This window comes from Meles meles, chromosome 5, assembly GCF_922984935.1.
Source record: "Meles meles chromosome 5, mMelMel3.1 paternal haplotype, whole genome shotgun sequence".
In the NCBI taxonomy this organism is placed as follows: domain Eukaryota; kingdom Metazoa; phylum Chordata; class Mammalia; order Carnivora; family Mustelidae; genus Meles; species Meles meles.
The window spans coordinates 50819643-50891731 of record NC_060070.1 but is presented as its reverse complement, the minus strand read 5'-3'; the positions used below and the strand labels follow the sequence as shown (position 1 = coordinate 50891731).

General features: G+C 35.8%; 1 protein-coding gene across 1 annotated transcript; it reads right to left on the bottom strand.

The window, feature by feature from the left end:
* Window positions 1–29275: 29275 nt before the first annotated feature.
* LCA5 (lebercilin LCA5) lies at window positions 29276–71840 on the bottom strand. Its single transcript, XM_046004100.1, has 7 exons — window positions 71519–71840; window positions 66366–66895; window positions 38342–38479; window positions 37296–37392; window positions 36235–36377; window positions 33601–33733; window positions 29276–31952 (listed from the first exon to the last, which is right to left on the bottom strand). The coding sequence occupies exons 1-7, from the start codon at window positions 71709–71711 to the stop codon at window positions 31090–31092; spliced, it is 2097 nt and encodes a 698-aa protein (XP_045860056.1). The 5' UTR covers window positions 71712–71840; the 3' UTR covers window positions 29276–31089.
* Window positions 71841–72089: the final 249 nt, after the last annotated feature.

Genomic DNA, 72089 nt, shown 5'->3' with positions numbered 1-72089 from the left:
GAGGACCTTTGAATTAGAATAATAGTTCTTCTCTATAATTGAATACCAAGAGAATTAGAGTGGTATCAAGTTTAGGAAATTGATGCCTACTTCTCTTAAAGATTCATAATAAGTAATTGTGTACTACAGATTCTGAGAAGCTTGCAATAAGAAAGCATGCTTAATTTTGTTCACGCTCATATTTCCCAGACTCAGAAAGATAGTCATTATTTGGGAATGCTAGTTTACTTCAATTTGAGGGGGAAATACAGTCCTAGTAACTATTCTTAAAGTAGCATAGTACTTTGTAGTAATTTATAAAGCAATATTTGAGATATCAAAATTTGAAAAGCAAAGGCAAGATATAAAAGAAAAGTCAGCAAGCAGTAAAACCAATAAAATTGTTAACATCTAAGTAATTGTTATTTTTGGTTACTAAACTTAATATTTATATTAGGCGAAAGTCTTGAAAAGGAAGATAAAGTAAAATAGTAGCAATTAATTTAAAAGCCTATAATGTTTTAACAAAAAACTAAGAAGTGGAAAAGGAAGAATGAAAAAAGTATGCTAATTTTTCTATTCTACATTGAGGGGAGTCAACAGTTCAGATTTATTCTTGACCACTGATAGAAAAATTTAGAAAATAAATGAACAAATGAATACGTACATACATATTTAATTTTAAGGTAACATAAAAGTATTAAGATGAGTAGCATTCACATTAACAGAGAAAGACAAAAACCTGATAAAAAAATCAAGAAATCCTATTATTAGATGACAAATATAAACAAAACCCAGTCGTGACAACTATAAGTGTTAAAAGCTTAAACACTATATTGGCTTTTAAAAAATTCCAAACTGTATGCTTTTTTTTTAAAGATTTTATTTATTTGACACACACACACAGAGAGAAGATCACAAGTAGGCAGAGCAGCAAGCAGAGAGGGGGGGAAGCAGGCTTCCTGCTGAACAGAGAGCCCGATGCGGGGCTCGATCCCAGGATCCTGAGATCATGACCTGAGCCAAAGGCAGAGGTTCAACTCAGTGAGCCACCCAGGTGCCCCTAAACTATATGCTATTTATAAACAATCTATGAAAAACATTATGTGGAAAACATAAAATAAACCAAGGGATAGACAAAGATGTAATGAGAAATTCAAACCAAAGCAAAGTAGGGAGTCTTGATATCAATAACCAAATAAAATTTAAATTAAAAGAAGTTGGCTAGAGATAAAGAAGATTTTAATAATGCCAAAAATTGCACACTAATGTCAAAGGGGAAAGAAACCATTTTTCCCTTCTCTGAGTGCCTGTCTTCCTTGAAATAGAAACTCTCCCACCTCTCAAAATCAAGTACCAGGCCTCCAGAAGTGCATCCCCTATAGCTCTCTTATGTTCCTTCCACAGGGATGACTTATGTGATCAATGAAATCAGAAAAAGATCATTGTGCATTCATGGGCTTCTCTCTTTTGCAAGCTCTCTTAGAGCTACCTACTTAAAGTGAGTTCCAGGTGGAAAGCTCCATGGAACATAGAATGGTACCATTAATGTGTGACTTCATAGAAATTCAGTCCTCCCTACTCAAGCCACTAGAATGGACAGTAAAACAGTGTGCTTTCTATTCAGACATCCCTAGGATGCCCTTCCAACCTCAGTGTTGTCCCTACCCCCACCACCACCACCACTTAGAAAGTTTGGGGCTACTGCCTTTTCCCATCCTAGCTACCCCATTTATAACTACATTAAGTTATAGAAAGTCAATTTTGGCTAGAAATACAAGCTTAATTTTCCAGTGCAATTTAACATGCAATGAAGCTCATATTTCATCCCAATCTGATTTCTGAGTATCTTTCTCAATAGTTTATAAACTGGAAAGGAGAGAGCTGTGGGTAATGACACCTTCCAAACCTCCAAACTGGAGGCCATTAACTTTAATGAAAATACATTAAAGGAAATATAAGAAGAAATTGACAAAACCACATTCCAAAGGGACTTAAATGTCCTCTTTCAATTCTTAACTGAACAAAAGGACAAAGACTAGAATAGGACATAGAGAATTTGAACAAATAATAAGAGCTTTAATGAAAAGATACACTGAAATTTGTGTTCTACAGAGAGACTAGGCCTTCTTTTCACATATTCATGAAAAAATCCACAAAATTTGATCATATATTGTCTCAAATAGAATCTCGACAAAATAAAGTGACAATTCTGGGGTGCCTGGATGGCTCAGTTGGTTAAGTATCCGACTCTAGATTTCAGCTCAGGTCATGATTTCAGTGTCATGAGATTGAACCCATATCGGGCTCCACACTGGGTGTGGAGCCTGCTTGGAATTCTCTATATCCCCTCCCTCTACCCCTCCCCTGCTTGCCCTTGCTTGCAAAAGTGACAGTTTGGAAGGAGGAGGACAAAGATGGTGGAGGAGTAGGGGACCCTATTTCAACCAGTCCCCTGAATTGAGCTAGATATCTACCAGACCATTCTGAACACCCATGAAATCAGCCTGAGATGTAAGAAGATCTATCTGGATCTCTACAAACAGAATATCTCCAGCAGTTGGTCTCAAGGTATGAAGTTGGGAGCCCTGATTCTGTGGGCAGCTATCAGAAGATAAACAGAAGGGAGAGGGAGCCACCAATAAGTGCTGGCAACAGGAAGGTGAAATAACATAGGAGTGCAAAAGCCTCCTGTACTGGAGGCCAGGCACAGGCTCGCACACCTGTAGCAGAAGAGAAGGGCTTTAGGGCAGCCCCCCAGACTGAAATCTGGAGCTATGGGGGCACGTATGTGAAGCATGTGAACCGGGAACAGCTGACAGTTTTAGAAGCACAAAGGGCAGAGACGGGCCTGGAACTGGAAGCAAGGGATGGGAGTGGTGTGGGGCACATGACTTAGGACACTGCAGTTTTTAGCAACACAGACAGAAACAGAGACAGCATGGCCTGGAGAGCTCAGTGACAATCAGATTGCAATCTCTCTGTTCTGAGACAGAGGTTTGGATACAGTAACTTCTACTCTGACTCTCAGAAGAGATGCAGAAAGCCACCAGGGAAAGCCATTAGAGAACAAAAGCCCCCCCCCCCAAAATTTTTCACTGAGCCCATCCCCCCCAACAGGGGGCAGAGCAACTTTGTCCAGACAAGGTTGACTAAGTAACAGCATGTCAAGCCCCACCCCCAGAAGACAGGTTGGAAGAACAAGAAGCTGACAACCCTATGTTCCCTATAAAACGGGTGCATCTCACTTGGGTTGTGGTCAATAATTTGGACTCTGTACATTCCCTCAACCACCTCTCAACAGAATGACTAAGAGGAGGAACCCCCAACAAAGGAAGAACCAGAGAATGTGGTCTCTGCCACAGAACTACTGGATATAGATATAACCAAGATGTCAGAAATTGACTTCATAATAGTAATTATCAAGGTGATATCTAGGCTTGAGAAAAATATTAACAACAATATAGAATCTCTAAGGGAAGAAATGAGATCTAATCATGCTGAATTTAAAAATGCTATGAACGAAATGCAGTCTAGGGGTGCCTGGGTGGCTCATGACCTGCCTTCAGCTCAGGTCATGATCCCAGGGTCCTGGGATCAAGCCCCAAATCAGGCTCTCTGCTCAGCGGGGAGCCTGCTTCCCCCCTCTCTCTGCCTGCCTCTCTGCCTACTTGTGATCTCTGTCAAATAAATCAATAAAATCTTTTAAAAGAAAAGAAAAATGCAGTCAAAGCTGGATTTGCTGACTGCCAGGGTAAATGAGGCAGAAAAATGAATTAGTGAGATAGAGGATAAGATGATAGAAAAGATGGAAATAGAGGTGGCATGGGAAAAACAAACTTAAATCCAAGGACTCAAACTGAGAAAGACAGCATGAAATGTTTCAGTATCAGAATTATTGGGATCTCCGAGGTGGGGGGGGCGGGTGGGGAGAGAGAGAGAGAGAGATCTAGAAGATATATTTAAGCAAATTGTAGCTAAGAACATTCCTAATCTGGAGAAGGAAACAAGCATTTGTGTCCAAAAGGCAGAGAGGACCCCTCCCAAGATCAGTGAGAACAGAGAAACATCAGGACACATAATAGAACAATTTGCAAATCTTAGATCCAAGGAAACAATCTCAAAAGTGGCAAGAGGAAGAGATTTCTTATGTACAGAGGGAGGAATATCACAATAATGTCAGACCTGTCCACAGAGACCTGGCAAGCCAGAAAGGGCTGGCAAGACTTATTCAGGGTACTAAATGAGAAGAACATGCAGCCTAGAGTACTTTATCCATCAAGGCTGCCATTCAGAATGGTTGGAGAAATAAAGAACTTCCAAGACTGGCAAAATTGAAAGAATATGTGACCACCAAGCTGGACCTGCAAGAAATATTAAGGGGGGTTCTATAAAAGAAGACCCCAAGAGTGATATAGAACAGAAATTTACAGATACAATCTATAGAAACAAGGACTTCACAAGCAACATGATGACCATAAAATCATATCTTTCAATAATCACTCTTAACATGAATGGCCTAAATGCTCCCATAAAATGGCACAGGGTTGAAGACTGGATTAAAAGACAAGATCCAGCCATATGCTACCTACAAGAGATTCATTTTGAACCTAAAGGTATATTCAGACTGAAAGTGAAGGAATGGAGAACCATTTTTCATGCCAATGGACCTCAAAAGAAACCTGGGTAAATAATTCTCATAACAAACTAATTAGACTTTAAGCTAAAGACTGTAGTTAGAGATACAGAAGGACAGTATATCATGCTTAAAGAGTCTATCCAACAAGAGGATCTAACGATTGCAAATATCTATGCTCCCAACATAGGAGCAGACAACTACATAAGCCAACTGTTAACCCAACCAAAGAGACATATTGATAATGATACACTAATAGTAGACCTCAACATGCAACTCTCAGAAATAGACAGATCATATAAGCAGAAAATCAACAAAGGAACAAGAGCTTTGAATGACACACTGGACCAGATGGACCTCATAGATATATACAGAACATTCCACTCTAAAACAACAGAATACTCATTCTTGAATGCACGTGGAACTTTCTACAGAATAGACCAGATACTGGGTCACATATCAGGTCTCAACTGATACCAAAAGATTGAGACTATTCCCTACATATTCTCAGATCATAATGCTTTAAAACTGGAACTCAATCACAAGAAAAATTTTGGAAGAAATTCAAACACTTAGAAGTTAAATACCATCCTGCTTAAGAATGTTTAGGTCAACCAGGAAATCAAAAAAGAACTTAAATATATCATGGAACACAATGAGAATGAAAACACATTGATCCAAAAACCTATGGGATACTGCAAAAGTGGTCTTAAGGGGGAAATACATAACCATCCAAGCTTCACTCAAAAAAATAGAAAAATCATGAATACACAAATTAACTTTACACCTTAAAGAACTGGAGAAAGAAAATAAATAAGGTCTAAGCCATGCATAAGAAGAGAAATAATTAAGGATGGAGCAGAGATGAATGAATTAGAAACCAAAAATACAGTAGAGCAGATCAACAAAAATAGAAGCTGGTTCCTTGAAAGAATTAATAAGATCAATAAACCACTGGCCAAACTTATCCAAAAGAAAAGAGAAAGGACACAAATTAATAAAATTATGAATGAAAGGGGAGAGATATGACTAACACCAAGGAAAAAGAAACAATTATTAGAAATTATTATCAACAACTCTAAGGCAATAAAGTAAGTAACCTGGAAGAAATGGATGCATTCCTGGAAACCTATAAACTACCAAGACTGAAAAAGGAAGAAACTGACAACCTGGATAGACCAATAACCTGTAAAAAGATTGAAGCAGTGATCAAAGACCTCCCAAAAAAACAAGAGTCCAAGGCCTGATGGATTCCCTGGGCAATTCTACCAAATATTCAAAGAAGAAATAAGACCTATTCTGTTGAAGCTGTTTCAAAAAATAGAAACAGAAGGAAAACTTCTAAACTCTTTCCATGAAGCCAGCATTACCTTGATCCCAAAACCAGGCAAAAATCCCATCAAAAAGGAGAATTACAGACCAATAACCTTGATGAATATGGATACCAAAATTCTTGCCAAGATCCTAGCTAATAGGATCCTACAGCATTAAAGAGATGATCCATCATGACCAGGAATTTATCCCTGGGATGCAAGAGTGGTTCACCATTCACAAATCAATCACTGTAAGAGAACACATAAATAAGAGAAGAGAAAATAATCACATGGTCCTCTCAACTGATGCAGAGAAAACATTTGACACAATACAGCATCCTTTCCTAATTAAAACTCTAGAGTGTAAGGAGAGAGGGAAAATTCCTCAATTTCATAAAATCCATCTATGAAAAGCCCACAAAAAATATCCTTAATGGGAAAAAGCTGAGAGCCTTTCTCTTAAGATCAGGAACAGGAGAAGGATGCCCACTCTCACCACTGCTGTTCAACATTGTACTAGAAGACCTAGCAACGGCAATCAGACAACAAAAAGAAATAAAAGGTATTCAAATTGGCAAAGAAGAAATCAAACTCTCTTCGCAGATGACATGATGCTTTATGTGGAAAACCCAAAAGACTCCATCCCAAGTATTAGAACTCATACACCAATTCAGTAATGTGGCAGGATACAAAATCAATGCACAGAAATCAGTTGCTTTCCTATACACTAGCAACGTAACTGTGGAAAGAGAAATCAAGGAATCAATTCCATTTACAATAACACCAAAAACCTTAAGATACCTTAGAATAAACCTAACCAAAGAAATAAGCTATCTATCTATACTCTAAAAATACAGAACACTTATGAAGGAAACTGAAGAAGACACAAAAAGATGGAAAAACATTCTGTGATCATGGATTGGAAGAATAAACATTTTTAAAATGTCTATGCTTCCCAGAGCAATCAATACTTTCAACACCATTTTGATCAAAATACAAATGGTATTTTTCAAAGTGCTGGAACAAACAATCCTAAAATTTGTATGGAATCATGGATTGGAAAAATAAACATTTTTAAAATGTCTATGCTTCCCAGAGCAATCAATACTTTCAACACCATTTTGATCAAAATACAAATGATATTTTTCAAAGTGCTGGAACAATCCTAAAATTTGTATGGAACCAGAAAAGACCCCGAATCACCAAGAAAATGTTGAAAAGAAAAACAAAGCTGGGGGCATCACGTTGCCTGATTTTAAACTTTACTACAAAGCTATGATCACCAAGACAGCATGGTACTGGCACAAAAACAGACACATAGACCAATGGAACAGAGTAGAGAGCCCAGATATGGACCTTCAACTCTATGGTCAACTAATCTTTGAGAAAGCAGGAGAAATATCCAATGGAAAAATGACAGTCTCTTCAATAAATGGTGCTAGGGAAATTGGACAGCTATATGCAGAAGAATGAAACTTGACTATTCTCTTACACCATACACAAAGATAAACTCCAAAGGGATGAAAGACCTCAATGTGAGACAGGAATCCATCAAAATCCTAGAGGAGAACATAACCTCTTCCACATCAGCCATGGCAACTTCATTCAAAACATGATTCCAAAGGCAAGGGAAACAAAAGAAAAAATGAAGTCCTGGGACTTCGTCAAGATAAAAAACTTCTGCACGGCAAAGGAAAAAGTCAACAAAACACAGAGACGGGGCGCCTGGATGGCTTAGTCATTTAAGCGACTGCTTTCGGCTCAGATCATGATCCCAGGGTCCTGGGATTGAGCCCCACATCAGACTCCCTGCTTGGTGGGAAGTCTGCTTCTCCCTCTCCCACGCCCTCCACTTGTGTTCCCTCTCTCACTATGCCTCTCTCTGTCAAATAAATAAATAAAATCTTAAAACAAAAACAAACAAACACAGCAACAACCCACAGAATGGGAAAAGGTATTTCCAAATGACACAACAGATTAAGGGCTAGTATCCAAGACCCATAAAGAACTTCTCAAACTCAATACCCAAAAAACAAATAATCAAGTTTAAAAATGGGCAGAAGACAGGAACAGACACTTCCCCAAAGAAGACATACTAATGGCTAACAGATGAAAAAATGTTCAATGTCATTAGCCATCAGGGAGATGCAAATCACAACCACAATGAGATACCACCTTATACCAGTTAGAATGGCAAAAATTGACAAGACAAGAAAGAAACGTTGGAGAGGTTGTGAAGAAAGAGGAATCCTCTTACACTGTTGGAGGGAATGCAAGTTGGTACAGCCACTTTGGAAAACAGTGAGGAAATTCCTCAAAAAGTTAAAAATAAAGCTACCCTATGACCTGGCAATTGCACTACTGGGTTTTTACCCCAAAGATACAGATGTAGTGAAATGAAGGACCAGTGTATTCCAGTGTTCATAGCAGCAATGTACACAACAGCCAAACTGTGGAAAGATGAGATACCCTTCAACAGACAAATGGATAAAGAAGATATGGTTCATATATACAATAGAATATTACGCAGCCATCAGAAAGGATGAATACCCAACTTTTGCATCAACATGGATGGAACTGGAGGAGATTATGCTGAGTGAAATAAGTCAAACAGAGAAAGACAATTATCATATGACTTCACTTATTTGTGGAACATAAGGAATAGTATGGAAGACATTAGGAGAAGGAAGGGGAAAATGAAGGGGGGAATCAGAGGAGATGAACCATAAGAAACTATGGAATCAAACTGAGGGTTTTGGGAGGGTGGGGGTGAGCCCCGTGCTGGGTATCAAGAAGGGCATGTATTGCATGGAGCACTGGGTGTTATATACAAACAATGAATCATGGAACACTACATCAAAAACTAATGATGTACTGTATGGTGACTAACATAACATAATTTTAAAAATTATAATAAAAAAGTGAGAGTTCTACCTGCCATATTCTCTGGCTATAAAAATAAAACTGGAAATTAACAATACAAAGCAACAATAAAACAAAATTTAAAATAGATTAAAAATATTAAATAATGCTAACCTTCTAGTCAAAGAGATAAAATCAGTTTCAGGAAGTTAAATTATATTCCACATAGGTTTCAACATATTTTGTGCATATAGCAGTATATCTCAAGGGAGAGGCATACTTAGCATTCATGGATTCTATATTAGGAAATAGGGGAAGTTAAGGCCGTCAACCAATGGAGATGGAAATCAATGGAGAAATACTTCTTCCTTTGTCCCTTAAGAAGAAAATGTTATAACACATTTAGTATAGTCCTCAGAATATCCTTATGGCATCAAAGACCATTCTCCCATGAAGAGTCATCAACCCAATAATGTATCTATGAATTGGATTTCCCTCCTTTCCCTGTTTCAGTCTCCCTGGTCTTTCACTCCCTCTTCCTGTTATCACTTCTCAAATAAATTCCTTGAATGTGAGCTCTTATCTTACAGGAACACAAAGTGAGTCAAGCATGGTCCTGGAAAGCCCACCTTGGGATGGTATCTGGAACCCAATTCACCAATCAGATGACAATAAGAATCCCACTGTGGTGAAATAAACTTCAGGTAACTGAAAGATGATTAGAAACGTCACCCAAAAGGATGCTTATGAGTGCTGAATACATTTAACTACAGAATTAAGAATAAAGCAAATGCATAATAGGGTCTCAGAACAGAGTAAAAATGTTTTATGTCCTGATATTATGAGAATTATAAAACCAATAAAACTTGGGAAGAAAAGGGAAACAGAAATTGGACCTATGGTAAGTATATTAATTGCTTCATCTGTAATACTTTAGAGTTAAAAAATATCATTTAAAGCTGACAATCCAAGAAGGAGAAATGTAATGATATTTAACAATATAAAGAGTAAGAAGTAATATTATCAACAGAAATCTTATTGGAGGGGTGCCTGGGTGGCTCAGTGGGTTAAAGCCTCTGCCTTCAGTTCAGGTCACGATCCCAGGGTGCTGGGATCGAGCCCCACATCGGGCTCTCTGCTTGGCAGGGACCCTGTTTCCTCCTCTCTCTCTGCCTGCCTCTCTGCCTACTTGTGATCTCTGTCTGTCAAATAAGTAAATAAATAAAATCTTTTTTTTTTTTAAAGATTTTATTTATTTATTTGACAGAGAGAGAGATCACAAGTAGGCAGAGAGGTAGGCAGAGAGGCAGGCAGAGAGGCAGGCAGAGAGAGAGGAGGAAGCAGGCTCCCTGCGGAAGAGAGAGCCCAACGTGGGACTCGATCCCAGGACCCTGAGATCATGACCTGAGCCGAAGGCAGCGGCTTAATCCACTGAGCCACCCAGGCGCCCAATAAATAAAATCTTTAAAAAAAAAATCATATTGGAAAAGGAGAGTTAGAGAAAAGAAATGTGCTAAGTTTTAACATGGTGGATTAGGGAATTAGTAGATACTGTCCAAAGTAGTAGAGGACTAAGGGTATTAGGTATTAGAAAAAACAAAATAAAAAACCTTTCTTAATGTAATAAAAAAATACACATGCACATATGCATGTGCAAAGAAAACTAACCACTTAGTCAAAGACATTTTAAAAACTGCTAGAACAGAGTACATAAAATAAAACAATGGAACAAAGATCAAGCTTATCTGAATATCAATAAAATAAATGTATATATTAAAAGAAAGATTTACAGACTGGATCACAAAATAAAACCCAATTTTATGCTTTATACAAGAGACATATCTAAAACAAAACAAACAAACCAGAAAGTTTTAAAAATAAATACAAGGCAAACACCTGCCAAAATTAAAATAGGTTCATGATCTAAATATTAAAAAAAGGTGGAAGTCAGACCAAAGAGCAATAAATGATGCATAAAAATGAGAACTTTCTTAAACCTGATGGCCACAATTCACAGTAAGTAAATAATTACGAATCTTTCACATCCCAAATAATGCTTCTGCAAATTTTATAAAGCAAAAATTACTGAACCTGTAAGGAGAAACAGAAACACATTCTATCACATTATTAGACCTAAAAAGACAATTATATAATCCTATTATCACAAAAACATTTGGAGAACAACTAGATAGCCACTCTTGATTATAAATAAGTAAAATTGGAAGAGATGATTACTCATATGATAAACTTGTCTCAGCCCAAAGTCAGCATCATGCTTAAAAGAGAAAATAATAGAAGGATCTCCACCAAAAATTATATGTAAAACAATTATGACTGCTGTCACTACTATTATATATTATACTGTACTAGAGGAAAGAGTCAATGCTATCTATCAACCAAGAGAAAAAAGTAGAGACAGGAGAAATGGAAATGAACAGCTAAAATTATCCAATGGAAACTGAAAAAAAAATAGCTTCACATACACAAAGATAATCAGAAAAAAAAATGAACGTAAAGTTGATATTTATAATAACAACAAAAAGCTTAAAAAGTTAGGGATGAACTTAACAAGAAATGTGTAAGACTATACAGAAACAATAACACTTTAGAACATTACTGAAGGATACAGAACCAAGGGAAACACATTCTTAGATTTCAGCCAAACATTATTTTAAAACACCAATACCTTGGGGCCCCTGGGGGGTTCAGTGGTTAAGTGTCAGCTTTCCCATCAGGTCATGATCTGGAGTCCTGGGATTAAGCCTCGGGCTCCCTGCTCAGTGTAGAAACTGCTTCTCTCTCTCCTACTCCTCCTGCTTGTGTTCACTCACACACGCTCTCTCTCTCAAATAAATAAAATCATAAAAAAAAACCAAAAACAGCAAAACTTAAAAAAAACCCAAAAACTAGACAAAATGATTCTGAAGTTTATAAGGCAAAACAAGAAAAACTCTGGGAAACGTGAGATGAGTGAAGAAGTAAAAGGTCTAGTGCCACTAGATAGGCCACTAGATATGTTTATTTTATAGTTTCAAAAATTAAAACAGTGTAGTAGACATAAATAGACAACCAAAGGAACATAATAGAAATTTTGGTAATGGAACCAAATGTATATAATTTGCAAATGTGTAACACATAATTTTATATGTGATAAAGGTAGAATTTCAAATCAAAGTTTAAAGATGGACTCTTAAAAAATAGTGTCAAGACAATAGGATAACCATTTGGAAAAAATTAAGTTGAAATTATCTCACAGTATGTACAAGTATAAATTCTACAGAAAATGAAACTAAAAGAATTGTTACATTAAAATAAAGGAGAATTCTTTCATAACCCTGTAGTGATTAAAAATAAACAACTAATAAATTTTTCATAAAAATAAATGATTCATGGTGAAAAGGAAAAAGATAAGCACGCACACACACACATAAAATAAGCAAAATCAGAAGACAGTGACAAATTGGAGGGAATTGTTTCCAATTCCTATAATAGATATAGGATATATCTATAATAATTATTCCTATAATAGATATAGGATATATCTATAATAATTATTCCTATAATAGATAAAGGGCTAATCTCTCCAATGTAGGAATAAATCCTAGAAATAAAGATTAATAACCTAACAGAAAAATGGGAAAAGAATATGAACAGGCAGCTCAGAAATGTAAATGGCTTTTAAACACAATCCCACACTTAGTAAGGAAATCATAAATGAAAACTATATTGAGATATCTCTCAGAAGGGCAAAACAGGCACTTGTATTGCTTATGCGTGTATAAATTGGTTAAAACCATGGAGGATAATATTGTATTATCTGTCAAAATAAAAAATGCTATACCTCTGGCCTATCAATTTCACAGCTGGGAATTTGTCCTACAGATATACTTAAATATATGTGAAATTGATGTACAAAGTCATTCAACAAAGCATTGTTTGTAATAGCAAAGATTGGAAACAATCCAAATGTCCATCAATAGAGGACTGGCAAATTAATTTTGGATAACTTGAGGCTATTTTTTAAGTGAGGATACTTTCTATGTGATATGAAAAGATCGTCGTATTAAGTTTTTCAGGGCACTATAACAAATCACCACAAACTGGGTGGCTTCAAAACAAAAGAAATTTATTCTTCCACCATTCTGGAGAGGGAAGTCTCAAATCAAGGTGTTGGCAGCACCACATTCCTCCGAAGGCCCTAGAAATGATCTACTCCATTCTTTTCTCCTAGCTTCTCATGGCTTCCAGCAATGCTTCCCATTCCTTAACGTGCAACCTTCACTTCAGTATGTATCTCCATCTTCATGTGGTGTTCTCCTCTTTAGTGGTGTTTGGTTAAGTAACTGGGTGTTACAGGTAGCCAAGTTCACATGTAAAACTAACCATCATAATTGCCAAGGTAGGTATTGAATGTAAAATAAGTCAAGGTACAAAATAGTGCATACCTTTCATTTACCAAAGAGGATGAGTAAGAATTTATACTGCTTGCACTGGCATAAATTGGCATAAATTCTGGAAGGATTCTCATGTGTGCACGTGTATCTGGTTGCGGACAAGGAAAGGAACAAGAATTTATTGAATACCTTTTACTGTTATTTGGTATTTGAACCATGAAATGTACTACATAGGCAAAATGTTTAATTTTTTTTTAAAGATGTAACAGTAGGTTCTGGTGTGGGAAAAGGCTGATTATTAGAACAAGACAAAGTCTCAGAATAGACACACACATTAAAATTGTTTTTTTCAAATGAGCGGTAGAACTAGAGGTTAATTTTGTATTCTTTTGCTTATCTGTATTATCTATTTTCCCAGTGAACTTATTTCTTCTTCTTTAAAATGTTTAAAAACTGAAGCCTCTCATTTTTTTTTTTTTTTGAAGATACATTTCTTATCTTGAAGGATTTGAAGGGAAGAAAGAAAGGAGAAAGAATTTCAGGTATGTGTATTTCGGGAATCTCAGGGATATTTCAGGTATTTATGAAACTCAGAATTATAAGTGAGACATGATCTTTAGGGAAACTGACATGACCATCCTCTGCTATTATTGATTTATTTCCTTTGACACTTTTTTTTTTTTTAACACACTGAGTAATCCTGTTTAACCTACGGCTACAAATTCCATACATATGTGACCGAGTCCTAAGTCAGTATCTCTGGTGCAGATCTTCCTTTTGTTGGCTCAACATGTCCTAAGGGACGTCCCACTTCAAACTCAATAGGCTTACCAAGGAGCTACTCATCTCGTCTCTGACCTCTCAAATCTGCTCTGTTCATAAAGGTCTGTATCACCGGCACCTTCTCAGCCTCTTCTTGCTCCCCGCTCTCCCACATATATTTGGTACCCAACCACTTACTAATTCCCTCCCCTGAATACCTCCACAATTCATCTATAGTGTATTTTCACTGACTCCTTCATATTTTTCCAATTTTTAATCGACATACATCACTGTATAAATTAAGGTACATAGCATAACTATTTAACTTACACATATTGTAAATTTATTACTGCAGTAAGTTTAGTGAACATCCATTTTCTCATAAAGATATGCTAGGAAGAAAAAGAAAAAAATGTTTTTTTTTTTCTCATAATAAGAACTCTTAGGATTTACTCTTAATTTTCCTACATATCATACAGCAGTGTTAATTATAGTCATCATGTATATTACACCCAAGTTCGTATTTATTTTATAACTGAAGTTTGTACATTTTCACCAACTTTCTCAATTCCTCCAACCACCCCACCACTTTTTCTATAAGTTTCTATATGTTTTTTATTTTTTTAGATTCCAGACATAAATGAGATCATACAGGATTTGTCTTTCTTTGTCTAACTTATTTCATTTAACATAATGACTTTAAGGTCCATTTTCACAAATGGCAAGATTTCCTCAATCTTGTGGCAGAATAATATTCCATTGTGTATATATACCAAAATTTCTTTATTTGTCAATGAACACTTAGGTTGTTTCCATATCTTGGTCGTTGTAAATAATGCTGCTATAAACATGGGGGCACAGATATCACTTCAAGTTAGTGTTGTTTCCTCTTAATATATCCCCAGAAGTAGAATTACTGAATCATACGATAATATTATTTTTAATTCTTTGAGTTTACAGCCATTATTGTCTCAAATATATTTTCTGTCCCTTTCTCTTCACCTTCTGTAATGTGGACTTTGTTTCCTTTTAATGTGTCCTATAATTCCCATAGGCATTCTTCATTTTTTTTAATTTTTTCACTCTTTTTTTCTTTTTACTCCTCTGATGGGATAATTTCAAAAGTCCTATCTTCCAGGTCCCCGATTCTTTCTTCGACATGGTTGAGTCTGCCTTTGAAGCTCTGTATTGAATTCTTCAGTTCAGCTATTGTATTTTATAACTCTAGGAATTCTGGGGTTTTTTTTTTTTAATGTTTTTTATTTCTTTGTTGAACCTCTCATTATTTATGCACTGTTTTCCTAATTTATTTGTTTTCTATGTGCTCTTGGAGTACACTAAACTCTTTAAGAGGATTATTCTGAATTCTTTGTTGTAGTACATGGATCTCCACTTCATTAGGATCAGTTATTAGAATTTAAGGGTTTCCTTTTGTGGTGATATATTTGCCTGATATTTCATGATCCTTGATTCCTATGCTGGTAGCTGTGCATTTGGGTAAGTGGCCTCCTCTTCCAGACTTTATAGGTTCATGTTGGCAGAGACAGTTCTTCACCAGTTAGCTTGGCTTGAGTTTCTGCTGGGAATGTCCTTAGGCAGATGGGGCCTGCTAAGAGGGTCTAATTTGGGGCACGGCAACTGTTTGCTCTCTGAGGTCAAGGCTGGTGGGACATGCCACTGGCTGAGAACAGCTGCTAGGACTGCTGGCTTGATTCCCCACCCAAGTGAGGTTGTAGAATGGGTTCTGCTATTGCCTAGACTCTCTGATCAGGCTTTTTAGATAGTGGGGCTTGAGTATTATATTCAGTATCGGTTGGGGCATCAGGACAGGACCCAGGGCCTGCACAGCTCATTGTTTGGGGACCCAAATAAAGCAAGAGTGTGTATCAGATATCCTGTTCTGGTGAAGCCACTGGTTTTGCTCTGCAGGCAAGGAAGGTCCCAGGCTGTTTAGGTACTACTGTAAGCACACCTGTGGGATGTGTTACACAGCTTCCCATGTGGTCTCGGAAGTTTCCCTGGTCAGGAGAGCTGAAGGCTGTATTCGGAAATAGGGGCGGCTATGAATTAGTTCCCTGTCCAGGCACAGCAAGTGGGGTTTTATAATACCTCCTTACCTGGGAGGACTAGGAAGGCCCATTCCAGCAAGTCCTGAATTTTCCCGAAGAGGCTTTCTGATAGGGAGAACTCGGAGCCAAATCCATGGCAGCTACGGCTGTGAGTCAGTACCTCTGCTACATGTGGGAAGAACAGCCTACAGGGCTGGCAAAAATCCTTGTTTGTGGACCCAAGTTAGGCAAACTTGCACCCCACTGTGTTCCCTGGCCGGACTGCTCCCCTACTCCTCTGACTTGGTCTGCAGACAAGCAGAACTGCCAGTCGGGATTACTAGATGAGCTGTGCTGGTAGGAACTCTGATAAGATCTTGAGTGGTGGTTATTAAAAACCCCTCAAAAAAAAAAAAAAAAAAAAAAGGAAGCCCCTCAACACTACTTCATCACAATTAAATTCTCAGCCATTGAGCCTAGCACATGACCCTGTAGTCTCCATGGGGCAAAAACAGCGTTAGGCTTCCACAAAATGATCCATGATGCTGGGGGTCCTAAATGTACTTACCGGGCTCTCTTCCCACTGGAGGAATGCTAAGCACGGTGCTGTGGTTGCCTGGAAGAAGAGCGGCCATTCCTCTTACTTTTCTAATGCAGTCTGTCTTGGTTTCTAGGAAGCAGTGGGGAGGGGGCGGTGCTTCAGGCTCACTCTTGTTCTAGGATTGTCTGAATGGTGTTCTGCCTATGAGTAGCTGTTACTCTTATGAGAAGTTCTTATGAGAAGGAGCAAAGTCAGGAGGAAGCTAACTTACCATTTGGTAACATCACTTTTTCATCCTCTCTCTTTTTTTAATTGAAATATATTTGACCCCGTTAGGTTAGTTTCAGGTGTACATCATGATTCAACAAGTTTATAGGCTATGCTGTGCTCAACACCTGTCACCACACAAGACTGTTAAAATACCGTTGACTCTATTCCCTATGCTGTACCTTCCATCCCTGTGACTTACTCATTCCGTAACTGGAAGCCTGTACTCCCACTCCCCTCCACCCATTTTGCAGATTCCCCCACCCCCTTCCCTCTGGCAACCACTAGTTTATCTGTTTTTATGTATCTGTTTCTGCTTTTGGTTTTTTTACTGGCTTTTTAGGTTCTACATATAAATGAAATCCTATAGTATTTGTCTTTCTCTGACATTTCACTTAGTATAAAATAGTCTAGGTCCATTTGTGTTGTCACAAATGACCGGATTTCATTCTTTTTTATAGTTAATAGACCATTATTTATTTATATATATCACATCTTCTTTATCCATTTATTTGTTAATGGACACTTGGGTTATTTCCACATCTTACCTACGATAAATGATGTTGCAATGAACATAGGGTTGCATATATTTTATCTAATTGTTTTTTGTTCACCCAATTACTGGATCATATGGTATTTATATTCTAAAAATTTTGAGAAACTTCCATACTGTTTTTCACAGTGGCTGTGCCAATTTACATTCCCACCACAGTGCATGAGGGGTCCTTTTTCTCAAGATTTTTCCCAACACTTGGATTTCTTGTCTTCTTGATTTTACCATTCTAAGAGGTATAAGATGATACCTCATGTTGGTTTTGATTGGCATTTCTCCAACGATTAATGGAAAAAAGATTTTAATCAGATTATTTGCTTTTTTTGGTGTTCAGCTATGTACCTTATTTATATATTTTGGGTATTAACTCCTTAGCAAATATATCACTTGTAAATATCTTCTTCCATTCAGTAGGTTGCCTTTTAGTTTTGTTGATAGTTTTCTTCACTTCACGAAAGTGCAGAACTTTTTCATTTTGGTGCTGTCCCAATAGTTTATTTTTGCTTTTGTTTTCCTTGCCTAAGGAGATACACCTAAAAAAAACGTACTGCTATGGCCAGTGTCAAAGAAATTACTGCCTATGTTCTCTTTTAGGAGTTTTATGGTTTCAGGTCTCCAGTCCTTTTGTGTGTGGTGTAAAAAGTGGTCCAGTTTCATTCTCTTGCATGTAACTGTCCAATTTTCTTAGCAACATTTATTAAAGAGACTATCTTTTCCTCATTGTATATTCTTCCCCCTTTGTCATAGATTAATCAACCATATACATGTGGGTTTATTTCTGGGCCTTCTATTGGTCTATGTATTTATTTTTGTGCCAGTACCATACTATTTTGATTACTACAGCTTTAAAATAAATCTTGAAATCTAGAATTGTTTTGTTCTTCTTTCTCAAGATTGCTTTGGCTGCTTGGAGTCTTTTGTGGTTCCCTAGAATTTTTAGGATTCTTCTTGTTCTGAGCAAAATACTGTTGGTATTTTGATAGGGATTGCAATGAATCTTTAGATTGCTTTAGGTAGTGTGGACATTTTAACAATATTAATTGTTTCAATACATGAGGATGGAATATCTTTCCATTTGTTTGGGTCATCTTCAATTTCTTTCACCAGTGTTTTATAGTTTTCAGGGTGTAAATCTTTACTGATTTCTGGGTATTAATTTTATATTCTACAACTTTACTAATTTCATTTATAACTTTCAATAGTTTTTTGGTAGAGTCTTTAGGGTTTTCTACGTATGGTATCGTGTCATCTGCAAATAGTGACTTCTTCCTTAGCAACAAGGATGCCTTTGATTTCTTTTGGTCAGCTGATTGCTGTGGCAAGGATTTCCAGTGTTATGTTGAATAATGGTGGTGCGTGGACATCCTAGTCTTGTTCCTGATCTTAGAGAAAAGGCTCTTAGTTTTTCCCCACTGATATGATATTAGCTTTTGTTTGTCATAAGTAGTCTTAAAATGTTGAGATATGTTCCTTCTAAACGTACTTTGTTGAAACTTTTTATCATGAATAAATACTGAATTTTATCAAATGCTTTCCCCACATCTATTGAGACGATCATTTGATTTTTATCGTTTGTTTTATTGATGCAATGTGTCACATTGGTTGATTTGTGAATATTGAACCATCTTTATATTCCTGAAATAAATTCCACTTGTTTGTGATGAATGATCCTTTTAATGTATTATTAAATTAGCTTTGCTAATATTTTATTGAGGATTGTTGAGGATTCATTGATGTATTTGGAAACTTTCTTTCCTCTTTTATTTTTTGGATTAGTTTGAGGAGAATGTTTGGTATAATTCACCTATGAATCAATCTGGTCATGGGTTTTGTTCCATGTGAGTTTTGAAATTATTGATTCAATTTTGTTATTTGTAATTGCTCTGTTCAGATTTTCTATTTCTTCCTGGTTCAGTTTTGGAAGACTGTGTTTCCAGGGATTTATCTATTTCTTTTAAGTTGTCCAGTTTGCTGGCATATAATTTTTTTGTCATGGTCTCTTATAATCCTTTGTATTTCTGTGATATCAGTTGTTACTTCTCCTCTTTCATTTCTGATTTTATTTATTTGGGTCCTCTCTTATTTTTCTTGATGAGTCTAGCTAAAGGTTTATCAATTTTATCTTTTAAAAAAACAAATTCTTATTTTCCTTGACTTTTTCTCCATTTTTTTAGTCTCATTTTATTTATTTCTGCTCTGATCGTTCTTAATATCCTTTCCTCTATTAGCTCTAGGCTTTCTTCTTCTTTTTCTAGTGTCTTTAGGTATAAGGTTAGATTGTTTCTCTGAGATTTTTCTTGCTTGAGGTAGGCCTTTATTGCCAAATATTTCCATCTTAGAACTGCTTTTACTGCATCCCACAGATTTTGGAACGTTGTGGTTTCATTTGTTTCCATGTATTTTTTAATTTCCTCATTCATTTCTTCATTGGCTGTTAACTAGCATGTTGTGTAGCCTCCACTTGTTTACGGGGATTTTTTTTGTTTTGTTTTCTTGTAACTGATTTCTAGTTTCATACTGTTGTAGTTGGAAAAGATGTATGATATGATTTCAATCTTCTTAAGGGTATGGAGTCTTGTTTTGTGGCCTAACATGTGATCTGTCCTGGAGAATGTTCCATGTGCACTTGAGAAGAATGTGTATTCTGCTGTTTTTGATGGAACGTTCTATCTCTTTTATGTCCATCTGGTCTAATGTGTCTTTCAAAGACACTTTATTTTCTGCCTGGACGATCTATCCATGATGTAAGTGGGGAGTTCAAGTCCCCTCCTATTATTGTATTGCTGTCACTTTCTCTCTTTATGTCTGTTAATACTTGCTTTATGTATTTAGACACTCCAATTTAAGGTACATAAATATCTACAGTTGTTATATCCTATTGGATTGATTTATTTATCACTATGTAATGTCCTTCTTTGTCTTTTATTATAGTCTTTATTTTAAATTCTATTTTGTCTAAGTATTGCTATCCTGGTTTTTGTTTTTGCTTCCATTTGTGTGGAATATCTTTTTCCATCTCTTTCACTTTTAGTCTGTATGTGTCTTTAGGTCTAAAGTGAGTCTCTCATAAGCAGCATAGTTGGATCTTGTTTTTTATCCATTCCTCCATTCTATCTTTAGAGTGGAGCATTTAGACCTTACACTTAGTAATTATTAATAGGCATATACTTATTGGCATTTTGTTCATTGTTTTCTGGTTATTTACATTCTCTCTTATTTCTTATCTGCAATTCTTGAATGGTGCAATCTATCTCCCATATTAGTATAGAAGTTGCTCTTCCAAAATGAAAACCTCATGTTATCTAAAAATCTACTTTGACTTCTTGTGAAGTGCATTGTCTACAATAGAAGCTCCATAAACTGTTTTAAAATGAATGAATAAATAAACTCGATGATTGACAGTTGAGTAGGTTCAGTCAGTTATATTCAGACTTATTAGCTATAAAACAATTGTTGGAAGAATGCCAACCATTTAAAGACATTTGCTGATTCTTAACCTTTGAAACAACTGCCATATCACATCGAACTATTGTAAATGAAGTTGTTTTTCTTTGTAAGTTTCTTGATTTTATTAAATCAGCCAGAAACAACGATCATATTTTATGTGAAATTTTGGAATTGAATATGTCAATAATAATAACCCTAATAACTACAATAGCATTTCTGCAGTATTACAGATACCGTGGAGATGTATTTCCTAGTGGCACTTTAAAATTCACAATTCTTTCAGCTCCAAATGCATATATATTGTGCAACACAAAGGAAACTCTCTCTTAAATAAAAGTGACTAATTCTCATCCACTAAATTGTTATTCAAAACACGTTCTTTGTAAGTGTACCTAAACACATTTCTGTAAAGCTAAAAGCATCCAGAGATATATAGCACTCATCTTGCTATAAATTTAAATGCAATCCTGACCTGTATTTTTATGAATTAATAAAAATGTTACTCGGGTAATCCAGGTTTTGCAATTAATCAAGAGAATTGTATCTTTAAGAGTGTATCCTAGCAACCTTTCAGCAGCTCAGGAAAGACCCAACTGACAATATACACCGATTTAATTATGCTGCTAGCTCTATCAAACTTTGCAGTTAATCAAAAAAATACTTAAAAACAGAAACAGAAATTAAGTCACAGCTGAAAATGAGAACTGGTGAAGGAGCATAAGGGATGAATTTCATAACTAAAGGAGAACTCTTTGCTTGGAACATGTTTATCAATAGAGTAGAAATGAAATTGGTAAAATTATGATTTCACAAATTGGTAAAATTACGATTGCTATGGGGGTGTCAGAACCAACATATTGATTACTCTATGAGATTGCTAGTCCAGGACCAAAATTGCATTGGGATAATCACAACTTTAAGAATATATTGAAAACTTGCAACCCCACTACATTTTCTAGTGGCAATGCATTTTATGGGAACTAAACCCTGGAAAAATGTTTCTCCTAAGTACGTGTTTGGGAATAGCTAATTTCATTGCCACCATTTCCTCCAACCACCACTTCTCCTACCTTATCACCACTACCACCACCACTATTTTACGTGGTCCAATACTTGGCACCAACTTTATCTGTTTATATCTATATGTTTATAGCAGATTATATAGCAACAAGCCTGTCCTTGATGAAGTGGGGGGTTTTTGGTAATAGCCATCTAAATCAAGGAAGCCAGAGAAAGACAGATGGAGACTTTATATAGCATATAAAATCTAAACTCATGAAAACATGACCTACTTCATCTATAAGTAAACACTACTACTGGGATGTATATAGAAATTCTTATTTATATACATCTGTCTTCACAGATGCAAAAAGTGGACGCATGAGAAATTTGAATAGTTAGTTCTAACTTTTATTTAACATATTCCCTGTTTTTAGGCTAATTTCATTTAGGTAATTTTAATATTGATCAAACCTCAGCACAGAAAGTTCTTGCATGAACCATTAAGTATACACACACACACACACACACACACACACACACTTTTCTCAAACTTTGAAAAAGCTAAACTTTTAAATTAAATAAGCTTGTTGCTATACCAAAATGTATGTTCTACAAAGAATGTGAAATTCCGGGAATGCTGTAGGACACCATTTTGAAGGTTTTTCAGGAAGCTTGGGGATTATAGACTATAATAGAGGAATGACATACGAAACACCCAATCTTTTTGGTCCTGGTTGTTCCAAAGGCATTCCTCTTTCCTGACGAGTTGAACTCTTCTGATATATTAACCACAGAGAACTGACAGTTACAGGCCATAACTGTTGTAGCCATAAAAAAGACAGTGGTTTGTTTCTAGTCCAGAAAGTACAGTGTGAGGGGGCAAAGGTGAGTTCATATACTGTACATGCACACTGTGATCCCAAGCTGTGCTAAATTTCAATTTGCAAAACCCTGCAGATAGCTAATCTAAATAGGAATGCCCCCAACTACCACCTACTAGTGTTAGCATAGAGCACTGGTTTTCAAACTTGAGTTGCAACAGAATCGCTAGAAGACTTGTACAGATACAGACTGCCTTACCTCCAGAGTTTCTGATTTAGGAGGTCTGGGATGGGTCCTGAGAATTGGCATTTCTGACACGCTCCTAGGGGCTGGAGTTAAGATACAACTCTTGAGGGGGTGCCTGTATGGCTCAGTGGATTAAGCCGCTGCCTTCAGCTCAGGTCATGATCTCAGGGTCCTGGGATTGAGCCCCGCATTGGGCTCTCTGCTCTGGGAGCCTGCTTCCTCCTCTCTCTCTGCCTGCCTCTCTGCCTACTTGTGATCTCTGTCTGTCAAATAAATAAAATAAAAAATCTTAAAAAAAAAAAAGATACAACTTTTGAGAACTACTACCTGAAATATAAAGCAAATTTGTTTATTTAAAACTAGACTTCAGAGTTATGTGTCCCATTGACTCTGGACCCCAGTGATAACGTTTGAGATGTTAACATTAACAGATTTTCCTAGCATATGTTCTTTGGTTCTACTATTTCTCTACTGAAAAATATTTTGGATAAGGAACATAGAGATTCGTGATTATTTGAATGAGCTCTTCTGTAAATATTTAGGAGAGTAAACTTTATGGATGTCACAGATATTAGAAACAAACATTGAAGCTAAATTTAGGATTTGGAGGGAAGTTCTTGTAGAAGAAAAAAAAGCTGCAATAAACCCTTGTTTCTAGATGTACCCAGAAGTTTTCAGTATCCATGATTGTCTGTGTATGGTAGTTCTCAGATTCTTTTTACCAGTATGAAAAAACTGAAGTCTGTGATGTGCTATTACAGATAGTGTGAAAGGTAGGCCTTACCAGAATCCATATTAACTGGGACAAAAATTCTGAAATTTGATATTCAAGTCAGTTAAACAGAGAAAAAAGGTGGGCAACTTTGGCCATGCTATTCATGGCATCCTCCCGCTATACTAGCAGGGAGGTTTCTTCCTGAATTCTAATACTCTGCCTTCAGACAAGAGTATGGGCTCCTGATTTCTGTTGCTCCCCATGGAAACAGCTGGAGAAGCAAAACTATGTGTGTAAAACTGCTTCTCCCACAGGCTGCCTGTTCATGGCAGCAGCAACGTGCCTTCTGTGGGGGACTGCAATTTCTGCATGGGTCCATAAAGACAGGACGATTTCAAAGACGCCAGATTATAGAACAAGATTCTGTTGTTTAAATAAAAACAAACAAACAAACAAAAAACGGTTGGGGTGCTGATACAGAAACAAAAGAAAATGCTAATAGGTAGGTAATGCTTTCCCTCTAGTGACCGGCTTATATTACCTACTCTCTTCTCTCAAGGAAACATCATCTCATTTAATCCTCATTTGTAAAATATGATTAGCCCCACTTCACATCTGAGGGACCTTAAGAAAAATTAGATGATTTGATCAAGGTTGTAATTAGTAAGTGGTAAACTCCAACTCAACTCCTGACTGAAAAGCCAGTATTCTTTCAACCCTATCCTGGCTACCCATTTCTAATTTTTGTTTTATTCTAGATTGAGCTAGAATGTTCATTTATATATTAATATATTTCATAAATGTAGCATCTAGTATGAAAAAATACTTATCTGGAACTTTTCTATGAATTCCAAAGTGTAGTTTAATTGTCTTGCATACTTATCTTACACAGTGATGAAACAGCTCACCCCTCAGTAACAGCGAACTTCATAATGGAATCCCATGATTACAATCATATCACAAAAGTAGCTTGTTCCTAGGAATAAGGTTTTGATTAACTAACACTTGTTCCATAAAGAACCTTTCAATGTTTTTCCCTAAGAGCCATTAATTTAAATATTTTTAATTGGAAAATATAGGCATACCTCCTTTTATTATGCTTCACTTTGTTGCACACTTCACAAACACTACATTTTTTTAAAAAAATTGCTTTATAATTTGAAGTTTTGTTGCAACCCTGCATTGAACAAGTTCGTGTCATTTCTCCAACAGTATTTGCTCACTTCATTTCTGTGTCACATTTTAATGATTCTTGTTAATAACAGATTTTAACCTTTTTCATTTTATTTGGTGATCTTTAATCAGTGATTTTTTTTTAATCAAAGTATAGCTGGCACACAATGTTATACCAATTGCAGGTGTACAACATAGTGATTCAACAAGTCAATATATTCTGCTGTGCTCCCAGCAAGTGTAGCTACCATCTGGAACCATACAAAAATATCTAATCTGTGATCTTAGATGTTACTATTATAATTGTTTTGGGACGCAAACTGCTCCCATGTAAGATAACAAACTTACAAACTTAATCAGTAACTGTTGTGTGTTCTGACTGTGGAGCAGTCAAAGATTGGTCATTCCCTTTGTCCCTCCCCTTGGGCATTCTTATTCCTTAAGACACAACAATATTGAAATTAGGCCAATTAATAATCCTACAATAGTCTCTAAGTGTTCAAGTGAAAGGAAACATGTCTCTCACTTTGAATCAAAAGCTAGAAATGATTATGCTTAGTGAGAAAGGCATGTTGGATACTGACATAGAGCAAAAGCTAGGCTTCTTGTGCCAAAGAGCCAAGCTGTGAATGAGAAGGAAAGTTCTTGAAGGAAATTAAAAATTCGACTGCATTGAACACATGAATGGTAAAAAAGTGAAACAGTCTTACTGCTGATATTGGGAAGTTTTAGTGGTCTGGAAAGATCAAACCAGCCATTACATTCCCTTCAGCCAATGCCTAATCCAAAGCAAGGCCCTAACTCTCTTCAGTTCTGTGAAGGCTGAGAGAGGTGTTAAAGCTGCAGAAGAAAAGTCTGAAGCTAGCAAATAATGGTTCGTGACGTCTAAGGACAGAAGCCATCTAACATAAAAATGCAAGGTGAAGCAGCAAGTGCTGATGTAGAAGCTACAGTAAGTTATCCAAAAGATCTAGCTAAGATCATTAGTGGAAGCTACAGTAAACAGATTTTCAATGCAAATGAACCCGTTATACTGGAGAACGCCATCTAGAACATTCATAGCTATTAAAGTGTCTGTTCTCAAAGCTTCAAAAGACAGGCCAACACTCTATTAGGAGCCAATGAAACTGGTGACTTGGGGTTGAAGCCAATGCTCATTTACCATTCTGAAAATCCTAGAGTCCTTAAGAATGTGCTAAATCTACTCTGCCTGTGCTCTATAAGTGGAACAATAAAGCCTGGATGATGGCACGTCTGCTTACAACATCATTTACTAAATATTTTAAGCCCACTGTTGAGACCTAGTACTCAGAAAAAAGATTCCTTTCAAATCATTACTGCTCGACAACATATCAGGTCACACAGGAACTCTGCTGATGTGCAGTGAGATTCATGCTGTTTTCATGCCTAACACAGCATCGATTTTGTAGCCATGGATCAAGGAGTCATTTTCACACTCAAATCTTATTTAAGAAATACATTTTGTAAGGTTGTAGCTGCCATAGGTCACGATTCCTCTGATGGATCTGGGCAAAGCAAGTTGAATACCTTCTGGAAAAGATTGACCATTCTAGATGCCATTAAAAGCATTTGTGATTCATGGGAGGAATTCCGAGTGTCAGCATGAACAGGAGTTTGGAAGATGCTGATTCCAGCCCCCACGCATGACTTGGAGGTGTTCAAGACTTCAGTGGAGGAAGTAAGTGAAGATGTGGTGGAAATAGGAAGAGAACTAGGAGTGGAGCCTGAAGATGTGACTGCATTACTGCAATCTTGTGATCAAACCTGAATGGTGAGGAGCTGCTGCTTATGGATAAGCAAAGAGTGTTTTCCTGGGATGGAAATTTACTCCTAAAGATTGTGTGAAGACTGTTGAGATGACAACAGAGGATTTAGAAGATCACATAAACTTACTTGATAAAACAGTGGCAGGTTTTGAAAGGACTGCCTCTAATTCTGAGAGAAGCTCTACTATGTGTAAAATGCTGTCAAACAGCATTGCATGCTGCAGAGAAACCATGAAAGGAAGAGTTAATTTGGCAAACTTCATTGTTGTCTTATTTTAAGAAATTGCCACAGTCATCTACCCTCATTCAGTAACCATCATCCTGATCAGTCAGTGTAATTAACATTGAGGCAAGGCCTCTACCAGCAAAAAAAAATTACAACCTGCTGAAAGCTCAGATGATGGTAAGCACTTTTTTAGCAATATTTTTATTATTTTTAAAAATATTTGTTTATTTGACAGGGAGAGCCAGCAGGCAGAGGGAGAGGGAGGAGCAGTCTCCCTGCAGAGCAGCAAGCCTGATGTGGGACTCAGTCCCAGGACCCTGGGATCATGACCTGAGCTGAAGGCAGATGCCTGACTGAACCACCCAGGCACCCCTTAGCAATACTTCTATTAAAGTATGTATGTTGCTTTTAGGCATAATGCCATTGGACATTTAATAGACTATAGTGTAAACCTAGGGTTTATATGCACTGGAAAACTAAAAAAAAAAATTGACTTGCTTCATTATGGTGGTCTAGAACGAAACCCACAATAACTAAATGGATTTTTTATGTCTAAAATTTCTTCATCAGGGAAAAATGCCTCCCCTATCCATAGAAGTTGTGATCATTCCATGAAGAGGGATAGTAGTTTCTTCCTTCTACACCATGCCACCAGCCCTGTAGGTGGGCATATAACATAAACTAGCCAACCAGACTTTTGCCAGAGCTACAGAGATTTTCTTTTTGAAGCAAGTGCCCAGTTAAAAGGAGCCAAGCTAAAAGGTGGGCAGAGTAAACACTATTATTTGAACCTCCAGATCAAACCACACTTTACTGAGCTTTCCATATTCAAGCCAAAATAATTTAAACATTTTGTTTAAGCTGGTTTGATTTGGGTTTCTGTCACTTACCACTAGTGCAAAATTATTTTCTGAAATATCTTATTTCTTTGGACTTCTTAAATTGACACTACTGAATGTAGTCTATCACCTGTATCCATCACTTTCATTATTACAGTCTATTAGCCCTAACTGTAAAATGGGAGTAACAGTATCTACTTGAGAAAAAATTTTATGGGGAGCACATGCATAAAAACGCCAACTGCCATGCCTGGCATTCAACAAGTAACACTTCTCTTCCCTGTTTCTCCATTACCTTTCCAAAACATCAACAGCAATAACCTGAGCCTTTACATTTCTGTTCTTCACATATAAACTCATTTAACATATGCAGTCACCATGAGGTAGGTCCTATTATTAGCCCCATCTTATAGAGGGGGGAAAGAAGATACAGAGAAGTTTTGTAGCTTACCCAAGGATACACACATTGTGGGAGAACTGAGGAACAAATTTTCACATTATGCAATCATAAAGGCCTGTGTTTTCTGTATTTCATTTTTGCTGTGAAGCTTACTGCACAGTTAATGCTGAATAAAGCAAGGAGAGTTCTAAGTGCAGACCTAGGGGGCACAATATATTTAGCATAGATATTTTATGGTAACTTGGAGAGTTTTTTTGCTTGTTATCTTGTGCAAAGTGTAGTGTCAATATATGTACATACCTATGCTCTATTTTTCAATTATACTCTAAAATAACGTCAATCAGCTATGAGAACAGCTAATGTTTACTGAACACTTATAATGTGCCAAGCACCCTGCCAAGCATTAAGTATTTCATTCATCCTTCATAACTACCTTGAAAGTATTAAACAAGAGCAGTAACAGCTGAGCAAACCTGAGGACAGTGAGAGAACTGGTGGGAGGGCAGGGATGGAGCTATTTGTGGTCTGGCCTCCTGCACTCTGCATTCACTCTGAGGGCAAGCGCAGGGCCTATCTTACTCTCCTGGCACCTACTACATGCAGGGCACCCAGTTAGTGAATGACTATATGCTCCTTACTAAAAAGAGAGCACTTTCAAATGATATAAAAGGCGACTTTAATCTGAAGGGGGCACTTATCATGTAGAAAGGAGAAAGCTTTAAAGGCAGATCTTTTCTTGATAATTTATAGTTCCTTTTTTAATCCTAAAAACCCCACATTGTCACTGTAACACACATTTCCCTTCCCCTTTTCACCAGGCAGATCTGCATGCTGTATCCAACACCCAACCAGGGTTACCAAAAGGTATACAGTGTGTCTGATAGGAGATGGAGAGGAGGATCAGAAAAATAGCGAATCAGCCATGAAGTAAGTTTATTTTATGAGTCAATTTAATCCTCCTTACCCCCACCCTTTTATATTATGAGAATATATGCCATTAGGATAGCTATTAAGGGTGAAAGGATTAATTAAAACTATAATTATCTGATAAGACTAGCATACTGTCTAACCTGATTTAGGGCAAATTCACCTACTTCAATTAAAAATACTGGACAGGAAAAAAAAAGAATAATAAAAATTAACTACGCAGGTCCTCTTTCTATCATTCTACCATGAATTTCCTAAATGACCTAAGGTATCACTCAAAGAGCCATAGTGTGTTTTTAGTTTTTATTAGTTAAGAGTTCTGAGTACAAATAACAAATTTAACTTGACATTTACAAAAGAAAAAAAAAAAAGATTTACTCTCTGAGGTTTCTTCATAAAGAAAAACCTGTTCTGTACATTTTAATAACAATTTTAAGTTGAATTTTAATGATTCTGTCTTATTTTATCTGGTGAAAGAGACTAGAAAAATTATGTAGGAAAAAAACCAAGAGACTAATTAAATGACCTAAATATAAAACTTTTACTAAAAGGCTTTTTAAAAGCCACTTAAAGCAATCTAAAAATTAGAATACTTTTGGCAGAAAAATTAGCAGCTATGAACAAAATTAACATTACATAATATTTTATCAAGAACTGAATTACAATATTGTGGTTTACATATATTAGAATGATTTGCAACATACTAAAAGCTTATTTATATCAGACATACAAATCTCTTTGCTAAAACAATTTTTAATGTACTTTAGCACTTTTGGGAGATTCAGTTCCCAATAAATGATAGTAACACAATTTAGAAGATGACAGATAGCATATCTTTTCATTAGAGACCTATCCAGGTAATTCTTGCCAAATAGTTATGAAATTATATTCAATAATAAGCATTCATAAGAACTCAAAACAGTAACTTAGTCCCCTCATCAGTATATATCTTGGCATCAGAAATCATACTAAATTCTAGGGTAGGGGGCAGGAACTAACTTTAGAGTAAGTGTCAACCTACATTTTTTTTATGCTTTCCCTGACACAGTTTCCACCACTCTTCATTTTAAGAGTGTTTCTCCTCAGTTGATGGTATATTACCACTTCTTAAGGATCAATCATACCCAACATAATCCAAGGTCATCAACTCCTTTGTAGCTGAAGTAAGCTATGAACAGCAGAAGACCAACGCATGCATTTCAACATAAAAATATCCACCCTACTCAGCAAGGCAGAAGCCCCATCTCTAAAACATTTTTAACCAAAGGTTGCTTTAAAATCAGTTCTAAAAGTCCAATAGTATTACAATATCATTATCATTGGTTTTTGACAGTAAGTTCAAACCTTAAAAATATATATTAAAATTTCCAAGTTGGATTACTCTGGAAACATAATTGAGTTGAAAAAATCTTTCTATATTAGGATGAAATTTAATTTCCTGTATTTGGGTATGAAATCTCATACCCAGTCACTGAGATATAGTGTAAGAGGAGGAGAAAAAGAAGTACTGATTATACTGTACCCAAGCTTCTAGGAGCCATGAAAAGGGAATTATCCATGCAAATTGACAAATGTCTTTTGAATTCAACCTGTGTTAGCACAGTTCTCTTAAGTGGGAAATCCCTATGTTGTTGTCACTGCTTCCACTTAAGTGTAGCTCAACTATGCTATGTAAGGGACCCCTTTCCTGTCCACAGAGCACAGGGCTTCACCATCTGGGAGCTACACTTGCCAACCCAGAGTCTCCCACTTTTAATTTCCACTCGACAAGACTATATTTAGCTCAGTGAGGACATGACCAAAAATAAGTAAATAAATAAAAATAGGGATTAAAAATAGGAAATATGAACTCCAATGTAGTAAAACTTCCTATAAAGCTGATTAAGAGGTAAAACCTATTTGTAAATAAAAAAGCCAAAACCAAGTAAGATATATCTCTCTTTTTGGTTTCATTCAAGAGTCTCCTTCATTCTTTGCAGACTAGCTAGGTGGTGTGATATGATCTACTTCTTTTCATTTACACTGTATTTGTCTATTACAAATCATTCCTTAATAAGGACTTTTTAATATTAAAAATTCTAAAGGTTTGTAATAAATATTGTATTAAAATATTTTAATATTTACAATTGAAAACTGTATACTGCAGTCAGTCATCTCAGGGCTACCTCTTCAATTTCATCTTCTACAGATTCCACTGCTTTTACTGCTGGTTTACTGTTTGCATGTTTTAATCGGTGTCTATTTGGATTAAAACCTCTTCCTTCACTGAGGAAAAAGTCGTCATCTTCATCATATTCTCTATCCCTGCTGCTCTTATCCCCTGGAAGAAAATTTAGAGGATCAAAGTCTCCTTTGCTGACAGCCAGAGAATTTGGGTCACTGCTTTTAGAGGAGATGGTGCTGCTGCCACTGGCACCAAATAGCTGTTCCATCAGATTAGCTTTTTTCTCTCTTCTTGTAATTAAATCTACACTGTCTTTACCAAGTTTCTCTATACCGTTTCTTTGGACATCCAAAAGGCCACTCTTTTGGCTAAATGGATTTGACTTCCCCGATGTTTTTGCAAACGAAGGCACATAGCTGCCAAATGCAAGCTCATTTGGGGAGACTGGGCTTCTGTTATTTCCTGGATTCTGACCATCTCCTTTTGTAGTGAAAACGCTGATGTCTTGCAGATGATGCCCATTAAATACTCTCTCTGAGGATTCTGAGAACATGTATGTTTTGGGGCTTCTCTCTGGGGAGTGCAGTTTTGATTCTGAATCAGGCAGCAATGGCAGAGGAGGACATTTTATATTCTGAGAATCTTGGAGTTCTCTATTGATTTCATTCAGTTTAGCAAGTAGCATTTCTCTCTTCAGCCTTTCTTCTTCCTCTTCCTCTAATTTATTTATAGTTTGAATTTGATACATTTCCATTTGGTATCTTCCAGTTTCCAATGCAGGCTTTTCTTCTCTCTCTAACAAAGATATTTTGTCTTTTTGCTTTTTAACAAGTTCTTCTCTTTCCCACTCTGTAAAATCAAATTTTAAAAAAAATGGGATTTTACAGCAGTTAATATTTTTAAGTAGGAAAACTCAATTGTCATCTTCCATAAAACAGTCCAATTTAGTTATCAGTACAGTGAGAATGAACACCATAAATTTCATTGCTACACTTGATATTCTGGAATTCAGAAAGAATGTACTTAATGTGTATTGCATTTAAAATTCACATTTATGGAAGAAATTTTGTTCTTCAGTGTAGAGGTAAGGAAGAAGGTTCTCTATTTTTTATACTTAATATAGTGCTATACACTGAATGAAAGGTGATGGATAGATGGGAGTTTATTTTAAACTTAAATTGAACCTCTGCACGTCATACCCTGAAAAAGATACAATATCCCTTATTTGGTATTCTGACTGAAGATAAATTAAATTGAATCTAATTAGGAGAACACTTCAGATAAACCCCAAATGAACATTCTATTTTTAAAAAATAGGTCTCTATTCATCAAAAATGTTGACCTCACAAAATATCTAGAGAAGACTAAAGAGACAGGAGAACTAAATGCAATTCATCATCATATTCTGGTGAGAAGAAAATGCTATAAAGGACAATACTATGTCAACTAATAAAACTACTATGGACAGCAGATTAGAGAAATGTATCAAAGTTAAATTTTCTGAAGTTGAAAACTATACTGGAATGATTTAAGAAAATGTCCTTATTTTGGAAACATGCAAGTATTTTAAGGTATGGGTGTGAGAAATACCACTTACTCTGAGTAACTTTAGTAAATGGCATACATTCTCACTGATGTTTGAGGTCATTAATTCATACAAACTCCAGGGGGAAAAATAGAGATGAAAAGAAGGGGCTAGTCTTCTTAAACCCAACTGACCATAATACCTTTCTATTCTACGTTTTAATACTGTGAAAGCATCTCCCTTTGTGCCTTAGCCAATAGTAATATAGATAAATCTTCTATTTCAACTGTTTTAAGTACACACACACAAATATACATTCACTAATTTAAGCAACAATTAAGTCATAATTTAAAGGGAAAAAAAGGATTTCTCTGCAAGAAGCTTCTATAAAACTAATGAAATATGTTTTAAGCAGAAGATTAGAGTCAGGGATCCCTCTTGCCCATACTTTTAAGACTTTATATCCAGATGGAAATGAATTTATTCCTGAACTTCATTTTCAGTATCTGAAACTATGTGAGTTGGTTCACTAAACTTTCATACCAAAATGAAAGAATACATACAGGAATATATTCAGGACCTCACAATTCACTGATTTTAATGTTTGGGCTACAGATTGGAGTCTCAAGGTCAAGCCAATAGAGTGCATTGTCTTTCAGTTATCTCTTCATCAAGCTTTAGTTAACAAACACACAAAAATTTCTTCTTTTATCTGAATTCCACTTCATCTGAATTTTCTGAAGGTAACTTGTCCTTATTCCCTAACTCCAAACAGCAACAGTTACATTTTTCTTTTCTTAGTAACTTTATTCAAATGTTTGTGATTCCTAACAGACCATGTCCTACCACTGTATCTACCTTTTTTTATTCTGTATAACCAATTTACTGTTCCGCTGGAAAGTATCAGGGGATGCTAACCCTTTCTTTGCCAAAGGATGCTGACTCATTACTTGATGAAACAAATTTTCTTACCATCCTCCAGCTTTTCAAATTCCTGATTTACAACACGGAGTCCTTGATCTTTAACAAATTTTTCTTCTGTTTTTACAGTTGGGGTTAGAATCCTTGCTTCTTCACGTTCACCTCTCTCTTGCAGTTCCAGGTCCTATTACATATTTTTTTAAAAAAATGCAAGTTCACATGTCAAAAGGGGAAAAAGCTATTTAAATATCAGAGTCATCTTGCATTAAATATGACACCAAATAAGTTGGAAATTAAAGCCAATTTTAATTTAATAAAGGAGTAAGTCACAAGTTACCACCCTTTGCAAGATGCTTTAGAAGCACACAAGATTATTTTAAAAAAAAATTTTTTAAGTATAACATATATCATAACCAGTATCATGGAATTAAAGCCAATAACCCACAAAAAATTCTGAAGAGACATGTCTCAGAAGTATCCTTGCTTTGTATGTTTCACAACAAAATCTGATTAATTCAGTTAACCAGGAAAGGTTATTAGCCAATTATGGAGGCCATGTTGGAAGGTGTGCTGAATTATAATACAGGCAATAACAACTGCATTGAATCTTTTGAGTTTATACTTAAGACTGTGTCCAAAGCCTCCAGTAAATTTTATAATATTTAAATCAAATAAAAATATAAACTTAAAATTACTTGTTTTTTATGGTCCCTTTCATACGTGGGTGTAATTTTTCTGAGTAAAAGTCAAATACCTATTATTAGTACAGCAGAGTGTTGTCCCCTAGTATCAATTTTCCTCTTCTTCCTCTTAGTTAGGAATCCCTTGAGTTTTAGCAGGGTATAAGGCGGCTCAACTGGAGACTACATCTGCTAGTCTCGCTTGCAGTTAAACAGGACCAAAGGGATTTGAGTCAAAGTATATATGCAACTTCTAATCACATTTATAAAAATAAAAGCTGCTTGCCCTCCACTTCTGTGTTTCTCCTTCTCACAAAGGTGGTGAGCCAATTCCAACCATACAGAGGAAGACTACACTCTTTCAGATGTAAGAACAATAAGAGGATGACTGCCAAGGAACAAAGCTATCTACCTATAATGGACTACCCACTGACCTTCACTCTATTTGAAAAGAAAGAAAACTTATATATTTCTTGAGCCACTGTATTCTGGATCTCTTTCCAATAGCAAATTAGCTTGCTCTTGAACAATGCTCCCTTTTGCTAAGACCCTTCAGACTGGCAGGATCAGTCTGAAGAGCTTTAAAAACTTTGTGATTAGTTACTACCACAAGCTGACGGGTAAACCATCCCTGTTTTATAGATTAGGAAATTGAAGCTCCAGAAAGTCACACAACTAAAATGTTAGCACTGCCTTTTTAATTAAATTCTGGTTCTAACTCCAAGGCTCTTTTGCTCTTTTCACTGTATAAGGTTGCTGCTCCTCATGCTGAATCTTACAAAGACCATTTTTTAAGTCCTTTTAAAGTTAAGAATGACTTTGCTATTCCACACTTTACCCTTTTCAAAGAGACAACATGATTTAGTTTCAATGATAGTGAAAATATAAGAAGAAAGACACTCAGCAGGTACAGCTACCCAGGAACCAAATCTGCCCATCCTTTCTGTTTTATACTACAAGAAAAAAATCTCAGGGTCACTGGGAAAACTCTACGGCACAAAAACCCAGGAATAATATGAAATATGCTGGATCCCCAGTATATTGTTTTCTTTGGAATTTAAAATATAGAACCCTCTTAGAGAAAAGAACATCTGGTGTTGTGTTTATGTCCTTTTAAATGAAGGCCCAAACACAGACGCCCGTGAATTTCACTCTAATTTGAATGATCGAAAGTCAGAGTCCACTGCAATACTTTGATCAACATTCAGCTAATCTGTAAAAATTCTCACATAATAGGAGGACCAACAATATGTAAGACAAATCTTAAAAAAATTATTTGAAAACTAGTAAAATTTGCTATTATGTATAAAAGCAAAGAGGGTTTTTAGAGACTATCTGGGTACATAAAAGGTAAGAAACCTCTATCTTTGGGACACCTGGGTGGCTTCAGTCAGTTAAGCACCTGATTCTTGATTTTAGCATAGGTCATGATCTGAGGACCGTGAGATCGAGCCCTGCTTCCAGCTCTGCACTGAGCATGGGGCCTGCTTAAGATTCTCTCTCTCTCCCACCACTCTCTCTTAAAAAAAAAAGGAAAGAGGGGCGCCTGGGTGGCTCAGTGGATTAAGCCGCTGCCTTCAGCTCAGGTCATGATCTCAGGGTCCTGGGATCGAGCCCCGCGTTGGGCTCTCTGCTCAGCGGGGAGCCTGCTTCCCCCTCTCTCTCTCTCTGCCTGCCTCTCTGCCTACTTGTGATCTCTCCCTCTGTCAAATAAATAAATAAAATCTTTAAAAAAAATAAAAAAATAAAAAAAGGAAAGAAAAAGAAAAACTTCTATCTCCAACCCAGAAGGTATAACTAACTTTCTTGATGTATCTGGAAGATGCAAAGAAAACTAAGAATCAATCCAAAGGAATTTAATAAAATACTCTCTTTAGAAGGCTACTTGCATATTTACACAGATACAGTACTAGCTTCATTGCTAACTTTTAAAATGTTTGATATTGTGTTTTTAGGAATAACTTCAAACCTAGAGTTTAGTACCTAATCATATTGCTAAACTCACCAAAGTAAGACGTTCAGGTTCTTCCCATTTGTTTTCATAACGCATAACTGTTTGTGGTGTCACAGGAAATTCTTCCAGCTTGAAGTCTTCACTGGTTTGTACTCCTTTTGTACACTGTTCTGTAAAATCACTCTGGCATGCAGCTACCATGAAAAGTACGGAAGAATTTTTCTAATCATACTGAACAGTGCTAAGATATGTGGAATTTAACTGGTATATGTTCACCATCTACATGAGATAATGCACGTTTTGCTCAGCTCTATGACTACTCACTATTACCATTTTTATTTTAGGATTTACTGCCAATTATGTAATTTGAGGACAATTTAGACAGGTAAACCCTATTAAGCTTTCACAAAGTTTGTTTTTAACTTTCTGCAATTTATAAGATGAAAACTTATACTTTTGTTTAAAAAAAAGTAAAGACATGCATAATAATGCCAAAGTACTTATGGGTGAAATGAAATGACAGCTGGGATTAACTTTAAAATACTCTTTTTTTTTTTTTTTTTTTTTTTTTTTTTAAGATTTATTTATTTGACAGATAGAGATTACAAGTAGGCAGAGAGGCAGGCAGAGAGAGAGAGAGGAGGAAGCAGGCTCCCAGCCAAGCAGAGAGCCCGATGCGGGCCTCGATCCCAGGACACTGGGATCATGACCTGAGCTGAAGGCAGAGGCTTTAACCCGCTGAGCCACCCAGGTGCCCCTAACTTTAAAATACTCTTTAAAAAAAAATATTCTAGAAGTAGAAAAAAATAGATGCAATAAGATTAGTAAAATATGTAACTGTTAAAGCTAAGTGATGCATAAATAAAGGTTCATTAAAATAAAATCAAGCACCAGTCTGGAGTATTCTTACTTATCTTCAAAGTTTCAAAAATAAATTATAAGAAAAAATTTAAACCTTAGGAAAAACTGAGAAAGAGGATTTCTGAAAATTAACTATAAGGAAATTTAAATTTACTTCAATGAAGTTCTTTCCCCTTCCTTCTACTTTAGAATTATTTGATTTTATTATTAGTGACAGCTACAATGTTTATCAATAATAATAACTATTATACCATTTTTTCGTGATCTAAGTTCTTTTTCTTTCTTTGGAGAAGACTTTGGCAGACGATTAGAATATATGTTTTTTATATCCAGTTCTCTCTCCTTTTCCTGAAAAACAAACAAACAAAAAACAATACAATTAAGGATGCAGAGTAGCACTTTACAATAAAACAAAAATTCTCACCTTGTCAACTGGTATTTTCCTTACCAAATTAGAATATATATACCAGTTCAGTTTCCCTTCTTAACTACTGAACTACAGAAAGGAATATCTCTAGAACATCTAGGTTAGGGCAATGATTCTCCCTAAAAAGTGTAATATGTACTGACAGTCAAAAAAATTAGAGTAAATAAGGCAAAATTCATTTTCTACCCATTCCTACCTAATAGAGCTAGCTGTATCTTCAACTGTCTTCCAACTTGGCAACAGAAGCCAAAATAATTTCATTGGTATCTTTCAAACATGGCTTTTGAGTTACTGACACATTAAAAATTAGACTTTTTAAAAAAACAGTGTTCTTTATCATTTTGAGGCAATGATTCTTTCGGAGAATTTGATTAACAAAATGAAAATTCTATGTAAGATAATGCATGAGCATTTAATTTTGCACAAAATTTCCTCCCATCAATGACCTCTGAATAGAATTAAGAATACTTTCAACAAAATTAAATAATGTGAATGCTTCCTCTCAACACTGACAATGAGGGCATTATTTGAAACAACTTTTAAAATAATCCTAGGGTTATCTGAGGAAGAACACTGGATTATTCAAATACACAACAGAGAAAAACACTAGTTCCCATAATTCCTTCCAAAATGCCATAACTTATTTCAGTTATATCAATTCTATTAGGATTCAATATTTCACTTTTGGATTCAATATTTCACTCTTGTCATAGTGATTATATTACCAAAACTTTTCTTTAAAAGTACCAAAGGGAATAGAATTTTGTAAATTACATTGTTCCAACTTATAAATATGAATAAGTGTTTTAAAATGCTGAGTGTTCAATACAGTTCACATATCTATTACCCATTAAATAAATAAACACATACTTTTAATTTGTGATACAGTTGTTGCAGCTCCTTCTGAAGGGCTTTATTTTCATCATGAGCCTCATATGCCCTTTTCCTTTCAGCAAGCAACTGTCGTTGGAAACTGTTAGTACTCAGCTCAAGGTTTTTGGATAGTTCCTATGATGTGTATAGAAACATATAAAAATAATACTTGAAAATAACCGAAGAGTAAAACACTGCACTTAGCATCGAAATAATGTTTTCAGTAGTATTACAAGACCTACAAATCAGGCTGAGCTTTGTGTTCATGAACATAAACTGGAAAACAGATTTACCAACAATTTAGTAAGGTACTTAGCCTATTATTCCTTATTTTCTGTTTCACAATGATTTGTAAATTCTTTTTTAAATCTTTTTTTTTTTTAAGATTTTATTTATTTATTTGGCAGAGAGAGATCACAAGTTGGCAGAGAGGCAGGCAGAGAGAGAGAGAGAGAGAGAGGGAAGCAGGCTCCCTGCTGAGCAGAGAGCCCGATGCGGGACTCGATCCCAGGACCCTGAGATCATGACCTGAGCTGAAGGCAGCGGCTTAACCCACCGAGCCACCCAGGCACCCTGATTTGTAAATTCTTAAGCATTTGCCTGAAGCATATATGAACAGTTACTTAGGTTGGTTGCAAATTCAGCCAAAGGATGTGATGAGAAACACTGGCTTTTGGGAGTCACAATTCAGGCAAATATATACCAAGACAGCTGCATAAAATGACACAGTACTATCCAAGGTGCAGAGATTACTTTGTAAAACATTTCTAGATGAAAGTAACAGTCATGTCCACAGTATTCAAATGTTTTTCATAAAGTTTGTGGAAAAACTTAGGTTAAAATGTTTTCTTTTAGGTGCATCAACATCATGGTAGCATGAGTCATTCTTTTCCCCCCACCTTTCAATTTACAACTAATCAGAGCCATAAAACATCCATAACTAAACAAAAGCACTTCTGCACAGCACACCAAGACACCTGAGAGAACCACCCATCTCTGCACCTGAAAGTGGGTGGACTGGACATCAGCAGAGGCTGTGGAGCCAGGGGTGGTGGTATAGGTGGCAGAGGTAGTGGCAGGCCCATCCAACCTTTCTGGCAGAAGAGGTGGGGGGTAAAGGTCTTAAGCGGGGACCTGCCCGGCCACATGTGTGGCAGTTGGAGGGCCTCACTCTCTCTGAGGAGAGACCACAGTGACTAAGGGGAGGAAAAGGAAAGAGGAGGAGCTAAAGAGAACTGAAGGAATACCATTTCCCACTGTATGCCCGGGGTCTGACAAGAGATCATCGATGAATCTCTAGGAAATATCCCCCAACTCAAGGATTCCCTAGTGGGAAATGGGCACAGCCAAAGCAGTAAGTTGTAAGCACACACCTCCCTCCACTCTGTCACCACACTTTTTCTTTCCAGCCCACCAGCTTTTTTTTAATTGTATAATTTTTTTTTCTCATCTGCATTTCATTTGAAGGTCCCTGATTGTCTCAGGACTGTTATATATATAGACCCTTCTGGCCCTAGGGGATGCCTTAAGGTCTTTAAATATCTCAAACAACAATTGGAAACTTGAGCACTAATTAGATATTTGAAAATACTAAAAAGTTGTTATTTCTTAGATGTTATTCTTGGTATCAGTTAATGGTATTTTGTTTTTAAAGTCTTTCTATTTTAGAGAGATAAAAGTGAAATATTTATGAATAATACAATAGGATATTCAAGATCTACTTTGAAATAACACAGAGAGCTGAAGGAGAGTACATATGAAAAAATATTTTCTATAAGGTGGCATTTAAGTTTTAACTTTTTACTATAGTTGACACATAATGCTGTATTAGTTTCCAGTGTACAACATCGCAATTCCACAATTCCAGACCTTATGCTGTGCTCACCACAACTATAACTAACATCCCACCATACAACACTACTACAATACCATTGACTATATTCCCTGTGCTGTGCCTTTTATTCCTGTGACTTATCCATTCCATAACTGGAAGCCTGTATCTCTTATTCCAGTTCATTCATTTTGCCCCTCTCACCACCACTCTCCCCTCTGGCAACCATCAGTTTGATCTGTCTTAATGGATCTTTTCTGCCCTCCCTAGGCCCCATCACCTATTTAACCCTCCCCCCCCCAAACCATCCCCCTCAGCAACCCTCAATTTGTTTTCTATAGTTAAGAGTCTGTTTTATGGTTTGCCCCCTCTTTTTTTCCATGTTCATTTGTAAATGGAACTGTTTTCTTAATTTCACTTTCTGCTACTTTGTTATTACTGTATAGAAACAAACTGACTTCCGCTATTAATTTTGTATTCTGCAACTTCACTGAATTCATTTAATACTTCCAATAATTTTTGGTGGAGTCTTTAGTGTTTCCTACATATGATAACATGTTATCTGCAAACAGTGACAAGTTTAACTTTTTTCTTTCCAATTTGGATGGCTTTTATTTCCTGTCCGATTGTTATGCCTACGTCTTCAAGTACTATGTTATATAAAAGTGGTAAGAACAAGACATCCTTGTCTTGTTGCTAATCTTAAAGCTCTTCCCCCTCTCCCCAGTATGATTAGAGTTAGCTCTAAGTTTGTCACATACGGCCTTTATTATGGTGAGTTATGTTTCCTCTACACCTACTTTGTTGAGAGGTTTTATCATGAATGGATGTTGAATTTTGTCAAATGCTTTTTCTCAGCTATTGAGCAGATTGTATGATTTTTACTATCACTTTATTTATGCTGTGCATCATGCTGACTGATTTTTTTTTCAAGATTTTATTTATTTGACAGAGATCACAAGTAGGCAGAGAGGCAGGCAGAGAGAGGAAGAAGCAGGCTCCCTGCCAAGCAGAGAGCCTGATGCAGGGCTCAATCCCAGGACCCTGGGATCATGACCTGAACTGAAGGCAGAGGCTTTAACCCATTGAGCCACCCAGGCACCCCAAGCTGACTGATTTTTTAAATACTGGACCACCCTGATATCCTGGAATAAATCCCACTCTATCATGGTGAGTAATTTTAAAAATTATATTGAATGAAGTCTGCTAATATTTTTTGGAGAATTTTTTTGTGTCTATGTTCATAAGGGATTTTACTGGCCTATGGTTTTCTTTTTTTGTACTGCCTTGGTCTGGTTTTGGTATCAAGGTAATGTGACTTTGTAGAATGTATCTGAAGCTTTCCTTCCTCTTCTGTTTATTGGAAGTTTGAGGAAAATAGGTATTAACTCTTTAAATGTCTGGTAGAATTCACCTGTGAATTCATCTGGCCCTGGACTTTTGTTTGTTCAGAGTTTTTAATATTATTGATTCAATTTTGTTACTAGTAGTCAGGCTATTCAAATTTTCTATTTCTTCCTGATTCAGTTTTAGAAGATTCTATGTTTCTAGGAATTTATCCATTTCTTCTAGGTTGTCCAATTTGTTGGCATATAATTTTTCATAGTAGCCTCTCATAATATTTTGTGTCTCTGTGGTATCATTTGTTACTTCTCTGTCATTTCTGAATTTATTTACTTAGGTCCTTTATTTCTTGGGAGAGAAAGCTTCCAAATACATCAATGAATCCTCAATAATCCCCAATAAAATATTAGCAAACCTAACAACACATTAAAAGGACGATTCACCACAAACAAGTGAAGTTTATTCCAGTAATGCAAAGGTGGTTCAATATTTGCAAATCAACCAATGTGATACACCACATCAGCAAAACCAAGGATAAAAATCAAATGATCATCTCAATACACAGAAAAAACATTTGACAAAATTCAAAATCCATTTATGATAAAAAAAAAACACCTCTACAAAATGAGTTTAGAGGGAACATACCTCAACATAATAAAGACCATATAAACCCAAAGGTAACATCATACTGAATGGTGAAAAAACTGAGAGCTTTTCCTCTAAGAACAGGAACAACACAAGGAAGTCCACTCTCACCACCTTTATTCAACATAGCACTAGAAGTCCTAGCCATAGGAATCAAACAACGAAATAAAGGTATCTGGACTGGTAAGAAAAATGTAGTAATCAAAACAGTATGGTACCAGAACAGAAGTAGACACATAAATCAATGGAACAGGATAGAGCCTAGAAATAAACCCACACTTACTTGGCCAATTAATCTACAATAAAGGAATCCAGAGTGTAGAATGGGGAAAAGACAGTCTGTCAATAAATAGTGCTGGGAAAAGTGGACCAATTTCTTATACCATACACAAAAATAAAGTCATAATGGATTAAAGATCTAAATATGAGACTTAAAACCATAAAAATCCTATAAGATAGGATAGGTAGTAATCTCTTTCACATTGGTTGTTCCAGCATTTTTCTAGATATCTCTCAGACAAAGGAAACAAAAGCAAAAATGAACTATTGTGACTATACCAAAATAAAAAACTCTTACACAGAGAAGGAAATCAACAAAATGAAAGGGTTACCTAATAAATGGGAGATGATATCTGCAAGTAATATCAAGTAATGTATCTGATGAGGGCTTAATATCAAAGGATATAAAGATATAAAATCCAACACCACAAAAACAATCTGATTAAAATGTACAGAGAACCCGAACATTTTTCCAGAAAATAAACAGATGGTCAAAAAAAAAAGACCCACAAAAAGATCCTCAACATCCTTTACCATAAGGGAAATGCAAATCAAAACCACAATAACATATCATCTTACACCTGTCAGAATGGCTGGAATAAAAAAATCAAGAAATAACAAGTGTTGGCACGGATGTATACTCATATACTACACTGTTGATGGAAATGTAAATTGGTACAAGCACTGTAGAAAACAGTATGCAGGTTCCTCAAAAACTTAAAAACAGAAATACCATTTGATTCAGTAATTCTACTACTTATCCAAAGAAAATGAAAACACTAATTTGAATTAAGTCATTCTTTGAGAATTTTTATAATCTTGATACCAAAACTGGATAAGGACAGCCAGAAAAATAAATCATAAGCCATTTTTTAAAAAGATTTTATTTATTTATTTAACAGAGAGAGATGGAGGAAGCAGGCTCCCTGCCAAGCAGAGAGCCCGATGCAGGGCTCGATCCCAGGACCCTGAGATCATGACCTGAGTCAAAGGCAGAGGCTTTAACCCACTGAGCCACCCAGGCGCCCCAACCCATTCTTATATGTGAATGTTGTTGTAAAAAACCCAAATATTAGCCAAAGAAATAGAGCACTGTATAAAAAACATATCACAACTAAGTACCATTTATACCAAGAAAGCAAAGGATAAGAGTAGCTTAATAATAATGTAAAAATGTAATTTTCTGTGTTAAATGAGAAATCATTTCAATAGAAGAAAAGCAACTGAATATTTAATAAAATTCAATTGTTCAATTAAAATGAAATTCCTAAAAGCTAATAATAGAAAGCAAATTTCTTCACATATAATATACATAATATGTACACACAGAAAACACAGGGTATATACCAAAATGCTAAAATTGGTGGTATCTCAGTGTAAGAATGTTTTTTAGTTATTTTTCTCATTTTTTATAATGCACATGTGCTACTTATTTAAAAATAAAAAGACAATTTCTAAAAATACGACTCAATGAAAATAAAATAGGAAGGAGATATATCTATCAACTTCAGAAAAATAATTACTTCTGAGGAGAGAAAAGCAGAAAAGGAGATATTTTGGAAAAAAGTGTACGAGGAAGCCTTAAAGTAATATCTAAAGTACATGATCTATAGGAAAAGTAGCAAAATAGTAAGTAGATTAAATACTTTTAAATATTCCCTTTTCTGTATGTTCAAAATATTTCATAAGAAAAAATTAAAAGTGCTTTTAGAAATTAAAGATACAGAACTGAAAAAATATAAATAGTGGTTATCTTTTGCTGGAAGGACTGCAGGTATTTCTTTCCCTACTTTACTGTCAATTTCAAAATGTCTTTAAACAAAAATTTAAATATTTAACTAATATTTCACCAAAAGGAAGTATCACAGAACTCTTAACTCTAAAAGAAATAAAGGTTTATATAAATTAGCAACTTCTGTAAGCAAACCCAAATGATAACTAATCTTACCTCCACTTACTGCTTATTAATTAATAAAGCAATATTACATAACATAACAATATTGCATTTGTTTAGAAAAGTCTATAAATGTCAGCTGTTTTCATCTCTGCTAAGTTATTGTAACTCAATCCTTGAGATTTAGACACTTGGGTAAACAAGAACCATAGCCCAACTTATAGTAATAGTTGTTGTTGTTTTTTTTTAACAACAGTGCTAGTAGGTGATCATTTAGTCTCTGTACAAATAGTTCAGGTGGCAGAAAGTTCAGTAATTCAAAGGGTTTGATTTCACTGTCATTAGACAATTCCTATTATTTCAAAGGTCTTCCTTATGAATAAGCAGAAATATCTGTTATCTTTGTACTGCCTTCAGGAACATCCAAGAGCATATCTATTTCTCCTCTTCCAACAAAACAGCTTTTTTTTTTTTATTTTTATTTTTTATTTTATTTTTTTAAGATTTTATTTATTTATTTGACAGACAGAGGTCACAAGTAGGCAGAGAGGCAGGCAGAGAGAGAGAGGAGGAAGCAGGCTCCCTGCCGAGCAGAGAGTCCGATGTAGGGCTCGATTCCAGGACACCGGGATCATGACCTGAGCCGAAGGCAGAGGCTTTAACCCACTGAGCCACCCAGGTGCCCCAAAACAGCTCTTCAAATACTGAAATATATTACATTTTCCCTTAATTTGAATCTTATTCATGGTTCCATGGTTCTTCCACTGTTTCTTATATTCCTATTTTTTTCAACCTCCTGGTTCTGTGCTTGATCTCTACATGTCAGTTTGTTACCTAAATACGGTGCCTGTTTTCAGATGTGATCTGGCTGGTAAAATTAGTTGTTATTAATTCCTAGGGCCTGTGCAGCAGCATAACTGGTTAACTGTTTTTTTCCTTCTGTTAACTTTTTAAGCAGCTATATGACCATAGATTCAACAACTAAAACGCTATGCTTTTTTTTAAAACTTGAATTACTTTCAAATCAGGTCTCCCTGTGTGGTACCCATAAAATAGATGGGAAAAAACTGAGGACTCAACAGTTAACCAGATTAAATTTTATCTTGCTTGTTTTGGGCCAGATTTTGAGCCCAGGGAGATCTTAATCTTGTTATGATGAAATTAGCTGCCCCTCCTATTTCTAAACCTGTCATGAATGCCACTTTCTTTCACTGATCCATCCTTGAAAAAAACATTAATTCTAGCCAGATAGTCAAATGTTACAAATACAAAATGAAATAATACTTGTTCTAAAAGGAGCCCAGTCAAATTCACTGATAAATATGCTGACAAAGGGCCAGGGCCTAAGACGGCACCCCAAAGCACCTACCTAGAAATGTAGCTATTTATTTATTTGAACCCTCTGGGTTCAGTTGCTGATCTAACTGTAAAGCTTCCTAACATTTTCAACCAGTCATTTCTCCATTAAAACACAAACAAGGGGGCGCCTGGGTGGCTCAGTGGTTTAAAGCCTCTGGCTTCCGCTCAGGTCATGATCCCAGAGTCCTGGGATGGAACCCCACATTGGCCCTCTGCTCCTCAGGGAACCTGCTTCCTCCTCTCTCTCTCTGCCTACCTCTCTGCCTACTTGTGATCTCTGTCTGTCAAATAAATAAATAAAATCTAAAAAAAAAAAAAAAACACACACCACACAAACAAGATTTCCCATATCTACTATATATACTATATCCACCATACATGAAAATATATCTACTAGCATATACTTTAACTATTCTTTGTATAGAGAAAAATTAATAGGTATAGTATACTTTGTTGTACTTGTAATCTTATGAGGAGAAGAGTAAGCATAGTTCTGAGAAATATGTTCCAAAACATTCAAAAATTTGGTAGGGATTGGCATTAAGTTTACTGATTAATACTATCTAATATTTACCTCTGCCTACTTTTGAAAACATTGGTACTTCCTTTTTCTCACTTTTCTTATCTGGCCCTAGTTTTCCTAACTCCCCAGTGTACACTGACAAAGGCTATGAAATCACATTCATAAGGTTCTTCAGTCCTATGGGGGATAATTCATTAGAATGTGGAGACTGAGCTCATTTAAATAAGTTATCTATCTCTTATTATTTCTTCATCTGCTTTGAGCAGGACAAGATAGAAACAAGCTTGGAATCTAATAGTTATACTTTCTCTGTGCATTACAAACAGTGGGCTTTGGTCTTATTACTCTAATGAAAACTGCTGTTTTGTTTTAAAGTGTTTACAAGCCTTTGCTCACTCTCGAGTGTTTGTCTTCAAACTTATAACTAGATTTTACTCCACAGTATTTAGCACAGCTTGTACCAAAAATGAAACAGATTTCATAAGTGGTTCCTGCTCAATAAACTGCATATAAAGAATCAGCATGATACGACAGATTTTGAAAAAAACAATTTCTTTCTTCTCCATTGTGTGAATCATCTTATCCATCTTATCAGATGATACTGATAAAATAGCCAAAGTTAATTTTAATATTTTAATTCATGCTACCATAAAATTATGAAAAACCTCAAATGTATTATTACAAGAAAGAATATCATATTACTCAGCTTTTAGAAATGTGATAAAATTATAAGGATTTTACTAAATGGTAATAGAAAAAAAAGAGCAACAGAATGAGAGACAGCAGACTGCAGTTCTAGTTTCAGATATGTGGTTCTAGTGTCCTGGGTGATTCTATGTGACCTGAGAGAAGAAAGATAACATCTTTCTGTCCTAGCTTCCTCAATTGTTAAATGCTTGAGTTGAACTGGAAAGTTTCCCAAGAAGGTATTTCAGGGCTGCATCAGATTGCTGGGCAACTGAGTTTCTGCAGCCTAACTCACCAGTCACCACATGGTATAGTTCAGCCTTTCTCTGACCGCCTGTGAACAAATGCTAAAATTTGAAAAAAACCAATGGATGAAATTGGTAGTTTTTGAATATTTCTGGAAAACAATAAAATCCTTGAAGTACATTGAGCTCATGAGAAAACCAATGCAAAAGCAATTTCTATCGTCCTTTCAAAGTCTCAAATACTACTATTCTGTGATGTATTTACTTTTAAATAATGTACTTTGAGCGCACTTTATTTTTCAGTTATACAACAGGTGCCTAAAAAGTACCAGGCACTGAGCTAGAACCATCCTGAACTTTTCTCTAACACTGTTTATCACCACCTGCAAGCTTTTACAGACTGAAAACTCGAGATCAGATAATCTAAATGGTATTGAAAATCACAAAGCTAGCCCAGAATTTGAATCTAGGTTGAGTATCTGTATGCATATATACAATTTCGTTTCATTAGGAACTCAACACCTTGGGAAGTAGTATTAGTTGACAGCATAATTAAATATAAACTAAATAATTTTTTATTTGGTCTTAAATTGTGAGCCAATAATTTTTGACAAGTTAGCAAAAGTCATCACTGCTTCCATATTAAAGATGTGTTCATGAAAATGTATGTATTTTATTTTTTATTTTTTTAAAGATTTTATTTATTTATTTATTTATTTATTTACTTGTCAGAGGGAGAGAGAGCAAACGCAGGCAGAGTGGCAGGCAGCAGCAGAGAGAGAAGCAGGCTCCCCGCTAAGCAAGGAGTCTGATGCAGGACTCGGTCCCAGAACCGTGGGATCATGACCTGAGCCGAAGGCAGCAGCTTAACCGACTGAGCCACCCAGGCATCCCAAAAATGCATGTATTTTAAAATCTTCTTGAGTGATATTAATCACAAGGAAACTAAATTTAATCAGTTTTCCTTGTAGTAATAAAGTTAAATTCCTTTAGTTTAAGGAATAATGTCTTTAAAATAAAACGATTTAAGAATATTTTATAAATATTTTATAATATTTAACTTTATAATATTTAAAATAAAAGAATTTAACTTTATTACTATAAAAAAAACTATTATTCAGTAGCATTCTTTAGATTCCTTACATCACCAAATAACCAAAAATGATCTGAAAATGCTTTATTGATTTCCACTTCCAGGAATTTTCCATTAGCTTACATATGCATGCAAAGACTTAACTTCACTGCCATAATGTATATTTATTCTACACCAAAACAAGATCCTAATATATGTGTTAGTAAGGAAAGAGATTCAACATATTATCATATATCTATACAAAGGAATAACAGATCACCTTCAAAAAGAATAAGGCAGACTTTGGAAAACAGTGTGGAGATACCTCAAAAATTAAAAACAGACCTACCTTACGACCCTGCAATTGCACTACTGGATATTTACCCCAAAGATACAGATGTAGTGAAAAGAAGTGCCACCTGTACTCCAATGTTCATAGCTGCAATGGCCACATTCGCCAAACTGTGGAAAGAACCAAGATGCCCTTCAACAGACGAATGGATAAAAAATATATGGTCCATATATACAATGGAGTATATGCTTCCATCAGAAAGGACGAATACCCAACTTTTATATCAGCATGGATGGGACTGGAAGAGATTATGCCGAGTGATATAAGTCAAGCAAAGAGAGTGAAGTATAACACTGTTTTACTTACTTATGGAGCATAAGGAATAATACGGAGGACATTGGGAGGTGGAGAGGAGAAGTGAGATGGGGGAAATTGGAGGGGGAGACAAACCATGAGAGACTGAGGACTCTAAGAAACAGAGTTCTGGAGGGGATGGGAGTGGCGGAATGGGTGAGCTGGTGGTGGGTATTACGGAGGGCACGTATTGCATGGAGCACTGGGTATGGTGCATAAACAATGAATTTTGGAACATTCATTGTTCCAAATAAATGGGGGGGGGAGAATAAGGCAGGAAAAAGTGATGTTACCAAAATAATGACATGCATCATTCCTGACATCACTCGCTCTTATAAGAACTAACAACTACTCAAGGACAAGACACCATTAAGACAATTCTAGAACACAGGAGTGAGGCTGAAGCAACCCCCTGCACCAGAGACCAAGACAGATTGCATTAGAAGGGTGAGATGAGGGGCGCCTGGGTGGCTCAGTGGATTAAGCCGCTGCCTTCGGCTCAGGTCATGATCTCAGGGTCCTGGGATCGAGCCCCGCATCAGGCTCTCTGCTCCACGGGGAGCCTGCTTCCTCCTCTCTCTCTCTCTGCCTGCCTCTCTGCCTACTTGTGATCTCTCTCTCTGTCACATAAATAAATAAATAAAAAAAAAAAAAAAAAAATCTTAAAGAAGGGTGAGATGAACAGCTACACTCTGATCCCACTGCCCTTCCCCTATGCCTCTAGTTCCTCCAGTGGGAAAAGAGAGCCCAGTGGGACCTCCAACTCCAAAGAATTGTGGGCTGCTTTGTGGGAGCCCTTACTCTGGTTTTACTTCACAAGGACCCCAGGAAACTGCAGGACTCAAGCACTGGGACTCTGACTGTGAGAGAAGTGGAGAAAGACTTCTAATCATCAGCACTCAGATCTTGGCAGACCAAATTCCTATCTACACAGCCCAAGTAGTAATCCCAAGCAGCAGCTCTACTCATCTGTAGATCAAGTCTAGGGTGGAGTCTGACTAGGAAACTCAGTGGGGTGCAGGTCTGCCCACTTTGGATTCCCAAATGAGGAATTTTGCCAGCCCTGGGGTTTGGTCTTCCCAAGACCAGCAGAGCTGAGTCACAGTCCTACCCTATTGCAGACTGTGGCTCCTAGCCTATTGAGACCAGAAAGCCTGCTCCAGAAAATTTAGTAGTTGTCTAGAAAGGGTCCTCCTAATCCTGCCCAAGTAGAAGCCTTAGTCATACCCCCCTTCCTGTAGAACATAATCTATAGTCCCATCCGCCAATAAGAGTTGGCAAGAACAGCTGGAGGGTGCATAGTAACTAAGTAATTCTCAAGCTGAGAGGTGGGTAAGCAGAGCTGATGACCTGTGGACAAAGCTAATGGCCCTGTTCAGCCAGGAGACTTCGGCAGAGGTCAGGTTGAGTCATGACCATAAACAAAGAGCATTAGTGGCCTTGGAGATGCTTCTCCTGCTGTGCCTGGACAGGGAACTAATTCATAGCTGCCCCTATTGCTGAATATAGCCTTCAGCCTGCCTGACCAGGGAAACTTCCCAGACCACATGGGAAGCTGTGTAACACATCCCACAGGTGTGCTTACAGTAGTACCTAAACAGCCTGGGACCTTCCTTGCCTGCAGAGCAAAACCAGTGGCTTCACCAGAACAGGATATCTGATACACACTCTTGCTTTATTTGGGTCCCCAAACAATGAGTGTGCAGGCCCTGGGTCCTGTCCTGATGCCCCATCTGATACTGAGTATAATACTCAAGCCCCACTATCTAAGAAGACTGATCAGAGAGTCTAGGCAATAGTAGAGCCCATTCTACAACCTCACTTGGGTGGGGAATCAAGCCAGCAGTCCTAGCAGCTGTTCTCAGCCAGTGGCATGTCCCACCAGACTTGACCTCAGAGAGCAAACAGTTGCCTTGCCCCAAATTAGACCCTCTTAGCAGGCCCCATCTGCCAAAGGACATTCCCAGCAGAAACTCAAGCCAAGCTAACTGGTGAAGAACTGTCTCTGCCAACGTGAACCTGCAAAGTCTAGAAGAGACTACTTACTCAAATGTGGAATACCAATGTAAGAATCAAAGATTACAAGAAATCAAATATGACACCACTGAAGGAAACGAATAAAGCTCTAATAATTTATCATAAAGGAATGGAGATCTATAAACTGTGACTCAGAATAATCCTCTTGACAAAGGGGAACCCTCTTACACTGTTGGTGAGAATGGAAACTGGTACAGCCACTCTAGAAAACAGTGTGGAGGTTCCTCAAAAAGTTAAAAATAGAACTACTCTACATCACAGCAACTACACTACTAGGTATTTATCTAAAGGATACAAAAATAGTGATTCAAAGGGGCACCTGCACCACAATGTTTATAGCAGCAATATCCACAACAGCCAAAAGATAGGAAAAGCCCAGATGTCTACTGACAGATGAATGGATAAAGAGGATGTGGTGTACACACACACACACACACACACACACACACACACACACACACATGGAGTATTTTTCTCAGCCATCAAAAGGAATGAAATCTTGCCATTTGCAACAATGTGGATAGAACTAAGGATATTACGCTAAGTGAAATAAATCAGACAGAGGACAAATACCATATGTTTTTACTCATATGTGTAATTTAAAAACAAGAAAGATGAACATAGGGGAAAGGAAGGAAAAATAAGATAAAAAGAGAGGGAGGCAAACCATAAAAGGCTCTTAACTATGAGAAATAAACTGAAGGTTGCTGGAGAGGAACTGTGTTGGGGAATGGAATAACTGTGTGATGGGCATTAAGGAGGGCACTTGATGTAATAAGCATGGGTGTTATAGCAACTGATGAATCACTAAATTCTACCTCTGAAACTAATAATACACTATATGTTAACTAAATTGAATTTAAATTTAAAAAAATTTTTTTAAGATTTTATTTATTTTATCTGAAAGAGAGAGAAAGAACAAGCGGGGAGGAAGGGCAAAGGGAGAGGGAAAAACAGGCTCCCGCTGAGCAGGGAATCTGATATGGGGCTCAACCCCAGGTCCCTGAGATCATGACCTGAGCCAAAGGCACCCTGCTTAACCAACTAAGCCACCCAGGTGCCCCTGAATTTAAACAGAAAAAAATCTGAAAAAAGAATAATTAAAGTTTAGTGAACTAGACAGGCTGGAATGTAGGATATTTCAAAAATATCCAGTCAGAAAAGCATAAGAAAAAAGAATGGAAAAGGGTGAAGAAAAAGCCTATGAGAGTTATGGGACACAATAAAAAGAAGTAATACACACATAATGGGGATTCCAAGAAGAGAAAGAGAAAAAGACAAAGTATATTTAAGGAGATACTGGCTGAAAACTTCCCAACCCTAGGGACAGACATAGACCCAAAGGAAGCCCAAAGGACTGCAAATAGGTTGAACCCAAAAAGGCTACATCAAGAGATGTTATAACGAAACAGTAAAAAGTCAAAGACAGAATTTTAAAAACATAAAGAGAAAAGAGAAGTTACACACCAGGGAACCCCCACAAGACAATCAGCAGATTTTTCAACAGAAACTTTTCAGGACAGGGGCCTAGGTGGCTCAGTGGGTTAAAGCCTCTGCTTTCGGCTCAGGTCATGATCCCACGGTCCTGGGATCCAGCCCCACATCGGGCTCTCCGCTCAGCAGGAGGTCTGCTTCTCTTCCTCTCTCTCTGCCTGCCTCTCTGCCTACTTGTGATCTCTGTCAAATAAATAAATAAAATCTTTAAAAAAAAGAATAGGATGACATGTTCAAAATATTTCTCTCAAATTATTAATTTGAGAGAAGAAAGAGAGTGCAAGTGCATGACCAGAGGGGCAGAGGGAGAGAGAATCCCAAGCAGACTCCATGCTAAGCATGGAATCCCACATGGGGCTTGATCTCATGACCCTGAGAACCAAGAACCGGATGCTTAACCGACTATGCCACCCAGATGTCTGGACATAATCAAAATACTGAAAGAAAAAAACTGTCAACCAAGAATGCTGCCTGGCAAAGCTGTCCTTCAGAAATGGAGGGATAAGGACTCTACCCAACAAACAAAAACTGAGGGAATTCATCATCACTAAACCTGCCTTATAAGAAATGCTGAAGCAGGATCTTTGATTGCAAATAAAAGAACACTAATTAATATCCTAAAAACATAAGAAGGTAGAGTAAGTCAAAGTTCAATCCTATAATATGGCAATTTTGATGCATAATTCAATTGCAGCTCTAGACTAGAAGTTTATAAAAACACAGTAAAGGGTGGCTGGATGGCTCAGTCAGTTACACGGCTGTCTTTGGCTCAGGTCATGATCCCAGGGTCCTGGAATTGAGCCCTGCGTTGGGCTCCCTGCTCAGCAGAGAGCCTGCTTCCTCTTCTCCCTCTGCATGCTGCTCTGCCTACTTGTGCTCTCTAGCTCTCTGTCAAATAAATAAATAAAATCTTAAAAAAAAAAGTAAAAATAACCATAACTACAATAATCTTATTAGTTACACAATATTTAAAAATATTAAGTTGTAACATCAACCTAAAATGTGAGGGCAAGGAGAGGTGAAAGTGTAAAGCTTAAGAATTCTACTGAAGTTAACTTTAACTTGTTATTAGTTTAAAATACAGCGTTATAGTTTAAAGATTTTTTGGTAAAGATTCTATTTATTTATTTGACAGAGAAATAAAGAGAAAGCACAAGTAGGTAGAGCAGCAGGTAGAGGGAGAGGGAGAAGCAGGCCCCCAACTGAGCAGGGAGCCCCATGCCAGGCTCAATCCCAGGACTCTGGGATCATGACCTGAGCTAAAGGCAGCTGCTTAAGTGACTGAGCCACTCCAGGAGCCCCAGTTTAAAGATATTTTTATGTATAAATAAAATATCATGATAAATAACCATAAGGGAAAAATCTGTACTAATTACACAAAAGGATATGATAAAAAGTCAAAGCATACTGATATCACAAGACATCAAAACACACAAAAAGACAACAGGATAGGAAACAAGGAAAAAGAGATCCACAAAACTCCAGAAAACAATTAACAAAATGGCACAAGTTGTTATTTATCAATATTTACTTTAAATGTAAATGGATCAAGTTCACCAATCAAAAGATATGGAAATGATGATGGAATACATTTAAAAAAAAAAAAGATCCACTGATATGCAGCTTACAAGAGACCCAACTACAGCCTTAAAGACACACACACATAGATTGAGAGAAGGGATGGCAAAAGTCATTTCAAGAAAATGACAACCAAAAAAAAGCAGTGGTAACTACAGACAAAGTAGACCTTAAACTAAAAATTATAAAAAGAGACAATTATTATATAATGATAACAGGGTAATTCATCAAGAAGATATGACAATTAGAAGTATTTACGCCCCAGGATCAGATTACCTAAATACATAAAGTAAAAACTAACAGAACTAAAAGGAGAAATAACGAGTAATACAATAATAATAATAGTGGGGAACTTATTTTTTTTTAAGATTTTATTTATTTACTTATCAGAGAGAGAGAGAGAGAGAGCGTGCACAAACAGGCAGAGGCAGGCAGAGACAGATAGAGAAGCAGGCTCCCCACTGAGCAAGGAGCCCCATAAAGGACTCGATCCCAGGACCCTGAGATCATGACCTGAGCCAAAGGCAGCCACTTAACTGACTGAGCCACCCAAGCATCCCAGCTGGGGACTTTAATACCCCACTCTCAACAATGAACAGATCATCTAGACAGAAAAAACAGAAAGAGCAGATTTGAACAACACTATAGACCAAACAGGCCTAACACACGCATATCCAACAACAGCAGAATACACTTTCTTCTCAAGTGAAAAACAGAACTTTTTTTTAAGATAAACTGTATTTGAGGCCATGAAACAAATCTTAGCAAATTTGAGATTATAATCATACCAAGATTTTCTCTAGGCACAATGGTATGAAACTCGAAATCATTAACAAGAGGAAAACTGGATAATTCACAGATACAAGGACATTAACACTCTAGAATAACCAATCAATCAAAGCCAGAAAAGGATATACCAGGGGAAAAAAAAAATACAGACAATATCTCAGTGAAAACAGACGTAAAAATTCTCAATAAAATATTCACACACCAAATTTAGCAGCACATTAAGGACTCAATTACTATGACCAAGTGGGATTTATACCTGGGATGCAAGCAAGGATAGTTCAACATTCAGAAATCAACAAATGTGACACATCACATTAATAAAATGAAAGAAAAAAAAATCATATAATCATCTCAATAGATACAGAAAAAGCATCTGCCAAATTCAACATATGTTCATAGTAAAAACTCTTAACAAATTAGATACAGAAGAAACGTACCTCAACATAATAAAGGCCATGTATAATCCCACAGCTAATACCATATGCAAAAGTGAAAGGATGAAAGCTTTAGCTTTACCTCTAAGATCTGGAACAAGACAAGGGTGACCACTCTCACCACTCCTATTTAATAGAAGTCCTACCTAGAGCAATCAGGTTAAAAAAAAAAAAAAGGAAATAAAAGGCATCAGAATTGGAGAGGAAAAAGCAAAACTGTCACTATTTGAGATGACATGATTTTATATAAATAATCCTAAAGACTCAACCGAAAAGCTCTTAGAATGAATAAACAAATTTAAGAAAGTTGTAGGATACAAAAAATTATCTACACTAACAATGAATTATCTAAGAAAGAAAGAAAATAATCCCATTTACAATAACACCAACACAATAAAATACTTCAGAATAATCTTTTTTTGATTTAAAAAATAATTTTTATTCAAGGATGATTATCATACAGGATTATATTAGTTTTAGGTATATCTAATGATTCAGCAATTCTATACATTGCTCATCAAGGTAAGAATACTCTTGATTGCCTTTGCTGTTTCACCCATTCCCTGATCTACCTCCTCTCTGGCAACTGTAAGTTTGTTCTCTGTAATACTTAGAGATAATCTTAATCAAGGAGGTGAAAGATCTCAATATAAGACACTGTCAAAAGAAATCAAAGAGGGCACAAAGAAACGGGAAGAGGTAACCTATATTCACACAGGGGAAGAATTAATAATATTTGTTCAAATGTCCATACCACCCAAAACTTATCTATAGATTCAATACAGTCACTATCAAATTCCAATGGCATTTCTTAAAGGAGTAGAAAAAAATCCTAAAATTTACATGGAACCACAAAAACAAGAGCCAAAAGCCAATAGCCAAAGCACTCCTGAGAAGAGAGAACAAAGCAGGAAGCATCACACTTCCTTATTTCAAGGTGTACTATAAAAAGCGATAGTAATCAAAATAGAATGGTACGGGCATAAAAAACAAAGAGATCAATGGAGCAGAAATGAAAGCCCAGAAATAAATCCAAGTATATATAGTCAGTTAATATTGTCAAGGGAGCCAAAAATACTTAATGGAGAAAAGCAGTCTTTTCAATAGAAACTATAGATTCACATGTAAAAGAATGAAATTGGACCCCTATCTTACACCACTCTCAAAAATTAACAAAATGGATTTTAAAGACTTACGCGTAAGAAGCAAAATGATGAAACTCCTAGAACATAGGAAAAAAGCTCCTTGACATGGGTCTTGGTGATGATTTTTTTTTTTTGATAGGACACAAAAGCATAAGCAACAATATAAAATATAAAAATAAACAAGTGGGACAACATCAAATTACAAAGCTGCTGCACAGCAAAAGAAACCATCAGCAAATTAAGAAGACACCCTACTGAATGGGAAAGAATATTTGCAGGCCATGTATCAGATAAGGTGTTATATCCAAAATACATAAGGAAATCCTACAACTCAACAGCAAAAAATAAATAAAAATTTAAAAATCCAATTAAAAAATGGTCAAAAGACCTGAATAGACATTTTCCAAAGAAGGTATATGAAAGGCCAACAAGAAGATGCTCAACATCACCAGTCATTAAGGAAATGCAAATCAAAACCACAATGAGATATTATCTTCATGCCTATTAGAATGGCCATCACTAAAGACAAGAGATTACAAATATTGGTAAGGATGTGAATATAAAAGGGAACCCTTATACATGATTGCTAAGACTGTATGCTGGTACAGCTGCTATGGAAAGAGTATGGAGGATCCTCAAAAAACTAAAATTACATTAACTCCATGATCTAGCAATTCCACTTTTGAGAATATATCCAAAGGAAACAAATACACTAGCTCTAAAGAATATCTGCACCCCTATGTTCATAGCAGCATTATTTATAATAGCCAAGACATGAAAACATCCCCGTGTCCATCAATGGATGACTGGATAAAGCTATTGTGATGTATACATACATACACAATGGGATATTATTCAGCTATAAAAAATGAGGAAATCCTTCCATTTGGGACAGTATGAATGGACCTTGAAGGCATTATGCTAGGTAAAATAAATCACAAAGAGACAATTACTGTATGTTCTCACTTACATGTGGAATATATAATTTTTTTAAAATTCCAGAAAAAGAGATCACACTTGGGGTTAGCAGGAGGGAAATGGGGAGGGGGGAACATGGAATTGGAGAAAGACAGTCAAAAGGTATAAACTTGCAGGTATAAGGTAAATAAGTATTAGATATGTAATATATAACATGGTGACTACAGTTAACATGCTGTATGATATACATGAAGGTTGTTAAGAGAGTGACTCCTAAGAGAATCACAGGTAATAAAGTTTCTTTCTCTTTTTACTGAGTCTATATAAGATATAAGTCTATATAAGATGATGGATGCTTACAAAACTTATTGTGGTAATTATTTCACGATAAATGCAAACCGTTAGGTTGTACACCTTTTACCGTCAGCTATATCTCAATGTATCTGGAAAATTAAAAAAAGAATGAGGCAGATTTTATATACATGTGAGTTTATACATAAACATAGTACATATACATATATAATAATAAATAAAGAGTACCAAAATATGTTTCAGTAAAAAAAGAAAAAAAAATACTAACCAGTGTGCATGGTACACTCCCATTTGTAGTTAGAGAATTAAAAAAAGCATATACATATATGAATTTGTACATGTTGAGATGATTTTTAACAGTGCTTACTTCATGGGAAGCAATCTACAAGGATAGCATAAAAGGGATACTGATGTTTCACTGTATATTTCTTTGTATTATTTGAATTTTTAGGCCTTTTGTAATGCTTGTATTACTTTCCAACAGATAAATTATTTTAAATATTAATATAAAATTGTTGTAACAATTGTTCTCAATGGGTAGTTTCAAAGGATTTTGTAAAATGTACTCTCTGGAATGTTTTTAAATTTTACCCTTCTATCACAGATCTCATAATTTCATTGTAAATCTTCCCCCACCAAAATTGGTAAAAAAAAATTTATAAAAATAAAATCTAGCCAATTCCTTGAATTATTAAATGATGAAAAATTAACAAGTGCTATTGTTTATACGATTATACGATGAAAAATTAACAAGTGCTATCCTCAACAAGTGCTATTTTATAAGTAGTTCCTTTTTTCCAACATTAGAAATCTTCCATTCTCCCAATATTCAATAAAATGGTATGATAAGGACTTAATTTTGGGGGGAATGAATATAGTTTACCATGCTAAAAACACTTTTGGCACATACAAGATATAAAATATGATTTATACCCATCAGGTTTCAGAAACCGAAGGAGCCTCAGAAACATTCCATTTCATTCCTCAATGAAGCAACTGAAACCTGTTGGTTAAGAGAGCTGCTCAAAGTCAGAATAGGACAAGAACAAAACTGAACTCTTGGTTTGACTTCCAACTCTCCTAATTAGCTTCATTTTTTAGAAATAATACAGAACAGGTAAGTGAAGCAAAGGCAGGCCTTCCGGATTTGAGTTTCTGCCCTTTCTCAAGGGCAGAAAAGTGCTTAGAGCAGGTACCTGGCCTTAGAGTACAAAATGGCAGGGAAAGATGCAGGAAAAGGGCCTAATATTAGATATTTCAATTCTGGTTCTGATTAAATTAGGAAGGGTAAAAGAAGATAATGATGAATCAATTCTTACTTCTGAAAATGGCTTACAGTGGAGGACAATACTGTTTTTATCACCAAGAATCAGCTACTTGAGGGCAGCTCTAGGGTCAAGGAAATTTGAATGCCACTCTCTTACAGGAAAATCGATCAAAAGAAAAGTCTTGAAACTTTATTTCACAACTGTATGGTACTTAGGCTACTCAAATAATTCCCCAAAATCTTTACAAATTTCTAAAAAGGGAGAGAAAGCCTTGTTAATTGTTTATGTTTTTCTATCATGGTAATTCAGTCTGTGGCAATTCAATGTTAAAACAGAGTTGGATTTTTTTAATATACTATATGTGTACCCTTGGTCCTTTTAATAATATGTATATGGTATTACACGTAATTACACGTATGATCTTTTCCGAAACTTAGTAGATAATTTCTCATTTAATGATTAAGGATTCTTATGATAGTTACAATTCATGGTATTTGTTTTATTGGTCTTATCTATAACTAATATGCGACTGCATCCTTAGATCAGGAATGCAACCCCAACTCTAAGTCTTTCTTATGAGGGGTTCGACAGAATTGGTGCCTTTACCTTCAGCACCTATTGGAGGCCAGTCACAGGCCTAGTAGCAATGGTGCAGTTTGGCAGTCATTAAAAGAAACTGCATTTTTAGGGGAACCTGGAGGGCTCAGTTGGTTAAGCTTCTGCCTTCGGCTCAGGTCATGATCCTGGGGTCCTGGGATGGAGCCCCATATCCGGGCTTCTCGCTCAGTGGGGAACCTACCTCTCCCTCTCCCTCTGCTGCTCCCCCGACTTGTGCTCACTCTCTCTCAAATAAATAAATTAAAAAATAAATAAATAAAGAAAGAAAGAAAGAAAGAAAGAAAGAAAGAAAGAAAGAAAGAAAGAAACTGCATTTTGGGGGAGTCACTAATGAAGCCACTAATAAAGAATTGCTTTAAAAAAAAAAAAGATTTATTTATTTGAGAGAGAAAAAGCATGAGCAGGCAGTGGGGGGCATAGAGGTAAAGGGAGAGAGAGAATCTCAAGCAGACTCCCTGCTAAGGGCAGAGTGTGTAGGGCTCTATCTCACAACCCTGAGATCATGACCTAAGCCAAAAACAACAGTTGGATGCTTAATCGACTGAGCCACCCTGGCACTCCAGAACTGCTTATGTTAAATCAGTGATTCTCAAAGGGTGGTACAAGGGTCACCTAAAGGTCCCTTAGACACCTTCAGGAGTCCGAAAGTTCAGAACACTTTTATAATGCAGTATTATTTGCTACTTTCAGTCATTGTCATGAATATTAAGTGGAATTTTCCAAAGGCTATGATATTATATAAAGAAAAGTGTCAACATTCAGAAAATCTGCCTAACACAATGAACAAGTACAAAAGTGATGTGACACAGTACAAAAAGTTCAGTGATTATGGCTTCAGATATCACACTGCAAAAAACCTATTAAGAAATAAATACCACTTACTAAGTTTTGATGTAGTATTAAAGAGGCATATCTAGTTATCTGGAAAGTCTATCAAAATATTCTTCCATTTTCTAACTCCTATAGACATCAGTGTAAGGCTGCATTTTTAAAATATTTACCAACCATAATAACATACTGCAACAGATTGAATGCAGAAAGAGCTCTAAGTACCCATCCTCTATTAAGCCTAATATTGAAGAAATTTGCAAATATATAGAACGATGCCACTCTTCTCCCAATTTATTTCTGGTTTAGAAAATATTTTTCTTGAAAAAATTTTATGATAACAGATAGGAGTTATTATTTTTAGGTAAATTAAAAATATTTTTAAATTTCTGTTTTTATTTCTGAAATGGTAAATATCAACAGACCTCCCCACATAAACAAAAGCTCCTGGGCGGGGGGTGGGGGTGGGGGGTCTGCAATAATTTTTAAACATTTAAACAGGTCTTAAGACCACAAACTTTGGGAATCACTGAATTATAGAACTAAAAATGTTTTTTGCTGTGAAAGTTAGCACACCTCTACATTTTTTGCAGCTTTATAGTTTGTCGTAATTTTATTTAAATATTAAAATACATGTAACTATTAATATTAAAGTAAATAAATAATTAAAACGAGGCTGCTACTGTGACAAAATTCGATTCAATAAATTTATTGACATAAAAGTCAAAATAACAGTACAAAAATAACTATAAGTAAAGAAATATGTAGTCTGGTTTAGCTGCCTACCCCTAAATACAGAATTCAACAAATTTAACCTTATCAAGCAGTTCTTCATCCCTGCTGTCCAGTCCAGGATGAGCAGACCACATCACACAAGGGAAAAACAGCAGTCATGGGTGCTTTTCTCCATTCATACCTTGGGCTGCTTGTTTCAGTAATCATGAACTACCTGCTCTTAAATCACAGACTCTGCATTCGCTCAGTTCCATCAACCTACAAACTAAGCCTGCACCCAACTTAGAGGATAATATTCAGAGGGAAGTTTTTTCACAGCTAAATTATTTACAGGTAACCTTGAAAACTGCTTTCTGTCCCTCCCCTAAGAAGGAAAAAGTAACTCAAAAAGGGAGTAAGATAGTGGCCTGAAATCCTTCCTGGAATGAGACAATCAATAAACAAACAAAGCTGCTCCAAGTTTCAACTTAGACAGACTCTTAAAAGAAAAAGCTACACCAAAGGAAACAAAGAAAAAACACCATTCTTAGGAAAGAGTGGCACAGAACTAAAACATAGCACTACTAATATTTCACTGCAATTTTAAGGGATACTCGGGACTGTCCTGGGTTTTAGTTAATGTGCAAAATGAAACACTGCAATTACGCTTCTAGATTTCTTTTTGATTTCTCCTTTGCCTAATTAATGGTAGTGACTATAACCTACTGAGTTTGAAGAAAAAAGATCAACTTAGTGTTGGATAAAGTAATAAAACTGAGTAAATGAATGAGGCACAAAAACAAAAGCTGAATTTCATACTGAATTAAGAAACTCAATGGTAAATATTTCAAATTCTGGGTTGATTACTGAGATTATGAAAGATAAAATTAGACATAATGGGCCAAAGGCTTTAGGAAGTATGAAAAGGTAAGCTAGGAAGTAGAAAATTACCCTAAGGTGGGTTGCCGAGGCTCCTCCATTCACAAGAGAGCTAGTATATGGTGTGACAGCTGAAATGAGATTGATTTGAGAAAAGGAGATTCATAATAACATATTAAATGTCAATTCTAATAAAACTTCAAACACAACAGAAATGAAGTACTTTAGATCTCCCAACCAAACTCTGAGGCTTATAGCTAATTAACTCAACACTCCTAAAATCTGAGAGTTAACTTCTAAAAAAAGTTACTCCTTCATGTACATAAAACATTCATAACCCCTTGTGAAAATAATTACCAAAAAAAAGCTTTGAAATTTGAAAATACAAGTTCAAACATAATTTTCTCATCCAGAAAGAACTGAGATTATTTACAACTGTTCTAAAGAAAATAAAATATTTATGTATAATCTAACAAAACCTGTATGGATCTATATCCTAAGAATAACAAATTGATGATGAAAGAAATGAAAGATGATTAAATAAATGAAGAATATACTGTGCTCGAGAGTAGGAAGGTTCAACACATCAATTCTCCACAAATGATCCATGTTTAATGCATTTCCCATTAAAATCCCAGGAAAGGGTTTGTAGACAAAGACAAGCTTATCCTAAAGTTTATATGGAAAGGCAGAGGACCCAGATTAGTTAAAATAGCCAAACTTTTAAAAATAAAGCATAACGAGACAAATCAATCTACCTAATGTTAAACCTTATTATTTTGCCTATAATGAAGAATGTGTGGTATTGTCAGAGGGACAGACACACAGATCAACAGAACAGACGAAAGAACCCAGAAATAGACCAATAAAAATCTGCCCAACTGATTTTTGAAAAAGGTGCCAAATTCAACAGAGGAAGGATACCTTTTCAACAAATGGTTACTAGAGTAACTGAGCACCACAGGCAAAAACAAAACAAAACAAGAACAAACAAACAAAAAAACCTCAACCTGAATCTCACATCTGATACAAAATTAACTCAAAATGGACATGAAAGTAAAACACAAAACCATAAGACCTTTGGATAAAAGTACAGTAGAAAATCTCGGGGGCTACAGGCTAAGGGTGATAGAAATAGACAAAGAATTCTGAGACTTTATCCAAAGCACAATCCATAAAAGAAAAATCTGATAAACTAGATTATATCAAAATTTAAAACTTTCCCTCTGAAAGCCCCTGTGATGAAAATGAAAAGACAACTACAGACTGGGAGAAAATATTTGCAAACCACATATCTGACAAAGGACTTGTAATTAGAATATATAAAGAACTTAAAAAATTAGTAAATACACCAACAAGCCAATTAGGAAATGGGCCAAAAAAAAAAAAAAAAAGAATAACATGAATAGAATCTACAGATGGCAAATAAGCACACAAAAAGATATATATCATTAGCCATTAGGAATGATACAAATTAAAACCATGAGACAGCACTAAACACCTATCAGAAAGGCTGCAATATAAAAGAGTAGTAACATCAAAAGCTGGCAAGGATGTGGAGATACTGAATCAATTATACATTGCTGGTAGAAATGTAAAATAGCACTGCCACTCTAGAAAGAAAACAGTTGGGGCGCCTGGGCGGTTCAGCTGGTTAAGCCTCTGCCTCCAGCTCAGGTCGTAGTCTCAGGGTCCTGGGATCAAGCCCCGCATTGGGCTCTCTGCTCAGCAGGGAGCCTGCTTCCCCTTCTCTCTGTCTGCCTCTCTGCCTACTTGTGATCTCTCTCTCTCTCTCTCTCTCTCTCTCTGTCAAGTAAATAAATGAGATCTTTAAAAAAAAAAAAGAAAGAAAGAAAGAAAGAAATAGAATGGTGTTTCTTACAAAATCAAATATGCATTTATCATACAACCCATCAAGCACTTTTTAGACATATATCCCAGAAAAATGAAAATATATGTTCACACAAAAAACTGTGTATGAATGATTATAGCAGCATTATTAGTTAATAGCTAAAAACTGGATAACAACCCTGATGTCCTTCAATGGGATGTACCATAACACTGTGTATATCCATACCATAGCATACTACTCAGGAATAAAAAAGGAACACACTATTGATATATACAACTTGCATGGAGCTCAAGGAAAAAAAATGAAATCTATTCATCTCAAAAGGTTAAATACTACATGATTCCACTTATATAACATTCTTAAAATGACAAAATTGTAGAAATAGTGAACAGATTTGTGGATGCCACAGGTGAGAGAGAAGGCAATAAGGCAGCTGTGCCTATAAAAACTGGTAACTCGGGATCCTTGTGATGGAACTGTTCTGCATCTTGATTCTGGTGGTGGTCACATAAATTTTTCTACACATCTGATAAAACTGCATAGAACTAAACACATACACACATGCAAACACGAATGAATGCATGTGAAACCTGAGTAAGGTTCATGGATTGAATCATTGTATCAAAAACAATTTCCTGGTTGCAGCATTATATTGCAGTTATGCAGCATGTTACCACTGCAGAAACTGGATGAAGCATATATGGGATCTCTACATATAATTTTCATATAACAGCATATGAATCTATAATTAACTCAAAATAAAAAGTTAAAAACACTTCTTTAAACCCAATAAGGAAAAAAAGAAAAGTATTGAGGACACTATTCAGTTAACAACTATTTCAAAGACTTTACTACAGATGATTTTCTTGCTAAGTGAGCAGCTACATAATCAACCTTCATCTATTACTCAGAATCCAAAGACTAGTTTTTCCTCTCTTTCTTTTTTCTCCTCTTCCCCTCAACACTCATAAACCTCCTTCATAACTGGCTGTAAGAGAGAACCACAGTATATGTGTGTGTGTGTAGATTGCGACACCATGTTCTCTCTAGTTTTATACATACACAGAGGTATTTTTTTCTTTAAAATCATTATTAGCATTCTGTGCTCGTGGTTCCCAATTGTAATGGGACATTTTCTATTTCCCCTTTAAAAATAATTGAAATGGGGTGCTTGGGTGGCTCAGTCATTAAGCATCTGCCTTCGGCTCAGGTCATGATCCCAGCATCCTCCAGGCTCCCTGCACAGTAGGAAGCCTGCTTCTCCCTTTGCCTGCTGTTCCCCCTGCTTGTGTTCCCTCTCTCGCTATCTCTGTCATAAATAAATAAAATCCTTTAAAAAAACAAAAATAGAAATAAAATAAAAATAAAAAATAAAAATTGATTAAAATGCTTTGTTTTTTTGTGACAATAATTGCTTTCAGATCCTACCCCCACCCCACCGCAAGGTAAGTAGCCCTTTAAAAAAAAAGTTTCCATATGCTTGCTCTGCAGTTTGGGTTGATTACTGGTAAAGCCTACACAATAGGGTACCTTCTGTGCACCGAAACAGAATAATGATTGTTAATTGTATAGAGTAAGTTAGCTACTTTTTCTAACCATTGATGTACACAGTATTAGTAAGCCACTGCCCCTGGGTTAGCATTGGTGTACTTAAACATGGTATACTATACAAAGAAGCACTATAACATAACATATACTAAAAACACCTAATTAAAAAAAAAAACAAAACAAAACAAAAAAAAACCACCTAATTAATACATTGCAGAAAGTTAATTTATTTGTAGTTCTGACTTGCACTTGTTCAGAGAGCTCTCACAGCAGGCATTATTCCTACACTTTTCCCTAGCTTTGCTTTCCAAACTACTCATTGATTTTCATAAGCCCTGACTCAGGGCTTCTGTTTGATATACATATACACACACACATATACTTATATATATATATACACTGTATATGTATTTAGTTTTATGCAATTTTACCACGTGTATATGATATATATACATACATACCCACAAGTATACGGTAGCATCTAATACAAATTCTTTGTGCAAATATCATGGAGTAGTACTCTTTTTTTCAACTTGTTCCAAGAAAAATATCTTTTTAAAAACTCTGCTATATTCTCAGACTAGTGACTCAACATTCTTACACCTGTCTCTCATATTAGTTTCTATCTGGGGGAATAAGGGTAAGCCCTGCCCCCAAAAAGTCTTTTACAAATGTTCAAGGAAATAAAAACAAAGAATTTTATGTGACATTTCTTACACAATGACCCCAAATGTCAGTTTTATAAACTATAGCTACTAGTGTATCATTTTCAGTTTTAGAGAAACAATCAGATAATTAAATAATGTATTTCCCCAAAATGACTAAGATTCATAGAATTAAACACTCATTCATTAACAGGTGGCCCATTAATGTGTAAATTTTTTGTATCTTGCTCTTAAGTATTAAAAAAATTTTAATTTTTTCCTAATCTCTTGCTCAAAGATAATTTTACAACTATTAAAAGAAATAGTTTTCATCTCCAAGTATATACTGAACTGCAATAAGCAATCTTAACAGAGCACATTAAATACCCAATGAAAAACCAACACAAACAGTACAATTAGAGGCTGTATTAGTTTTACCTTAATTCTTCTCTCAGTGTCATCTAATTTTAACTCTGCTGAAACTAGTTTCTTTGCCAAATCATCTCGCTCAGGTAGGTGTCTAGCTTCAGAGATCTTTTTCAGTTTCTGTAAGGAAAATTTTGTCCTAAATAGTTCACCTTCTGTATCTTTCACCCTTTTTTCAGTTGCCCGTTCTTTCTCTTGAGATTTTCTTAAGCGTTCTTTGAGTGCTGTAATCTCATTGTTATGACGAACAATAAGTTGTGAGATTTCATTTTCTGTATCTTCAAACTTATTCAGGGCTTTCTCCTGTCTGTACTGAAGCCTTTTCAAAGCCTTATTTTCTTTTAGCAGCTCAGCTAACTTGACCTGGAGTTCAGTCACTTCATTCTGCAATTCATTGATTTTTAGCAGTCTTGCAGAAAGAACCCGTTTTGTAACAAGATCAGTATCTTTCCGGAGTGGCTCCCTATTGAGGCTCTGGGAGCGAAATCCCACTCGGACTCCCCTTCTGTTTGGTGGACCCTTAGGGCTTGGCTTCCTAGGGGCTAAAAAAGAAACAGTAATGATGTAAAGTGAAAGCTGTACTAATGTAATATTACTTATTCATTCTAATATAAATGAATCTATAACATTCTTTAGTTTCTTCCTTAAAAAATGATCTTACAATATTTAAGTATCAGGTTTTATTTAGAGGTCTCACTATGCTTTTATTAAGACAGGTCCAGAATCTTATCTTAAGAAAGGTCAGGAACATTCTGACTTTTATCAAAATGATACCCCAATGGTTTATAGGAAATTATTTTTATATTGCTTTAAAAAACAACAGCATCAGGCTTTACCATTTTTAACCTTATAGATAAGATGGCAAGACAGAATTCAAGCATGAGCATCATGAGCATGGGGTGTAATAAACACTGGACAAAATACTGTGATATTCAAGTAATTTATGCCAAGATATTTGGGATTATAATTTGGAATGTGAAACACATGTTTTCTCTAAATTAATTTGAACTCTTTTTCTTTATTTGGGTAAACAAGACAATACCACATTGTACAGCGAAAAGATCTGGGTTTGGGACTTTGATCTACCACTTAATAACTCCTTGGGCAATTCAGCTAAACCTTTCCAGGTCTATTTTCCCCACCCATATAACAAGCATAACACCACCTATATAACTAGGTTGTTGTGAGGATTAAACAAAGAATGCATGTAAAACGGGAAGTTCTCCACACATATTCTCTGTCAGCAATAAGAACTTAATCCCATTTATCAGTGACTGAAAATGAAAAACACTTAGCAGTACAGATGTTACTGCATTATTTCAAATGCCTGCTCAGGGGCTTTTTGTGTGAGGTTCAAATCAAAAACATTTTAAGTAATTTGAGAACAAGATAAAAATAAAAACCTACACCCTAAAAAATATAGGCATATGAAATCTTTAAATTGTACATATTAAATAACATTTCACAAGACTGTGGAATGTCATTATTTTTACTAAAAGTTCATTAAACTTAGGCCCCAATACACAAAGCACCTGCCCTTTAAAAAGAGACATCTGGAAGTCTGCCACAGTTGAGAATAATGAACTTTAATCTCCAAGGTGACTGCCTTTTTTTCCAAGAAGGAAATGCATTCCAGGGGGTGGGGGGCTAGAAAATTCAACCCTTCCTTAACCTTCCCTCCAGCTGGGGATACCTTGATTCCATTATGTAAACAAGTAAAGAGTAACAGGTAATATTTACAGTTTACATTACAAAAGTTCATTAAAAAAATGGACAACTCTAAAGAATGTGTTTTGACTGTGTACTGATTTGGGATTTCAGTTCTATAATTGTTTGAATACACAAAAGGAAGCAGTAATACCAAGAAATGGGGGAAAGCCTACAACTTTGAACTATACTTTCCAATACCGTAGTAGTCACCAGCTACATGTGGCTTGAGAGATTTGAAATGTGGACAGTCCAAACTGAGATATGCCATAACTGAAATACATACTGAATTTCAAACACTTGTTCAAAAAAAATGCATAATGTTTTAAACACAGTGTTTTATATAACTACATTTTAAAAAAATATTTTGAATATTTTGGATCAAATAAAATATACTATTAAAATTAATTATACCTATTTTTCTTTTTTTAACATGGTTATCAGACAATATAAAAAAGGTCCTTGTGTTTGTGACTTGCATTATATTTCCCCTGGACGGCATTGCTCCAATCCATCATTTCAATTTTCTTTCCTTCCCAACATACTGAGTTAACAGTTTTGGTATCCATATACTTTTATAGAATATGTATTCAATTCTTGGAATGACAAAAACTTTACATATAAAAATGATTATACATAAAGAGAAATGTTAATTATTCCAAATCTCTGATTTTTATGTATAAAATTCTATTTCTCAGCAAACAAAATTACAAATTACAAAATACAAACAGAAATTTATTTTATTTGAAAATTTAAAGCCTATGTAAGAATCAGGATATAATTTTCCACTAATACCTTACTTCGATTGTTCAGACAGGAAGGGCTTCCAAAACCAACTTTTTCACATCCTAAAAATCTGAACATTTATTTTTACCATATTCTATTAGCATGACTACAAACTGATCATAAAAAATACACTTAACCTGAACTCAAAAAGATTTCCTAGCTGCCATTTACTTTTTTATTTTCATTTTTAAAACTATCAAGATGAAATACAGTGCTAGTAAGAGTGAGAAAAGATGACTATCATGTGTATCACTCTTCATCTACTCCTTGTTAAGTCACTATGAAAAAGAGGGTGAGAAAATACTGCTTTGTCTCTACTTTCGGGTGATAAAAATAAAATACGACTCCTTTAAAAACATGTATTAAAGATGAATTATGCACCTATAAAAGACTTAAGATGTTTATGCTATTGACAAAACATGAAATATAATAAATACATAACGTAATATATAAACATGTATAAATGAAACTTAAATTTTATTGTGCATATAACTTTTGATAAAGCAACAATTTTATTTTAAAAATATTTAATATGCTGAAAATTAAAAAGAAGAATATGGTATCAAACATGCAAATACACGAATTCAAGTGTTTAAGATGCTATTTTAATCACATTTGTTCTGTCCTTAGTTTACTGTACACTGGTCGTTGCCAGCCTAACAAGAAACTAATTCAGTGTTTAAGGAAACAATAAAGTGTTTAACTATAGCTGGTGTGGTCCTGTTGATTGATCTAAGATAGACAAATTACCACAGATTTTAATTCAAAAGACAAAACAAACAAGTCAGATTGAAGATTAATAACTGAAATTTTCTGGGTGATGTTGAAAATGTTTTTCAAAGCTTTTTCTCAATTATTTTCCTTAATAATGTAAGGTTTAAGAATTTCTGACTCCTTAATTAGGTGGCCTCCTAAGCTGCTTCTGGGAAAGTAGTGAAAAATTAAAGTATTCCTACCAATATTACCAATAATTCCTCAAATATGTATGTTATTTCTTAGGTACAAACAAGCATTTTCTAAGGTTCAACCCTACAGTCTGTTTTTTCTTAATTAGATAGCAAAAGTTTAGTATCAGATCATGCATTCAACCACAAAATCAAAACAAGAGGCTCTCACTGACAGATTTGGAGCAAAAGACCAAAAACCGGGGCACCTGGGTGGCTCAGTGGTTTAAGCCACTGCCTTCGGCTCAGGTCATGATCTCAGGGTCCTGGGATCGAGTCCCGCATCGGGCTCTCTGCTCAGCAGGGAACCTGCTTCCCTCTCACTCTCTCTGCCTGCCTCTCTGCCTACTTGTGATCTCTCTCTGTCAAATAAATAAATAAAATCTTTAAAAAAAAAAAAAAAAAAGACCAAAAACCCTGAGCACTGTATAGGCAAAAGAAAGAAAAAGGAAAAGCACCCAATTGTTATAAGAACAAATATCTCTGGGAAGCTAGATCAGGGGTCCACCAGAGGGTTGCTTTCAAAAGTAACACACTCTTTGCAGATTTTTTTAAAGCAAATATTACTTTCCAAAGTAAAAATTTATAAAGGAAATTCAATTATACCCCTGTTTAAATCTGTTCAATAGCCAACTATTTCCACACTGAAAAAGAGAGCCAATATATTATTATAGGTTTCAAGGTCCCCTGTTTTCCTTTTCGGCTTCCATTTTACCTCTCCCTGCCTTGCAATCTAAACTCTATATAAGTGGGATGCCTGGGTGGCTCAGTCATTAAGAGACTGCCTTGGGCTCAGGGGCTCCCTGCTCAGCGGGAAGCCTGCTTCTTCCTCTCCCACTCCCCTGCTTGTGTTCTATCTCTCTCTCTATGTGTCAAATAAATAAATAAATAAAATCTTTTTTAAAAAACCTCTATATGAGCATTCTAACCTAGTACTATTATAACTGTGCTGCATTCATTAATGTATACTGTAATTAACTCATTTACCTTAGCTTAATTTTCTATGGTGTATTTTTCTACGGTTGTCCTTAGATATTTTGTTACTAAGTACATCTGGGGCTTTTTGACCGAAAATTCAATAAGATGAAGAAGAGATTTCTAGAACACTGCCTTGTCAAATATGTATTAATATGTAGATCCAAACTAGGAAAATTTTAATAAAACAAATCATTTCTAATAATTAACCTTGTTTCCATTATAACATAATTTTACAGAAAACGAAGTGGTAGTCCCAAGTCCCAAATTCCATTTCTAGATTTAATTTGAGCTTTTGCAGTAAGCACTGTGTATCCTAGAGGAAGTAGTTTCATAAAAATGTCCCTTAACTACCTTGTAGCAATGTCTTGCTGCTTTTTAGAGGTGAAGATTTAAAAAGGAATAAACATTTTGTGACTTTTTTTTTTTTGCCTTTACAGTACCTCAGAAACAGCAAGACATTCATTTAGGAAGAAGAGAACAAAATAAGAAGGTTTATTAATAGTTCCTTCTTCTGTATATAGTATGGTTTTAATTATAACAAAGGATAATACACAGCACCACAGGCAACAACTATATATATCACTATATATACAACTATATATACAAAAATACATCTTATTCAAAACGACGATCAGCCCATTTCCATGCGTATATCAATATATACATAGCAATGGAAGTTTCATTCGTACAACTTTCCTAAACACTTAAAATGAGTCTTCAAGGTCCACCGGACTCTTAAAGAATGCTTACCTTGATGATGCACTTGGCTATCTGAAATTTGTCTTTTAGGATTTTTTCCCTTAATACTTGTGGGTGAAGAAGAATTAACCAGCGAAGACCGGCCAGAAGACTGGGGGGTAGTTTCAAAATCAGATGAAGAGTAACAGTGTTTTCCTGCCTTACTTTCTTGATCATTATCTGGACTTCTTTCTCTCTCCCCCATGGTTTTGTAAAATAGTCTCTATTCACATAATTTCACAGATTCCTTTCTCCAAAAAACTCCATGACAAGCCTGAATAGCAGTGTTCAGAGTCTTCAGATCCTGGTGATAATATTCATGTCTGCACTTTGTTTTCTCTAGGTATCTGTAGTAGAGATTAGAACATTAGCAACCAGAAGATACACTTTTGTCCCTACAATTAAGAAAGAGGAAAGGAAACTCATTATATTTCATGAAATAGGTTTTATAGTTAATTACAATGAAAGATACTAAAAGTAAATAGTATTATAATTTCTAAAAGAAGCTATAATTCAATTCACCTATATTTTTCACATTGTTATTTATAGTATTTGGGGAAAAGACAGAATGTTGGAGCTTAGA

Excerpts from the sequence above, each read along its gene's own strand:
- LCA5 (XM_046004100.1), bottom strand. The coding sequence starts at position 71,711 with ATGGGGGAGAGAGAAAGAAGTCCAGATAATGATCAAGAAAGTAAGGCA. Across the intron at positions 38,480-66,365 it reads ACACTGAGAGAAGAATTAAG|GAACTATCCAAAAACCTTGA; the intron begins GTAAAACTAATA and ends TACACATCATAG. Across the intron at positions 33,734-36,234 it reads AACCTGAACGTCTTACTTTG|GACCTGGAACTGCAAGAGAG; the intron begins GTGAGTTTAGCA and ends AATATGTAATAG.